This window comes from Hordeum vulgare, chromosome 7H (assembly GCF_904849725.1).
Source record: "Hordeum vulgare subsp. vulgare chromosome 7H, MorexV3_pseudomolecules_assembly, whole genome shotgun sequence".
Taxonomy (NCBI): Eukaryota; Viridiplantae; Streptophyta; class Magnoliopsida; order Poales; family Poaceae; genus Hordeum; species Hordeum vulgare.
In genome coordinates this window covers 265,272,265-265,344,353 of record NC_058524.1, presented here as the reverse complement: position 1 = coordinate 265,344,353, position 72,089 = coordinate 265,272,265, and the positions used below count along the sequence as shown (strand labels likewise).

Here is a 72,089-nt window from a genome sequence, read left to right as displayed (position 1 = left end):
AAATCTATTTTTTGCCATAATTGACAATTGCGACCTTTCGTCAGAAAGTCTATTAGATGAGGAACTATTCGCACTCAGGCCTTTTGGCCTTCTGATTGACCAGTGCCTATTTTAAAGGCATAAACATCGCCAAATTACCAAGTCTGAACCAACCGAATAAAGGGGGAACCCGCCTCTCTTTGAATGCAAGAAGCTGCCGAAGACCATGTACATCAGTATTGGATGCAAGTTCGAGGGCTACCGAGGGAGTCTTGGATTAAGGGGTTCTCGGCCGACCAGCCCATCTTTTGGAAGCCTACTATATCGGTCGTATTATTGAAGACTAGACTGCATGACGACTTTGTGTTCAGCAAGGAAAACTCTGAAGACTAGCGTGTTGTCCAAGTTTGGTAGGCTAGATCAGCGCATCTATCCCTTGCTGCAGGTCAGTTGTATGTAACCCTAGGGACCCCTGGTGTCTATATAAACCAAAGGGTTTCATCCGCATAGACAAGTTGATTCATCTAGGGTTTAGCTCATACGATCTCGAGGTAGATCAACTCTGTAATCCTCATAATCCATCAATAATCAAGCAAGACATAGGGCTTTACCTCCTCAAGAGGGCCCAAACCTCGGTAAAACACCGTCCCCTTCGTCTCGTGCAACCCATGGATCCAAGGTCCACAGTTCGGGACCCCCTACCCATGATCCGTCGGTTTTGACACCGACATGTATTCCCCTATTTTCTATTTCCTTTGACTTAATTCTTTTTTCTATTTAATTGCTCTCTGTTTTATTTTTGTTTGGCCAAAACATTATCACAAAATTCCTGAAATGTTTTATGGAATATAAATGGAATATTTCCAAGCTCCACAAATAGTTTCAGCAATTTTGTAACAACTAAAATATTTATAATGCTTTTATTTAATATTTTCAGTGGCTTCACTTGATTTTTTTAAATGCCCAAAATGTTTTAGAAATATAATTCATCTATGATATGTTTGTTGGCAACATTTATGTGACATGGTGAACATTTTTGAAGGCCATTTTGGATTCATGGAAAATCACAACTATTTGGAATTGTTTTATTCAATGAGGTTCTAGGATTTGTTAGTTACCATTTCAAATTTAGCAAAAACTTAAACACGATGCAACACACATGCCAGCACAATGCAAGTGAAATACGAGGGATGTGACAATTGACCCCCACTCAAAAGAATCTCGTCCCGAGATTTAAGAGTCGACGGGAAGAGTGTGTGGTACTCTAGTTGGAGACGCTCCTCCCTTTCCGAGGTTGCTTCTTTTTCAGAATGATTTGACCACTGAACCTTGAGAGACTTGATGTTTCGACATCGAGGGGTACGCTCAGCTTGATCAAGAATACGAATAGGGTATTCTCGATATAAAATGTTATCTTGGAGATCAAGTGGTTTGTGGTCCACTTCACGGATAGGATCTGAGAAGCAACATGTGAGTTGTGAGACGTGGAAAACATCATGAACCTTGGAAAGATGCGGAGGGAGTTCCAATTGGGAGGAAACCTCTCCTCGTTTGGCAAGAATGCAAAAAGGGACCAATGTAACGAGGAGCCAATTTGCCCTTGATAGCGAATCGATGGGTACCCTTCAGAGGTGTAACCTGAAGGTAAGCCTTCTCGTCTACTTCAAAGGTCACAACCTTATCATGGCGATCATATTGGCTCTTTTGACGAGATTGGGCTGTTTTCAAGTTTTCACGAATAATGCAAACTTGCTCTTGTGCCTCGTGAATCATATCCGGACCAAAGAGTTGCCTCTCTCTGGTTTGTGACCAGTTAAGAGGTGCTCGACACATTTGTTCATAGAGAAATTCAAAAGGAACCTTGCCCAAGCTTGATTCACAAGTATTGTTATAAGCAAATTCGGCGAAAAGAAGGCATTTCTCCCAATTCATGCCGAAATATATAACACAAGCTCTAAGCATATCTTCCAAGATTTGATTGACTCGTTCTACTAGACCACTTCATTGAGGATGGAAAGCAGTGCTAAAAGAGAGATGGGTCCCCATTTGGAAGCTTTCCCAGAAACGAGAAGTAAAAGTACTTCCACGGTCTGAGTTAATCTCCAAAGGAACACCATGAAGAGACACTATTCAAGAAATATATAGTTCCGCCAGCTGGCTAGCTGTTATAATCTCTTGAACACGAAGAAAATGAGCCACTTTGGAAAGACAGTCAATGACCACAAAGATAGCATTATTTTGTTTCTTGGTCCTCGGAAATCGGGTGATGAAATCCATATCGACTTTATCCCATTTCCATTCAGGAATAGCTAAAGGTTGAAGGGTGCTAGCAGGCCTTTGATGTTCTTCTTTAACACGACGACAAACGTTGTAGTTTGGAACAAACTAAGCAATTTGCCTCTTCACCCTAGTCCACCAGAACCTCTGGCGTAGGTGTTGATACATCTTGGTACTACCAGGATGAATCGTGAGAGGATATTCATGAGCCTCCTTAAGGATCAACTATAGCACATGTTGTTTCTCGGGAACCACCAAGCGATTATCAAATAAAATAACACTAATGAGAATCATCTAGCATTTCCCCCTTTAATATTCTTCTTGATCCGAGAAATCCCGGTATCATGCTTCTGGGTTTCTATGATTTAGTCCACAAGGGTAGTTTCCTCACCAAGGTAGAAGGGAATCCTTGAGGGACAATGTGAAGGTTTAGCTTCCAAAATTCCTCATGGAGAAGTGGTTGACTTTGTTGTAACATCGGATTATTACAATAAGACTTATGACTTAATGCATTAGCCATGACATTAGCTTTCCCCGGGGTGTAAGTTATCCCTAAAACGTAATCCGTGATGAACTCAACCCATCGGCTTTGCCTGAGATTCAAATCCGGTTGAGTGAAGATATATTTCAGACTTTGGTGATTAGTGTAAATTTCATAATGATAACCGAGAAGGTAATGTCGCCAGGTTTTTAGTGCATGGACTACAGCTGCAAGCTCCATATCATGTGTTGGATAATTATCCTCATGTGGACGCAACTTTCGCGACGCGTATGCAATCACATGACGATCCTACACGAGAATGCAACCTAATCCTTGTCACGAGGCATCACAATAGATTGTAAAGTCCTTAGAAAAATCCGGTGGTACCAATACTGGTGCAGAAGTCATGCATATTTTCAGTTACTCAATACTCTGATCGCATTGTGGGGTCCACTTGAACTTTTTATCTTTCTTGAGGAGTCCCGTTAGAGGCTTTGCAACCTTGGAGAAATTTTCAACAAAGCGGCGCCAATAGCTCGCTAGACCAAGAAAAGTCCTAACGTGCTTAGCCGATTCAGGTTGAGCCCAGTCAAGGATAGCTTAAACTCTCTCAGGATTGACAACAATGCCCTTACCAGAGATTACATGGCCCAGATAGGTCACTTCTGGGAACCAGAATTCACATTTAGAGAACTTGGCATAAAGGCTCTACTCCCGAAGTTTCATCAATACCATCCTTAGATGTTCAGCATGTTCTTGATCGTTCTTCAAGTAAACGAGTATATCATCAAGGAAAACCACAAAAAATTCATCCAAATACTCCATGAAGATCGAATTCATCAAGCGGGGGAAAGTGCCTGGGGCATTGGTTAAACCGAAGGACATGATGGTGTACTCATATTGGCCATAACGAGTGACAAAGGCCTTTTTGGAATGTCCCCGTTCTTGATTTTGATTTGATGGTAGTCGAACATCAAATCCATTTTAGAAAATACTAAGGATCTAGTGAGCTGATCATACAGGTCATTGATCCTGGGGAGAGGATACTTTTTTTTATATTAACCATATTGACTGGTCGATAATCTACAACCATCCAATCCGTTCCATCCTTCTTCTTAACGAAGAAGACAAGACAAGCCCAGGGAGGAGAGCTAGGACAGATGAAACCTGAATCAGGCCTCATCAAGTTGTTTCTTAAGTTCGGCTAGCTCTAAGGGTGCCATCTTATAGGGTCTTCTAGCCATTGGAACAGTTCCTGAACAAGATCTATCGCAAACTCTACATCTTTGTTAGGTGGAATGCCTGGCAGTTCTTTGGGAAAGACATCCGGAAAGTCACAGACCACCGGAATATCTTCTAGCTCTAGAAGAGGACTAGCATTGAGATAATAGAGTTGGCGTTTGGCAACTCGAGTTGAGACATTAACTATATCATCCGATGAATGTGTAAGTTGTACATTCCTAGTATGAGTATCAATCTTGGCATAATGAGGTGACATCCACTCTATACCCAAGATGATATTGATATGTGAAGATTTAAGGGCTATCAAAGAAGCTAGGAAGACTAGCCTATCTACAAGAATTTCATTAACATGGTTCACTCTAGAAGTTTGCCATTTAGAACCAGGAGTCTGAACCACTAACGGAGTGGGCATATCATGTTATGCAAGTGTGCATAACTTTCAGAAATGAATGAATGAGATGCCCTAGTATCGAAAAGAACATATGTTGGATGACAACTCACAAGAAGCGTACCCAGAATGACGTCGGGATCTCCAGAAGCTTCTTCGACTAACAACTCACTCGTCCACATGCAGGAGTTGGCTTCACATAATATTCTTTGCCTGGATTGCCACGTCCAACAGACTATCCAGGTTGGATGGAAGCATTGGTCTACACGCACTCACAGGAATACTGGCCTGGCTCTCCACATTTGTAGCAGACCGCTGGGTTGGTGCATGGGGCAACATTTATAGCTGGACCACCATATGTCTTGGCTGGCGGGTTGGTTTGATTTGCATGAGGCGCCTCATAGGATGGCCTCGCGATGTACCTTGACGGTAGAGAACTATTCGGAACCCACACCCGACGCTTCTAAAATCCAGAGCTGGATGACGAACCGGAGTCACGGGAGTGCTTCTTGGTTGCTTCAGAATTGGTCTATCTGGTTTCACCACTGATAGCCTTATTGACCAGATCTTGGAAGCTCGCACACTCTTGTAGGTGTAGCTCGCGACGAAACTCAGGGCTTAGTCCCTTGAGGAACCTTGCCTGCTTCTTGGCGTCAGTTGACACCTCTTTTGTCGCATAGCGGGCGATATTTCCAAAATTGCAGCTATAAGCATCCATGGTTAAATTTCCTTCAGTGAAAGCACATAACTCTTCTCTTTTACGGTCCATTAGACCTTCTCGGATATGGTGCAGGCAGAGAGCTGCACTGAACTCAACCCAAGTGGCTGCTGGACCAGCAGGACGCATGGCCTTATAATTTTCCCACCGCGGGTTGGCGGGGCATTCAAGGAAGTATGCAGTGAATGTCACCTTATTGGCTTCAGCGACATTAGCAGAATGGATGTTGCATGCCATACTAGTCAACCAGTCATCTGCGTCGACGGGGTCAACGGAGTGGTGAAACCTGGGTGGATACAGGTTCACGAAATCATTGAGGGATACTGCATCATTGCGTTGTTGGCGAGGTGTATTCTACTCAATACGCTCAAACGGACCCGTTGGTTTATCTTTTGTTTCTTTCCGCCTCAAGGATAACCTCCGCCAAAGATGGCGGGTGAGGCGGGTTCTCGTGTGCTGCTTGACTGCTCTCACTCTGCTCACGAGCAAGAGCAGGGTTGTTCCTAGCAAACACCATCCTGGGAAACAAAACTCACAGCTTAGACAAGGAAGACATCAACCCTAACAAAGGAGTTAAGGAATGCACTCAACAATATGGAATGCAGGAATAAACATCTGAACAAAATGGTAACAAGCAGATAGCCATATATACACCATGGTTCATATACTCCATAATATAGTTCAGTACAATCCCAACCTGAAGAGAAAACTACTAAAAATATGATACCACTCATCAGAGGCATTCCAAGCTTCCTATACATCATTTATCTAACCTCTGGAACTCAACTCACACCTCAGTCATATTCCATAAGACAAGCAAGACTGTGGCAAATACAACTGTTAAAATTCTACTACAACCACTCACGAACTCAAGCATCCACGTAGAACATCTCATACAGGTTTCCCCCATGACCTAGAAGCTGATCATGAGGGTCAGGAAACACCCTAGCCTGAGAACCCTGGGAACCATAAGGACACGGATGTGGGCTAGGTCCCCTGGCTGATGGAAACACAGGTCCACGAAGAGGGGTGACACCTCCAACTTCGGGCCTGTCTACATGAGCAGGAAGATGAGTCCGTAAAGGGTTCAATATCTGCATGTCTCCATAACCTGTCTGAACGAAAGGTTCTAGCTACATCAAAGCTATCTACGAATGGGCGCGAGTAGCGTAAATCTCCAAGTGAAGAGCACGGACATCACGGTCCCTCTTCCCTAGCATCTCAGTAGTAACGTGCAACAACGGATCCTCCAGACAAGAATCATAGTAAACTCCACGGAGATAACCTTCTTCTCCTCGCTGAGAGGCTGGGATATAGCAAAACTCAGTGTTCTGCAACAAAGCATGATTGGCTCTCATAATGGTCAACATCGAGTAAGCCGAATCCTAGACCGCCATATCAATGGAACCCCCAATCCAAAAGTCCGATGAATCGGCTCCATAGCTCTAAGGTATGATGGATACACCCCAACAGTAAAAAGATACCGACTCCAACTAAAATCTCGGTACTGCTCCTCCACTGTATACTTAGGGTACCAGCGGTAACTGGTCACTAACATCACTCTGACCAACATGACCGTGTGACCCGGTACATCAATGCACCTAGTCATATGAAGCACATTACGTGAGGGACGAGGAGGCATCTCAAATAGAGAATAATGCAAAATCATTAGAGCTCCTAGCAAAAAACGGGCACCATAACGAGTAGAAATGCTCAAAAACAATTTTGGGACCTCCTGCAAAAGATTGGATAGCATAATCACTCAACTTTCAAGTTCATGGTTCCATGGTCAACAATATTTTTTCTCACAAAGGAATGCTTGAAAACTGGAGTTGACTCTCAAACAATTTTCCCTACAAGTCTATGGAGTAGTAACAAGTGATTCTGAGAGATAGATAAGAAGCCTAGTTCTTAATCCCTATAAAAAAGATGAGGGTGGCTCATAATAGAATGACTTGAGCAGAGAAGTAAAAAAGAGCCTTACGTTCCCTTCAACATTCAATTCTCTTACATAACTAAAGCATTTCTAGAGTCGACTTCGACCAGTTTGGCTTGGTAATCCTATAGTCAGTAAGGCTCTGATACCAACGTTGTCGGGACCCCGATCCTAAGCCGTAATGATCTAGTCTGTAACACATCACATCACTCGAAGGTCTCACACACGGTTAACTCCACGACTACCACCTTACCTTGGTTGGGACCGTTTGCGTCTTTTGACTCGCGTATGTGAATATGTCCATAGCATTCAAATGTCAAAGAACCCGACTCGACATAACTAGTTATAAACCCAAGAGGGACATCCGTACAGGGACACACATACATAACCCAGCAATGCATGTGTTGGTCATCAGCGTGTGTAGACGAGTCGTAGCAAGCTACATGGACTCCATTACACACAGTGACATTTCCCCGAAGGGACAAACACGATAGCAAAGAAGGATGCATGCCAGTCAACCAATGTTCCGGAGCAGTAGCAAGTTACCAAGGCTCAATGGAAGCACAAAGGGGAATTTCCCTATAAAGAGTACTACTAAAGGAACACAACTAGGTGTTGAACCTCATACATATCGCTGCACATCACACGTATGCATGACATGCTCAATATCGATAGTAGTGTTCATGATGATGCACAACCTAGCAATGATAGGGATGTGGAGATTGAACCAGTTGATCTTGATAACCCACAACCTAAGAACAGGAGATACGATAAGAACGACTTCATTGCTAGGAAGCATGGTAAAGAAAGGGAACCATGGGTTCATAAACCCATGCCCTTTCCTCCCAAACCATCCAAGAAAAAGGATGATGAGGATTTTGAGCGATTTGTTGAAATGATTAGACCTGTCTTTCTGGAAATGCGCTTGACAGATATGCTCAAAATGTCTTTGTATGCTAAGTACATGAATGATATTGTGACTAATAAGAGGAGGATACCTGAGGTTGAGATTTCCACCATGCTCGCTAATTACACCTTCAAGGGTGGAACTCCTAAGAAACTAGGTGACCCCGGGGTGCCCACTATACCTTGCTCCATTAAAGGCAACTACGTTAGAACTGCTTTATGCGATCTTGGAGCTGGTGTTACTGTTATGCCTCTCTCTCTTTACCGTAGACTTGAATTGGATAAGTTCACACCCACTGAAATCTCCTTGCAAATGGCCGACAAATCAACTACTTTCCCTATCAACATTTGCGAGGATGTCCCTGTTGTGGTTGCTAGCGTTACTATCTTAACGGACTTTGTTATTCTGGATATTCCCGAGGATGATGCCATGGCGGTCATCCTTCAAAGACCCTTTTTAAACACTGCAGGGGTTGTTATTGATTGCAACAAAGGCAATGTCACTTTCCATGTCAATGGTAATGAGCATACGGTGCACTTTCCGAAGAAACAATATCGAGTACATTGCATCAATGCTATTGAAAAAACTTCATCGATTATTATTGGGAGCTTTGAATGCCCTATACGTACTGTTAAGATGAAGTATGATTTGCTTGTTGGGGATATGCACATCCCCATTCAGGTAACCTAGTGACTATTCAAAAATTCTCCGGTTTTATGCGATTCAAAAAAAGGTTGCCAAGGAGACTTGATCAGCCTCATTGACAGATTTCTTTTGATGACCATGAGATGGATGAATCTAGGAGTCACAACCCTCTGTTCCAAACCTTTACCTTCAGTTGCTTAGAAGAAAAATGATAGATTTAGCTTTAGTTTTTCCTGTTTTCTGCTTCTTGCGTCCCGTAGAAAAGTGTCTCGAAAATAAAAGTTCTTCAAATGCCCTAAAAATCAAGTATGATTTTTTCTGGAATTTTTGAAAAATTCTGAGACGGAGAGCTAGTCAGGGGGATGCACCAGTGGGCCACAAGCCCAGGAGGCGCGGGCACCCCCCCCCCATGGCCGCGCATACTAGGCTTGTGGGGCCCACGTGGCCCCCCTCTACTTATTCCAGCTCCCATCTCCTTCTCCTACCTCCAGAAAAAAATCATTCCACAGCTCAAACCCGTGTTCTTGCTCTTCTTGCTGCGATTTTCGATCTCCTTGTGCAAAGCCCCATTCACCAAACTGTTTTGGGGAATTGTTCCTTGGTATGTGACTCCTCCATTGGTCCAATTAGTTTTTGCTCTAGTGCCTTGTTCGTTGCGTATTTTTGTTGCCTTGGTGACCCTGTTCTTGAGCTTTGCATGCTAATTTTAGCTGGTCCCAAGTAGTTTTGATGCATGATATGGCCTCTAGGCACTTGTAGGAGTAGTTGCTATGAGTTTTGTTGAGCCTTGTTCACTTTTCCTTTGAGTCACCAAAAATTTCAGAAATTTTCAGAGAAAGGAAAAGGAAAAGATGAGGAGGTTCCTAAGAGGCTCTTCAAGCCGTGACCCCAAGGATGATGAAAATGAGAAGAAGAAACCCAAGTATCCAGTCCCCCGAGTTGCGGAAGTTCGAGCGTGCGAGTGGCCAAGCGATGTGTTCTTACGTGCCGCCGGTCTTTATGAGGATTTTTATTACTTGGTGGAGAACGCACGCCTTACCGCATTCGTTGAAGATAAGTGTCCACAATACCTCCTCCTCACTAATATTTTCGTGCAAAGCTTTAACTTCTATCCAAGGAAGAACCCTCCTATGGTTGAGTTCAAGTTATATGATATCCCCCAGCGCATGTCACTTCAGGATTTTTGCAATGTCTGCAAATTACTTTATGTTGGGGATATTCATGAACATCGTCCACGGGACTTGGAGGCTTTCATTGATACTATTGTTGTAGGAGAGGAGAGAGGAGTATATTGCTCTAGAGTTGCTAGCATTCATTTTCCCGTGCTTCAGTATTTCTCTTTATTCGTGGGAAAATGTTTGATTGGCCGTGGGAAAGCTGGGGCTCTTAGCTCCCCAGATCTTGCGGTTTTGCGCGAAGCCCTTTATAATGATAAAACTTATAGCTTGGGCGCTATAGTGGCTCAGCGGTTGAACATGAACCGTACTAAAGGTGTTGTTTATGGAGGTATCTATGCTACCCGTCTTGCTAGACATTTTGAGATACCTATTAGACTGCACGAGGAAGAAGAGATGCTTTGTCCTGAGAGATATCTAGATTATGATAGCATGGTTCGCCATGACTTTCTTGATAAAGATATAAATAAGAGAATGATGTATAACTTGGTATTTAGTCAGGGTACTCATGAGACTATTACCTTGCCTGCTCCTTCTTTGTTCAATCTTCATCTAGGCGGGTACATTATTATGCCCTCGGACATCTACGCATATTGGGGCATAGTGCCACCACACGTGCCCGTGCCCGAGCTACCAGTCGAGTACCAAACGCCAGTTTATCAGTGGGAGCCAGAGGAGCTCTCCCAGCAGTGGCACCCTCAGTCCACTCCGGAGTACCCCAGAGACGGTTACTTCCCACCTTGGGAGTAGACCAACTTAGGCCAAAAGCCTAAGCTTGGGGAAGTACGTGTTTCTCACCGACTTTATATTCATGCTCACACTTTCACTTTGATAGTCGGTGTTCACACTTTGCCACTGTATCATCCATGCTAGTTTATTTCTTTTTATCGCTTTCTTCTTATGTGCTTGTTTAGATTGAGAAAACCCAAAAAGATTTCATGTTCTTCTTTTTCTTGTTGGGAGCTTTCCCGTGTAAATAGTTTTCTTTTTCTTTGGGTCAAGGTAGAAGACCATGGTTACAATGTTTAGTGGCTCTCGCATGCATATCTGTTTTTCCTTCAAAGAGCCATATTACTTTGTCTTCTCCTTTGTGTTTGCTTGCAGATTCAGCTTAGTCCAGTGCACGAATACTCTCATTATTGTTCACATCATTCCGTTGTGCAAGTGAAAGGCAATAATGACGATATATGATGAAGTGACTGAGCCTGGAAAAGCTGGTATGAACTCGATCTAATTTTTTTTTGTAAATATGACTAGCTCATCGTTGCTAATTCAGCTTTGTTCTGAGAGAAACATGTTAGGAATGACAACTTAGAGATCATAGTTTCTGATGCCATGCTTAATTAGCTAGGAGCTTATAATGGTTTGTCTTGATTGCCAACATGAATTTCAAGATGATTTTGATGTAGTATGATAGGATGGTATCCTTCTTTGAATGATTCAAGTGCCTTGACGTGGCACATGTTTACGCATGTAGTTGAAACAAAATCAACTTAGCCTCTATGATATTCATGTTTATGGTGATTTATGTCCTACTCATGCTTGCACTCAATGTTGGTTAATTTCAATGTGTATTGATGACTGTTGTCGCTCTCTAGTTGGTCTCTTCCCAGTCTTTTGCTAGCCTTCACTTGTACTACGCGGGAATACTGCTTGTCCATCCACTTCCATAAACCCAAAGTTGTTCCATATGAGTCCACCATACCTACCTATATGCGGTATCTACCTACCGTTCCAAGTAAATTTGCATGTGCCACTCTCTAAACCTTCAAGAAATAATCTGTTTTGCATGCCCGAACCGCTCATGTGGTGACAAGGGGCGGTCAGTATGTTTCATGTTAGGCGTGTTATCCTCGATATGTGTTTATTCACTATCGCTCACGAGAAAGGGGCCGATAATTGGAATGCCCAGTTCCATGCTCAAATCGAAAAGATAATTGCAAACAAAACTCCCCCTGGATTGATGTTGGTATGGACGGCACCCGAGTATTCGGCTAGTCATGGAGTGTGATTGATCGGTGGTGGAGGAGTCAAAACTTTACTTTTCTATTTGGGAACCGCCTATAGTATGTGTAGCATGGAAGATGGTGAAAACTCTTGGTCATCACGTTGACAATAAAAGCATGCCACCCAAAATTATTTATCTCTGTTTTAAAATCTTAAGCTCTGGCACCTCTGCAAATCAATGCTTCCCTCTACGAAGGGCCTATCTATTTATGTTTCTGTTGAGTCATCCTCTTCTTTCAAAAAGCACCAATTAGAGAGCACCTCCGTCATTTTTATGCTTTGCTATTAATTGTTATTGAGTATGACTATGACTCGATCTTCTTTGCCATGAATTACAATGTTCAGTTAGCCCTTGGTCTTTGAAGGTGCTCTGCATTTATGTTTTGCGGTCTCGGAAAGAGCTAATGAGATACCATCTGTTCATATTGCTTCATAATTGTTTTGATTGAAGTGTTGACATTTGAAACTTATTATTATTGCTTGCTAGTTGATTATGCCATTGATATGAGTTTACCATGAGACCTAAATATCATTGCTTATGTGGTTAGCTTATGATCTTGCTGAAAATCTGAATATGAGTTAGACATAATTACAGCAACAAGATCGAACAAAGTTCGTAAAAGTTTTTCTTTTGTCTCTTTCAGTTTGTCAACTGAATTGCTTGAGGACAATCAAGGCTTTAAGCTTGGGGGAGTTGATACGTCTCCATCGTATCTACTTTTCCAAACTCTTTTGCCCTTGTTTTGGACTCTAATTTGCATGATTTGAATGGAACTAACCCGGACTAACGCTGTTTTCAGCAGAATTGCCATGGTGTTGTTTTTGCGCAGAAATAAAAGTTCTCGGAATGACCTGGAAATTTACGAGGATTTTTTGTGGAATATATAAAAAAATACTGACGCAAGAATCAACCGGAGGCGTCGATCAAGGAGCCCACAAGCCCAGGACGCGTGGGCCCCCCTGGCCGCGCCTAGCAGGCTTGTGGGGCCCTCAGGGCTTCGTCGCCTCCAACTCCAGCTCTATTTAGTCCCTTTCGCCCAGAAAAAAAATCAAGGAAAAGAGTTCATCGCGTTTTACGATACGGAGGCGCCGCCACCACCTATTCTTCCTCTGGAGGGCAGATCTAGAGTCCGTTCTGGGCTCCGGAGAGGGGAGATCGTCGTCGTCGTCATCACCAACCTTCCTTCATCGCCAATTCCATGATGCTCTTCACCGTTCGTGAGTAATCTCATCGTAGGCTTGCTGGATGGTGATGGGTTGGATGAGATCTATCATGTAATCGAGTTGGTTTTGGTGGGGATTGACCCCTAGTATCCACTATGTTCTGAGATTGATGTTGCTACTACTTTGCTATGCTTAATGCTTGTCATTAGGGCCCGAGTGCCATGATTTCATATCTGAAACTATTATGTTCTCATCAATATATGTGTGTTCTTGATCCTATCTTGCAAGTTGTAGTCACCTACTATGTGTTCTGACCCGGCAACCCCGGAGTGACAATAGCCGGTACCACTCCCGGAGATGACCATAGTATGAGGAGTTCAAGTATTCACGAAGTGCTAATGCTTTGTTCCGGTTCTCTATTAAAAGGAGAACCTTAATATCCCTTAGTTTCCATTAGGACCCCGCTGCCACGGGAGGGATGGACAATAGATGTCATGCAAGTTCTTTTCTTAACCATGTATGACTATATACGGAATACATGCCTACATTACATTGACGAACTGGAGCTAGTTACATATCTCCCCATGTTATAAGTGTTGCATGATCAATGTCATCAATCATAATTATCCATCACCGATCCAATGCCTACGAGTCTTTTCCTATTGGTCCTTGCTACGTTACTTTGCCGCTACTGTTGTCACTCCTGCTACTGTTACTGCTACTGCTATCACTGTTGCTACTGTTACCGCTACTGCTGTCACTGCTGCTACTATTACCATTGCTACTGTTGCTATCGCACTACTTTGCTACTGAAACTTTGCTGCGGATACTAAGTCTTTCAGGTGTGGTTGAATTGACAACTCAACTGCTAATACTCGAGAATATTCTTTGGCTTCCCCTTGTGTCGAATCAACAAATTTGGGTTGAATACTCTACCCTCGAAAACTGTTGTGATCCCCTATACTTGTGGATTATCACTGCACACCTGCCCCCATTTCACCATCTGATAGCTTCTTTTCTTACCATTACGGTGCCAAAAGAATTTCCTCCTAGGTTTATCCCATCTTTCCAGAGTTCACTTACTTATCAGGAACATAGACATGTAATAGGACGGTGTGTGTGATAAGACAGCGTTAACTTTGATAAGTCTGCCACCACTAGATAAGGTTTCACTAATCCAGGATTCCCCATGGTTAGTAAATTTGTCATCCGCAAACAGCCAGTCGCTCCCCTTAAGGCCAGCATAGCTGACTGGGACACCCAAATACTTGATGGGAAAATTTCCTATCTCACAGATAAACATCTCAGCATAGTTTCTCATAGTTTCATCATTAGCCCCGACTAAAAAAATCTCACTTTTCTGAAAATTAATTTTCAATCCCGACATGACTTCAAAAAAATATAACAACAATTTGATATTAAGTGCAGCTCTCGGATTTTCCTCAAAACATAAGATGGTATCATCCGCATACTTCAAGATAGCAACCCCATGTGCTACCAAATCAGCTGCCAGCCATGTAAAAAGGACATTTTCCTGAGCCTTAAGAACCATTTTAGTCAGGCAATCAGCTGCCATATTAAACAAGAATGGGGAAAGGGGATCACCCTATATCACCCCTTTGGCACTTTGGAAATATTCTCCTACTTCATCATTCAGTTTCACACTGACTGTACCCCCCACAAGAATCTTCCTAATCCATTCAATCAATTGAGGGTTAAAGTCTCTTTTCTTATGACACTAACAAAAAACCCCAGTTTACTTTGTCATATGCTTTCTCAAAATCTAGTTTAAGCACAATCCCAGTTTTTTTCGAGCAAAAGAATGATGCAGAATCTCATGGAGTGACATAATCCCATCCATAATATCTCTACCTTTAATAAAAGCATTTTGGTGTCTACTAAACAGAGTATCAGCAAAAGGTTCAAGTCTGATAGTAAGCACTTTAGTTATCACCTTATACACGCATCTAAGCAGACAAATAGGCGTGAATTGTTGGATTTTATCAGCCCCAACCACCTTGGGAAGTAATGTGATAATACCATAATTGAGCCTATCCACATCAAGTTTATTTTCGTAGAACCAATCAAAGAGAAACATCACATCATTTTTCACAACACCCCAACAGTATTGAAAGAATTCGATTGTATTATCAGGACCAGGGGCTTTGTTGTGATTCATAGAGAATAAAGCATTTTTAATTTCAGTATCCGAGAAAGGTCTCAAGAGTATAAAGTTTTCTATCTCAATCAATTTTTCATGTTCTTTCCACATATTACGATCTATCCCACATAAGTTTCCAGGCGCAGGGCCAAAGAGCTCTTTATAAAAATCAATAGCATGTTTAAGTAGGTTCTTATTCCCTTCAATAACCATATCTCTGCAACTAAGAGAAAAAATAGTATTTCTCCTTCTCCTACCATTCACAGTCATGTGGAAATACTCAGTATTACTATCACCCTTAAGCAGCAAGTTGTCATGAGAACTTTTAAGCCATGATACTTCCTCCTCAATTAAGAGGTTACTTAATTTGACCGAAAGGTCAACTTTCTTGCAATAAAGCTCAGGTGTTAAAGTATCAGTCTCTTGCAATCTTTCTAGATGTCCGAGCTCCTCTCTCAACCACTTCCTTCTTTCTCTAGCCTTACCAAAATTGTTCGACCCCTAGCCTTTAAAGAAGCTTTTAAATCTTTTTAACTTGATATTCATAATGCCAATAGGATTCCTCGAATACACAGGTCTCAACCATATTTTGGCCACCAGAGGTAAGAAATTAGGGTTTTGCAACCAATTTAAGTCGAATTTGAAACCCCTATTTTTTGAAAGAGTGGGAATATTATCATCGGTATTTAAAATCAAAGGGCAATGATCCCAGATCTCTCTCACTATCTTCCTGACAAAAGTAAAGGGATACAAACATTCCCAGGAATTGGACATAAGCACCCTGTCTAGTTTTTCTAGGGTTAGATTATGCTGATTATTAGACCAAGTATATTGATCACCACTCATATCAACTTCTCTCAAGGAGAGAGAGTTGATAATGGAATTAAACAGGTCTGAAGAATGATCCAATTTGGTCCTTTATTCTTCTCATTCGTAAGCCTCAAGATATTAAAGTCTCCCCCAATAATATATGGACATGAAACATTTCCACACATATTTGAAAGTTCTATAAGGAATTCCACCTTATATTCTTCATGAGTAGAACCATATACCACCATTATGCAACAATTAGATTTCATGCATTTATCCCACATCTCAAGTTTCATGACATACTTGCCAGCCACACAATTTTTTATATCGAAAATATTATTCTTGACCCCACAAAGTATGCCCCAAGATTTTCCTTCAGAAGGCACCCAATTCCAACAGAAGTTATCCCGAGGATCAAATTTCCTCAAGAATTTAGAGGAAAAGTCATTTTTCATTGTTTCCTGAATGCCTATAAAGTCAAGCTTGAAGTCTCTAATCAAATCAGCCAAATATGTAGCCATGCCTCTCTTCCCAATTCCCCTACAGTTCCAAAAGAGACAACTCATTTTTTACTTATGTTTTGGGGATTGAGCTTTGTTGCCACGTTTACCAGGATCCATGGTCTTACCTGCAACTCCACTCAATTTTGTATTCTGGCTTCTAGTCAAAGGTTTAGAGATCACCACATTAACTTTCTTTTTATCTTTTTTCCTAGATTTGACAATTTTGAATCCTTCCTCATCCAGGTCCCCCTCATCCCCCCAAGATGTGTTTAGAGGAGATGATTCTCCCGCGGCATTAGTAATCAACAACATTTTCTCTTGTTGTTTCTCATTGTTATTAATTTTCTTAGCAATATTGGCTCTAGATTTCTCAAGCTCTCTAATAACATCAATAACAGCAAAATTATCATCAGGAATATTCACTCCCATTTGCGAAGCGGTGGAAATGATTTCCATATTCGAAAGAACATCAAATGAATTACCAGAAAGTGTTTCGTTACCTTGCAGGTTCCTCTTCTTAGCCATCTTCTCAACCATGACACCCATGTGTTCCATATTGATCCCAGCTGTCCTCTTGCTAAATATAGTCTGTACTTCCTCTATAGCAGGAGGCGTAGGTATTACATCCATAATTTCAGTGGATGTGGCAGGTGACTGCACAGAGTAAGCCTGATCTTTTTTCTGACAAGAATTGTCATCATGCTCCGGTTCAGTCACAATAGGCTCTTCAACACAAGCATCCAGATAAGAAGAAAATTTTCTGCCAATCACAAGGCTCGGAACAATTTGCATCGAGTTCACCACAATATTATCATAAGAGATAACTTCCGGGGACATTTTTTCTTTTTCCCTCAACTGATTCTTTTCGCCTTCAGCAGCCATAGCATCTATGAGTAAGATAGCATCCACTTCTTCACTCTCCTCCTCCGATTGGATCTCATCACTATTTTCGGGATTCTTTTCATTTTCCTCATTTTCTTTAAAAGGTTCCAAGCTCATATTCTTCATATTTTTTCCTCTAGCCGTACCGGGGGGAGATGAAGACTCCTCCATAGTAGACGAAGATGCAATTTGCCCTTCTGGGCGTTTGTTCTCATTAAGTCTAGCCCTTTCTGGGGAGGTCCCCCTTCAGTCTCCATTTGCACATTCACTTTTTCCTTACGTGAATTTTGTTGGGGAACGTCGCATGGGAAACAAAAAATTTCCTACGCGCACGAAGACCTACCATGGTGATGTCCATCTACGTGAGGAGATTTGGATCTACGTACCCTTGTAGATCGCACAGCAGGAAGCGTTAAGAAACGTGGTTGATGTAGTGGAACGTCCTCACATCCCTCGATCCGCCCTGCAAACCATCCCACGAACCGTCCCGCGATCCGTCCCACGATCCGCTCCGATCTAGTGCCAAACGGACGGCACCTCTGCGTTCAGCACACGTACAGCTTGACGATGATCTCAGCCTTCTTGATCTAGAAATCAAGACGGAGAAGTAGATGAGTTCTCCGGCAGCGTGACGGTGCTCCGGTGGTGCTGAAGGATCTACTCCTGTAGGGCTCCGCCTGAGCTCCCCAGAAATACGATCTAGAGGTAAAACTATGGTGTCTAGATCTGAGTTGCACGTGGAAAAAGTTGTCTCAGATCAGCCCTAAATCACCACTATATATAAGAGGGAGGGGGAGGAGACTTGCCTTGAGGACCAAGTCCCCAAGGTGCGCTGGCCAAGAGGAGAGGAGGAGTCCTACTCCAATCCTAGTCCAACTAGGATTGGAAAGTGGAGACCTTCTCTTCCTTCCCACCTTTCCTTTTTTTTCTCTTTTTCTTGGGTTTTCTTTCTCTAGCGCATAGGCCTTCTTGGGCTGTCCCACCAGCCCACTAAGGGCTGGTCCGCCACCCATAAGTCCTTTGGGATTCCCCCGGGAGGGTTGCCCCCCTCCCGGTGAACTTCCGGAACCCATTCATCACTCCCGGTACATTCCCCGTAATGCCCGAATACTTTCCGGTAACCAAATGAAGTCATCCTATATATCAATCTTCGTCTCCGGACCATTCCGAAAACCCTCGTGACATCAGTGATCTCATCCGGGACTCCGAACAACATTCGGTAACCACACATATAACTCAACTATACTAAAACATCGCCGAACCTTAAGTGTGCAGACACTGCGGGTTCGAGAACTATGTAGTCATGCCCCGAGGTACTCCTAGGTCAATATCCATTAGCGGGACCTGGATGCCCATATTGGATCCTACATATTCTCCGAAGATCTTATCGGTTGAACCTCAGTGTCAAGGATTCATATAATCTCGTATGTCATTCCCTTTGTCCTTCGGTATGTTACTTGCCCGAGATTTGATCGTCGGTATCCGCATACCTATTTCCATCTTGTTTTGGCAAGTCTATTTACTCGTTCCGTAATACAAGATCCCGTGACTTACACTTAGTCACATTGCTTGCAAGGCTTGTGTGTGATGTTGTATTACCGAGGGGCCCCGAGATACCTCTCCGTCACACGGAGCGACAAATCCCAGTCTTGATCCATACTAACTCAAAGGACACCTTCGGAGATACCTGTAGAGCACCTTTATAGTCATCCAGTTACGTTCTGACGTTTGATACACACAAGGCATTCCTCCGATGCCAGTGAGTTATATGATCTCATGGTCATAGGAACAAATACTTGACACGCACAAAACTATAGCAATAAAACGACACGATCAATATGCTACGTTCATAGTTTGGGTCTAGTCCATCACATGATTCTCCTAATGATGTGATCCAGTTATCAAGCAACAAAACTTTGCACATAGTCAGAAAACCTTGACTATCCTTGATCAACTGGCTAGCCAACTAGAGGCTTGCTAGGGACATTGTTGTGTCTATGTATCCACACATGTATCTATGTTTTCATTCAATACAATTATAGCATGGATAATAAACGATTATCTTTAAACAGGAAATATAATAATAACTATTTATCATTGCCTCTAGGGCATATTTCCAACAGTCTCCCACTTGCACTAAAGTGAATAATCTAGTCCTCACATCGCCATGCGATTTACATTGTAATAAATCGAACACCCATGTTGTTGGGGATATTACCTGTGGGTAACCCACCCTTAGTGGGCCGGGTCACCAAAGGGGCGACTTACCATTTACTGCGCCTCCCGTGGCCCAGAAGCTGGATGGCGGTTCGAGAGGTCGTGCGGATGATGGATTACCAAGAAAGCTCCTGATCGTGGGGGACACGGCAACTTAGAGATAAGGAAAGCCACAAAGAGTAGAATGGCAGGACTTTGTAAACCCTAGGGCCTCGAGCTGTATATAAAGACGAGTCCCAGGGAGAGGTGAGGCGAGTTAGAGAGAATCGAGAGCTAGGTCAGGCGAGTCACGCCCTCCTTGTAATCGAAACCACCATTAATCCACACAAAGCAGGACGTAGGCTTTTACATCCTCACGAGGGGCTGAACCTGGGTAAATCTGAGTCTCGCTTTCGCTCACCCCCTTTGAGTTGCCACCAAGGTGCGATGGCTTCATCTCTAAGTCCTTTCACGAGGACATCTGCCGTGATAAAATTACGACAATTGGCGCCCACCGTGGGACTAGCGCACGGTGGAGTTGAGTTCTCGAAGGGAGCCCTACCAGGGTTAGAAAGCTATGCAATCGGCATCATGACTAAGAGCCGCAGCGGGAAGTATTACATTGACAACTTGTTGTGGGAGCCGGAGGCCGATTCCGTCGAATCTGTCTACCAAGTCCCCTTCGGCAAGATCAACGTCTTCATCGGCATGATCGGGACGCTCGTGCATGAGCCAGACATCTCCACCGACATCGTCGAGCCGGCCAGGTACGTCCTCCCCGTTACACTGCGGGACAGGAGTCGCCATGTTTTTGTCGGTTTTACGCAGGGGGACGACGCACAAGACGAAGTGGCGGGCCAGCAGATCACCCCTGTCAATTCTGATGGCGAGTCATCCATGGGTGAGACGGAATCGATCCACCCTCTTAAGGAAGGACAGCTCGGGGGCTGTCATTGGCAATGGATCCCGAGGTCTTCGCCAGCCTTCGCTTATTCCGCAGTTCCTGTTTCGAGTTGCAAATATGAGCAACAGAACCGGTATCGAATACCCAGGCACTACTACGAGAGCTGGTTAAGTACACATCAATAACATGTATATCGAATATACCTGATTTTTCCTTGGCCGCCTTCTTTTCAGCCAGATACTTGGGGCAGTTGCACTTCGAGTGACCCATGCCCTTGCAATAATAACACTCCGTTTCAAGCTTAGGTCCAGCTTTGGGTTTCTTCGTCGGATTGGCAACAGGCTTGCCGCTCTTCTTTGAATTACCCTTCTTTCCTTTGACGTTTCTCTTGAAACTAGTGGTCTTATTCACCATCAACACTTGATGCTCTTTACGGAGTTCTGACTCTGCGACTTTCAGCATCGCGAATAACTTGGTGGCTGACTTGTTCATCCCTTGCATGTTATAGTTCAACACAAAGCTCTTATAGCTTGGTGGTAGTGATTGAAGAATTCTGTCAGTTATAGCCTCTTGCGGGAGTTCAATCCCCAGCTTAGCTAGACGGTTTGAGTACCCAGACATTTTGAGCACATGTTCACTGACAGACGAATTCTCCTCCATCTTGCAAGCATAGAATTTATCGGAGGTCCCATACCTCTCGATCCGGGCGTTCTTCTGAAAGATAAACTTCAACTCTTGGAACATCTCATATGCTCCATGACGCTCAAAGCAAATGAAGTTCCGGCTCTAAGCCATACAAGACTGCACATTGAACTACTGAGTAGTCCTCCTAGCGTGCTAACCAAGTGTTCTTAGCATCTTGGTCAGCCACGGCGGGTGGTTCATCTCCTAGCGCAGCATTAAGGACATAATCCTTCTTCCCAGCTTGCAGGAGCAACTTAAGATTACGAGGCCTGTCTACAAAGTTGCTTCCATCATCTTTCAACTTAGCTTTCTCTAGGAACGTATTAAAATTCAGGGTGACTGTCGCGTGAGCCATTGATCTACAACACAAATATTTCAAAGTGGACTTAGACTATGTTCAAGATAATTAGAGTTTAACTAATCATATTACTTGCTAAACTCCCACTCAAAAAGTACATCTCTCTAGTCATTTGAGTGGTACATGATCCAATTTCACTAGCTCAAGTCTAATCATTTTTGGAAATATGCCCTAGAGGCAATAATAAATTAGTTATTATTATATTTATTTGTTCATGATAATCGTTTATTATCCATGCTATAATTGTATTGATTGGAAACACAATACTTGTGTGGATACATAGACAAAACACTATCCCTAGTAAGCCTCTATTTGACTAGCTCGTTGATCAAAGATGGCCAAGGTTTCCAGGCCATAGGCAAGTGTTGTTACTTGATAATGGGATCACATCATTAGGAGAATCATGTGATGGACTAGACCCAAACTAATAGACGTAGCATGTTGATCGTGTCATTTTGTTGCTACTGTTTTCTGCGTGTCAAGTATTTGTTCCTATGACCATGAGATCATATAACTCACTGACACCGGAGGAATGCTTTGTGTGTATCAAACGTCGCAACGTAACTGGGTGACTATAAAGATGCTCTACAGGTATCTCCGAAGGTGTTAGTTGAGTTAATATGGATCGAGACTGGGATTTGTCACTCCGTGTGACGGAGAGGTATCTCGGGGCCCACTCGGTAATACAACATCACACACAAGCCTTGCAAGCAATGTGACTTAGTGTAAGTTGCGAGATCTTGTATTACGGAACAAGTAAAGAGACTTGCCGGTAAACGAGATTGAAATAGGTATGCAGATACTGACGATCGAATCTCGGGCAAGTAACATACCGAAGGACAAAGGGAATGACATACGGGATTATATGAATCCTTGGCACTGAGGTTCAAACGATAAGATCTTCGTAGAATATGTAGGATCCAATATGGGCATCCAGGTCCCGCTATTGGATATTGACCGAGGAGTCTCTCGGGTCATGTCTACATAGTTCTCGAACCCGCAGGGTCTACACACTTAAGGTTTGACGTTGTTTTATGCGTATTTGAGTTATATGGTTGGTTACCGAATGTTGTTCGGAGTCCCGGATGAGATCACGGACGTCACGAGGGTTTCCGGAATGGTCCGGAAACGAAGATTGATATATAGGATGACCTCATTTGATTACCGGAAGGTTTTCGGAGTTACCGGGAATGTACCGGGAATGACGAATGGGTTCCGGGTGTTCACCGGGGCGGCAACCCACCCCGGGGAAGCCCATAGGCCTTGGGGGTGGCGCACCAGCCCTTAGTGGGCTGGTGGGACAGCCCAAGAAGGCCCTATGCGCCATAGGAAGAAAATCAAAGAGAAAGGGAAAAAAAAGGAGGAGGTGGGAAAAGGGGGAAGGACTCCTCCTTCCAAACCTAGTTGGACTCGGTTTGGAAGGGGAGGGTTGCCCCCCTTGGCTCGGCCGACCCCCTTGGGAGTCCTTGGACCCCAAGGCAAGGCTCCCCCTCCTCCCCCTATATATACGGAGGTTTTAGGGCTGATTTGTGACAACTTTTTGCCACGGCAGCCCGACCACATATCTCCACGGTTTCACCTCTAGATCGCGTTTCTGCGGAGCACGGGCGGAGCCCTGCTAAGATAAGATCACCACCAACCTCCGGAGCACCGTCACACTGCCGGAGAACTCATCTACCTCTCCGTCTCTCTTGCTGGATCAATAAGGCCGAGATCATCGTCAAGCTCTACGTGTGCTGAACGCGGAGGTGCCGTCCGTTCGGCACTAGATCGTGGGACTGATCGCGGGACGGTTCGCGGGGCGGATCGAGAGACGTGAGGACGTTCCACTACATCAACCGCGTTCACTAACGCTTCTGCTGTGCGGTCTACAAGGGTACGTAGATCGAACATCCCCTCTCGTAGATGGACATCACCATGATAGGTCTTCGTGCGCGTAGGAAAATTTTTGTTTCCCATGCGACGTTCCCCAACAGTGGCATCATGAGCTAGGTTCATGCGTAGATGTCTTCTCGAGTAGAACACAAAAGTTTTTATGGGCGGTGATGTGCGTTTTGCTGCCCTCCTTAGTCTTTTCTTGATTCCGCGGTATTGTTGGATCGAAACGGCTCGGACCGACATTACTTGTACGCTTACAAGAGACTAGTTTCATCGCTACGAGTAACTCCGTTGCTCAAAGATGACTGGCGGGTGTCAGTTTCTCCAACTTTAGTTGAATCGGAATTGACCGAGGAGGTCCTTGGATGAGGTTAAATAGCAATTCATATATCTCGGTTGTGGTGTTTACGTAAGTAAGATGCGATCCTACTAGATACCCATGGTCACCACGTAAAACATGCAACAACAAAATTAGAGGACGTCTAACTTGTTTTTGCACGGTATGCTTGTGATGTGATATGGCCAACGATGTGATGTGATATATTGGATGTATGAGATGATCATGTTGTAATAGTTAATATCGACTTGCACGTCGATGGTACAGCAACCGGCAGGAGCCATAGGGTTGTCTTTAAACTAACATTTGTGCTTGCAGATGCATTTACTATATTTCTAGGACGTAGCTTTAGTAGTAATAGCATGAGTAGCACGACAACCCCGATGGCGACACGTTGATGGAGATCATGATGATGGAGATCATGGTGTGACGCCGGTGACAAGAAGATCGTGCCGGTGCTTTGGTGATGGAGATCAAGAACCGCATGATGATGGCCATATCATGTCACTTATGAATTGCATGTGATGTTAATCCTTTTTGCACCTTATCTTGCTTAGAACGACGGTAGCATTGTGAGGTGATCTCTCACTAAAATTTCAAGACGAAATTGTGTTCTCCCCGACTGTGCACCGTTGCGACAGTTCTTCGTTTCGAGACACCACGTGATGATCGGGTGTGATAGACTCAACGTTCACATACAACGGGTGCAAAACAGTTGCACACGCAGAACACTCGGGTTAAGCTTGACGAGCCTAGCATGTGCAGACATGGCCTCGGAACACATGAGACCGAAAGGTCGAGCATGAATCGTATAGTTGATATGATTAGCATAGAGATGCTTACCACTGAAACTATTCTCGACTCACATGATGATCGGACTTGAGATAGTGGATTTGGATCATGTACCACTCAAATGACTAGAGAGATGTACTTTTTGAGTGGGAGTTCTTAAGTAATATGATTAATTGAACTAATTGTCATGAACATAGTCTAATGGTCTTTGCGAATTACGATGTAGCTTGCGCTATAGCTCTACTGTTTTTATATGTTCCTAGAGAAAATTTAGTTGAAAGTTGATAGTAGCAAACTTTGAAGAGGATTGTCCTCGTTGCTGCGCAGAAGGCTTATGTCCTTAATGCACCACTCGGTGTGCTGCACCTCGAACGTCGTCTGTGGATGCTGTGAACATCCAACATACACGTTTCTGATGACTACACGATAGTTCAGTGCAAAATACTTAATGGCTTAGAAGCAAGGCACCGAAGACGTTTTGAAACGTCACGGAACATAAGTGATGTTCTAAAGAGATGAAACTGTGATTTCATGCTCGTGCCCTTGTTGAGAGGTACGAGACCTCTGACAAGATTCTTTGTCCACAAAGTAAAGGAGAAAAGCTCAACCATTGAGCGTGTGCTCAGATTGTCTGAGTACGACAATCACTTGAATCAAGTGGGAGTTAATATTCCAGATGTGATAGTGATGGTTCTCCAAAGTCACTACCACCAAGTTGTGAGAGCTTCGTGATGAACTATAACATATCAAGGATAGATACAATGATCCTTGAGCGATTCGCGATGTTTGACACTGCGAAAGTAGAAATCAAGAAGGAGCATCAATAGTTGATGGTTTGTAAAACCACTAAGTTTCAAGAAAGGCAAGGGCTAGAAGGGATACTTCGTGAAACGGCAAAACAGTTGCTACACTAATGAAGAGACCCAAGATTAAACCCAAACCCGAGACTAAGTGCTTCTATAATGAGGGGAACGGTCACTGAGGCGGAGCAACTCTAGATACTTGGTAGATAAGAAGGCTGGCAAAAGTCGAAAGAAGTATATTTGATATACATGATGTTGATGTGTACTTTACTAGTACTCCTAGTAGCATGAGGGTATTGGATATCGGTTCGGTTGCTAAGTGATTAGTAACACGAAATGAAAGCTACGGCATAAACGGAGACTAGCTAAAGGCGAGGTGACGATACATGTTGGAAGTGTTTCCAAGGTTGATATGATCAAACATCGCACGCTCCCTCTACCATCGGGATTGGTGTTAAACCTAAATAATTGTTATTTGGTGCTTGCATTAAGCATGAACATGATTGGATCGTGTTTATTGCAATACGATTATTCATTTAAAGAGAATAATGGTTACTCTATTTTCTTGAATAATCACCTTCAATGGTTTATTGAATCTCGATCGTAGTGTTACACATGTTCATGATATTGGTGCCAAAAGATATGAGGTAATGATGATAGTACCACTTACTTGTGGCACTGCCGCTTGAGTCATGTTGGTATAAATTGCATGAAGAGGCTCCATGCTGATGGATCTTTATACTCACTTGATTTTGAATCACTAGTGACATGCAAATCATACCACATGAGCAAGGTCTTGTTTTCATTGAGATGAAATAAGATAGTAACTTGTTGGAAGTGATACATTTTAACGTATGCAGTCCAATGGGTGCTGAGGCACGCAGTGGATATCATTATGTTCTTACTTCAATGACGATTTGAGTAGATACTAGAGTATTTGCTTAATGAATCACAAGTCTGAAATATTGAAAAGTTCAATTCTGTTTCGGAGTGAAGTTCGTCGTAACAAGAGGATAAACTGTCTACGATATGATCATAGAAATGAATATCTGAGTTACGAGTTTTGGTACGCAGTTAAGACAATGTGGAAATTGTTTCGCGGTTCATGCCACCTAGAACATCATAGTGTGATGATGTGTCTGAACGTCATAGCCACGCACTATTTGGTATGGTGCATGCTATGATGTCTCTTATCGAATTACCACTATCGTTTATGGGTTATGCATTAGAGACAACCGCATTCACTTTAAATAGGGCACCGCGTATTCCCATTGAGATGACACAGTATAGACTGAGGTTTAGAGAAATCTAAACTGTCGTTTCTTGAAAGTTTGGGGCTTCGACACTTATGTGAAAAAGTTTTAGTCTGATAAGCTCGAACCCAAAGCGGATAAATGCATCTTCATAGGATATCCAAAACAGTTGGGTACATCTCCTATCTCAGATCCGAAAGCAAAGTGTTTGTTTCTACAAACGGATCCTTTCTCGAGGAAAGGTTTCTCTCGAAAGAATTGAGTGGGAGGGTGGTAGAACTTGATGAGGTTATTGAACCATCACTTCGACCAGTGTGTAGCAGGGCGCAGGAAGTTGTTCCTGTGGTGCCTACACCAATTGAAGTGAAAGCTGATGATGGTGATCATCGAGCATCGGATCAAGTTACTACAAGCCTCGTAGGTTGACAAGGTCGCGTACTACTACAAGAGTGGTACGGTAACCCTGTCTTGGAGGTCATGTTGTTGAGTAACAGTGAACCTACGAGTTATGGAGAAAGCAATGGTGGGCCCAGATTCTGACAAATGGCTGGAAGCCATGAAATCCGAGAGAGGATCCATGTATGAAAACAAAGTGTAGACTTTGGAAGAACTACTTGATGGTCATAGGACTATTGAGTAAAGATGGATCTTTAAAAGGAAGACAGACGATGATAGTGATAAGTCACTATTAAGAAAAGCTCGACTTGTCGCAAAGATGTTTCCGACAAGATCAAACAGTTGACTATGATGAGACTTTCTCACTCGTAGCGATGCTAAAAGTCTGTTAGAATTATGTTAGTAGTTGCTGCATTATTTATGAAATATTGCATGTAGGATGTCAAAACATTGTTTCCTCGATGGTTTCCTTGAGCAAACATTGTATGAGATACAACCATGAGGTTTTGTCGATCCTAAAGATACTAGCAAGTATGCAAGCTCCAGCGATCCTTAAATGGACTGGTGCAAGCATCTCGGAGTTGGAATATACACTTTGATGAGATGATCAAAGATTTTGGGTTTGTACAAAGTTTGTGAGAAACTTGTATTTCCAAAGAAGTGAGTGGGAGCACTATAGAATTTCTGATAAGTATATGTGGTTGACATATTGTGGATCAAAAGTAATGTAGAATTTCTGTAAAGCATACAAGGTTTTTTGAAAGGGGTTTTCAAAGGAATACCTGGATTGAGCTACTTGAACATTGAGCATCAAAGATCTATGGAGATAGATCGAAAGCGCTTAATGGAAGTTTCAACAAGATGCATGCCTTGACAAGTTTTGAAGGAGTTCAAAATAGATCAGCAAAGAAGGAGTTCTTGGTTGCGTTGTAAGGTGTGAATTTGAGTAAGACTCAAAACCCGACCACGGCAGAATAAAGAGAATAGACGAAGGTCGTCTTCTATGCCTTAGCCGTAGACTCTAAAGTATGCCATGTTGAGTACCGGACCTGATGTGTGCCTTGCAGCAAGTCTGTTGAGAGGTACAGAGAGTGATCCATGATTGAATCACTAGCAGCGGTCAAAATTTATCCTTAGTAACTGATGGACTAAGAAATTTTTCTCGATTATGGAGGTGGTTAAAGAGTTCGTCGTAAAGGGTTACGTCGATGTAAGCTTTGACACTAATCGGAATAACTATGAGTAGTGAAACGGATTCGTATAGTAGAGTAGATATTTGGAGTATTTCCGAATAGCACATAGTAGCAGCATCTATAAGATGACATAAAGATTTGTAAAGAACACCACGGATCTGAAAATTTCAGAACCGTTGACTAAAACCTCTCTCATGAGCAAGACGTGATCAGACCCCATGACTATATGGGTGTTGGATTCCTTGGAATCACATGGTGATGTGAACTAGATTATTGACTCTAGTGCAAGTGGGAGACTGTTGGAAATATGCCCTAGAGGCAATAATAAATTAGTTATTATTATATTTCATTGTTCATGATAATTGTTTATTATCCATGCTATAATTGTATTGATTGGAAACACAATACTTGTGTGGATACATAGACAAAACACTGTCCCTAGTAAGCCTCTAGTTGACTAGCTTGTTGATCAAAGATGGCCAAGGTTTCCTGGCCATAGGCAAGTGTTGTTACTTGATAACGAGATCACATCATTAGGAGAATCATGTGATGGACTAGACCCAAACTAATAGACGTAGCATGTTGATCGTGTCATTTTGTTGCTACCGTTTTCTGCGTGTCAAGTATTTGTTCCTATGACCATGAGATCATATAACTCACTGTCACCGGAGGAATGCTTTGTGTGTATCAAACGTCGCAACGTAACTGGGTGGCTATAAAGATGCTCTACAGGTATCTCCGAAGGTGTTAGTTGAGTTAGTATGGATCGAGACTGGGATTTGTCACTCCGTGTGACGGAGAGGTATCTCAGGGCCCACTCGGTAATACAACTTCACACACAAGCCTTGCAAGCAATGTGACTTAGTGTAAGTTGCGGGATCTTGTATTACGGAACGAGTAAAGAGACTTGCCGGTAAACGAGATTGAAATAGGTATGCAGATACTGACGATCGAATCTCGGGCAAGTAACATACCGAAGGACAAAGGGAATGACATACGGGATTATATGAATCCTTGGCACTGAGGTTCAAACGATAAGATCTTCGTAGAATATATAGGATCCAATATGGGCATCCAGGTCCCGCTATTGTATATTGACCGAGGAGTCTCTCGGGTCATGTCTACATAGTTCTCGAACCCGCAAGGTCTGCACACTTAAGGTTCGACGTTGTTTTATGCGTATTTGAGTTATATGGTTGTTTACCGAATGTTGTTCGGAGTCCCGGATGAGATCACGGACGTCACGAGGGTTTCCGGAATGGTCCGGAAACGAAGATTGATATATAGGATGACCTCATTTGATTACCGGAAGGTTTTCGGAGTTACCGGGAATGTACCGGGAATGACGAATGGGTTCCGGGTGTTCACCGGGGCGGCAACCCACCCCGGGGAAGCCCATAGGCCTTGGGGGTGGCGCACCAGCCCTTAGTGGGCTGGTGGGACAGCCCAAGAAGGCCCTATGCGCCATAGGAAGAAAATCAAAGAGAAAAGGAAAAAAAAGGAGGAGGTGGGAAAAGGGGGAAGGACTCCTCCTTCCAAACATAGTTGGACTCGGTTTGGAAGGGGAGGGTTGCCCCCCTTGGCTCGGCCGACCCCCTTGGGAGTCCTTGGACCCCAAGGCAAGGCTCCCCCTCCTCCCCCTATATATACGGAGGTTTTAGGGCTGATTTGTGACAACTTTTTGCCACGACAGCCCGACCACATATCTCCACGGTTTCACCTCTAGATCGCGTTTCTGCGGAGCTCGGGCGGAGCCCTGCTAAGATAAGATCACCACCAACCTCCGGAGCACCGTCACGCTGCTGGAGAACTCATCTACCTCTCCGTCTCTCTTGCTGGATCAAGAAGGCCGAGATCATCGTCGAGCTGTACGTGTGCTGAACGCGGAGGTGCCGTCTGTTCGGCACTAGATCGTGCGACTGATCGCGGGACGGTTCGCGGGGCGAATCGAGGGACGTGAGGACGTTCCACTACATCAACCGCGTTCACTAACGCTTCTGCTGTGCGGTCTACAAGGGTACGTAGATCGAACATCCCCTCTCGTAGATGGACATCACCATGATAGGTCTTCGTGCGCGTAGGAAAAATTTTGTTTCCCATGCGACGTTCCCCAACAATCATCACGTGAGTTGAGGATAGTTTTAGTGGTAAGCAACTCTATGCTAATCATATCAACTATACGATTCATGCTCGACCTTTCGGTCTCATGTGTTCCGAGGCCATGTCTGCACATGCTAGGCTCGTCAAGCTTAACCCGAGTGTTCCGCGTGTGCAACTGTTTTGCACCCGTTGTATGTGAACGTTGAGTCTATCACACCCGATCATCACGTGGTGTCTCGAAACGACGAACTGTAGCAACGGTGCACAGTAGGGGCGAACAAAATTTCATCTTGAAATTTTAGTGAGAGATCACCTCATAATGCTACCGTTGTTCTAAGCAAAATAAGGTGCATAAAAGGATTAACATCACATGCAATTCATAAGTGACATGATATGGCCATCATCATGTGCTTCTTGATCTCCATCACCAAAGCACCGGCACGATCTTCTTGTCACCGGCGCCACACCATGATCTCCATCATCATGATCTCCATCAACGTGTCGCCATCGGGGTTGTCGTGCTACTTATGCTATTACTACTAAAGCTACGTCCTAGCAATATAGTAAACGCATCTACAAACACAAACGTTAGTTTAAAGACAACCCTATGGCTCCTGTCGGTTGCCGTACCATCGACATGCAAGTCAATATTAACTATTACAACATGATCATCTCATACATCCAATATATCACATCACGTCATTCGCCATATCATATCACAAGCATAGCCTGCAAAAACAAGTTAGACGTCCTCTAATTGTTGTTGCATGTTTTACGTGGCTGCTATGGGTATCTAGTAGATCGCATCTTACTTACGCAAAAACCACAACGGAGATGTGCAAATTGCTATTTAACCTCTCCAAGGACCGCCTCGGTCAAAACCAATTCAACTAAAGTTGAAGAAACCAACACCCGCTAGTCATCTTTATGCAACGAGGTTGCATGTCAAGCGATGAAACCAGTCTTTCGTAAGCGTACGAATAATGTCGGTCCGGGTCGCTTCAATCCAACAATACCGCTGAATCAAGAAAAGACTAAGGAGGGCAGCAAATCGAACATCACCGTCCACAAAACCCTTTGTGTTCTACTCGAGATTACATCTACGCATGAACCTAGCTCATGATGCCACTATTGGGGAACGTCGCATGGGAAACAAAAAGTTTCCTACGCGCACGAAGACCTATCATGGTAATGTCCATCTACGAGAGGAGATTTGGATCTACGTACCGTTGTAGATCGCACAGCAGGAAACGTTAAGAAACGCGGTTGATGTAGTGGAACGTCCTCACGTCCCTCGATCCGCCCCGCAAACCGTCCCGCGATCCGCCCCACGATCCGCTTCGATCTAGTGCCGAACGGACGGCACCTCTGCGTTCAGCACACGTACAGCTCAACGATGATCTCGGCCTTCTTGATCCAACAAGCAAGACGGAGAAGTAGATGAGTTCTCCGGCAGCGTGACGACGCTCCGGTGGTGGTGAAGGATCTACTCCTGCAGGGCTCCGCCCGAGCTCCGCAGAAATACGATCTAGAGGTAAAACTATGGTGTCTAGATCTGAGTTGCACGTGGCAAAAGTTGTCTCAAATCAGCCCTAAATCACCACTATATATAGGAGGGAGGGGGAGGAGACTTGCCTTGAGGACCAAGTCCCCAAGGTGCGCCGGCCAAGAGGAAAGGAGGAGTCCTACTCCAATCCTAGTCCAACTAGGATTGGAAAGTGGAGTCCTTCTCTTCCTTCCCACCTTTCCTTTTTTTCTCTTTTTCTTTGGTTTTCTTTCTCTAGCGCATAGGCCTTCTTGGGCTGTCCCACCATCCCACTAAGGGCTGGTCCGCCACCCATAAGTCCTTTGGGCTTCCCCCGGAAGGGTTGCCCCCCTCCTGGTGAACTTCCAAAACCCATTCGTCACTCCCGGTACATTCCCGGTAATGCCCGGAAACTTTTTGGTAACCAAATGAAGTCATCCTATATATCAATCTTCGTCTCCGGACCATTCCGTAAACCGTCGTCACGTCCATGATCTCATCTGGGACTCCGAACAACATTCGGTAACCACACATATAACTCAACTATACTAAAACATCGCCGAACCTTAAGTGTGCAGACCGTGCGGGTTCGAGAACTATGTAGGCATGCCCCGAGGTACTCCTCGGTCAATATCCAATAGCGGGACCTGGATGCCCATATTGGATCCTACATATTTTCCGAAGATCTTATCGGTTCAACCTCAGTGTCAAGGATTCATATAATCCCGTATGTCATTCCCTTTGTCCTTCGGTATGTTACTTGCCCGAGATTTGATCGTCGGTATCCGCATACCTATTTCAATCTCGTTACCGGCAAGTCTCTTTACTCGTTCCGTAATACAAGATCTCGTGACTTACACTTAGTCACATTGCTTGCAAGGCTTGTGTGTGATGTTGTATTACCGAGTGGGCCCCGAGATACCTCTCCGCACGGAGCGACAATCCCAGTCTTGATCCATACTAACTCAACGGACACCTTCGGAGATGCCTGTAGAGCACCTTTATAGTCACCCAGTTACGTTGTGACGTTTGATACACACAAGGCATTCCTCCGATGCCAGTGAGTTATATGATCTCATGGTCATAGGAACAAATACTTGACACGCAGAAAACTATAGCAATAAAACGACACGATCAATATGCTACGTTCATAGTTTGGGTCTAGTCCATCACATGATTCTCCTAATGATGCGATCCAGTTATCAAGCAACAACACTTTGCACATAGTCAGAAAACCTTGACTTTCCTTGATCAACTGGCTAGCGAACTAGAGGCTTGCTAGAGACATTGTTGTGTCTATGTATCCACACATGTATCTATGTTTTCATTCAATACAATTATAGCATGGATAATAAACGATTATCTTTAAACAGGAAATATAATAATAACTATTTATCATTGCCTCTAGGGCATATTTCCAACAGATTTTTCACAAGGATCTTGTTCACAGAGAATAAAAAATCATACAAATGCCCCCCCAACACTCCCTCTGCTGAAGGAGGGATATCTTCAGCATCTCTATATCCCAATTTTATCCTCACAGACTGAGGTCTATTAATGGTAGCTTTATCAATTTCCAAAGTCACCCCAACCAAAGACCCCACATAAGCAATATTTTTCTCATGCCTTTTGTCTAGAGGGATGTTGCTAACGTTGACCCAAGCAACGTTAAGTATACCCTTGGCACCCACTGATTCAGACCATTTCCTTAGATTTATAACAGCACCGCAGCTTTTAACATTCATACTCTCAGCAAAGCAAGCCTTATCTACACCTCTAGGTGAAGGAAATCTCATCACAAACATATTTGGACCAATGGATCTAGTAGAGCATCTCCAGTTTGTGTTAATATAAGCATTGAAGAATTCTTCTAGCTGCCTCCCAAAAGCGTCCCCTTCCACAACAGATATTACAATGAATCTATTCCTGTCTGTTGTCTGATTTGGAGTGCTATGGTCATGAATGTAAAAAAAACCCTTCCCTCTAGCTTGAAAACCACACATTGGAGCCACACAATCCCAAGGAAGAATAGTATTGCACACACGGGCTAGGTGACCATGATTACCACATCTACCACAAAGTGTGCATGGACAATAGACAGGCAGGTGTCCAGATTCTTTGCAAGTACCGCAAACCTCAGCACCTCCCACTAGTGGGGAAGTGTTCCTCTTGCCGGGTGTGGGATGACGACCCTCTTGAGCTTGATAGGCGCCTTGTTGCTGTCGCGGATCTTGTTGTTGTCGACCACCCGCGGCTCCACCAGCCACGGTATTGTTGCAGTTGTCGCCCCACTTCTCAGATCCGCGGCCACCTCCTTACTCCATAGCCGCGGCTTCCCACCTTGCCTTGTCGGATGATCCGTGGCGCGGATCCATGTTGGATGAATTTTGGCCGCCGGCGTCGTTGTCGCGGATCCACAAAAGGTTGCGGCCACCACCGCCACCACCACGGTCACGACCTTCACCTCGCCCGAATCAACCACCACCACGGCCGAATCGCCCCTCCCCGCCGCCATCCCCTCGGTTGACGCGGTTCCCTCCCTCTCGCCCCGACATGGCTTGCGCCCATGGTGGCGAGGCAGCGACCTGCGCGAAGGATCTCTGATCTCCTCCCACCTTCCCCTCCCACCAACCGAAAGAGGAGGAAACCCTAGGAGGCGAAACCCTAGAGGTTTCCCAGAAGTGGACGAGCAATGGATCGAGATCTGGAATGGGAGGTGCGGATGGTGTGGGTGTGTATATCGAAACCCTAGCCGCGCATCCTGTAGCACCTGAGCCCTCGTGAACCGTGGTCGCACCGCACCCTTCCTCAGGCCGTGACCCGGGCTTGGGCCCGAGAATCCCCGGGTCGAACGACCGCGGCGACACATGGTTGCCACGTAGGAGTACATGCACGTGCCCGATGGTCACCTCCTTCCGCGATGGGCGTCGCCGACGGTGAGGATCGCCGCCCGGAGTCGTGCGACACGGGAAGAGAGAGGGGAGTCGTGCGACACGGGAAGAGAGAGGAAACGTGCGCCATCTGTCTTGTATGTCCCCTGTACTCTTTATCTGGCACTGTGAAATTTGACGTGAACTTTCTTCGACTCAATCCTTTAGTTTGTTTTCTTTCAGATATCCATCTCCAATTCGTGAAGACCATGCAACGCCCGCGAGTCCACCCAAAGAGCACACGGTGTGGGTTGTCCGTTGCAAGATTAACCAGCTACGAAGAAAGCCGGATATGGTGAAATACAAACAAAACCGTCCCCCGGCCTTATGAACCATGCAAATTAAGTCTGGCAGTCAGAAACAAGACCGAAGGTTGAAGAGAGCAAGACATCAAAGCCACGAATTCTGCAGCATACGTTCTGAATTCCTGGTTTTTTTACGAGGAAATTCTGACACGACAAATTGGAAGAGCAAACTCATTTACTTTCACGAAGAGGATGACGAATGATGATTGGAAAATGATGCGGCCTCAACGTTGCAGGTTACAGCTTGTCTCAAGAAGTCAAAAGGAGACTAGAAACACACGCACCCCTTTATCTACCTGTTAGAGGCAAACTAAAAACAGCAGATGTAATCTTCTCTATGTACATCAACATACAGTAGAACATGCAGCTTTGAGAGGCGGGATACAATACGGTCCCGCACAGACAGTCTCCCGGCAGCGACGCAGGCACGTAATGCGGCATATATAAGTTCTGTCTTTCAAGTACCTGAGTGTCATTCTTAGGGAATGTGGCCAACGCACTCCAGCTTCGACGCTGAAAGAAAAATGGCTGCTGCAGTTGTTACTCGCTTATCAGCTTTGCAACTTCTACACCTGGACGCCTGCACCCTTGAGAGCAGCAGTCACAGTGGCAGAGGCTTCCTCCAGCGTTCTCGCCTTCTTCACTGTGTTGAATGCCTCAAGGACGTCACCTTCCTCCCAATCATCGAAGTCATCTACCCCAATACCACATTCTAGCCCCGCACCAACCTATTGAAAAAGAAGAAATCAGCAGACTAAGTCTAGTTTCAGCAGCAACGAGTGTGAGTGAAAGAAGATAACAAATAATGACGGAACTAATTGACATGGGTTTATCTCTGTGTGTGTGGAAGGGGGGGGGGGGGGGGGGGGGGGTTATAATGATTGATGGGTTTTCGTGCGTATTTCGCATACCTCCTTCACAGTTTCTTTCACACGTCTCAAGGAATCAAGTGTACCCACATAAACTTCTTTTCCTTTACGAAGAACCCGAACATTGCAGTCTTCCACAACTTTCCCTGTAGTAACCATGCAACCTGCTGCCTTTCCACTGCCACTACTGAAAACAGCTCGAACTTTGGCTGAACCGAGTGGTACCTCCTCCTGACAAAGAAAGATATATTAGGATGACCATTCGAAATAACAGAAAATAATATTAACTTCAGAGTATATTGCCAAAGTACCCAGTTACCATGTTAGGAATAAGCATTCCTTTCAATGAACGGTATCCCAACAAAAACAAAGAACATTTTGACCTCTCAATTAGGACAAAGTCTCAATGACTTTTCAGACTCTTTCCACACAACTGGTTCAAAAGTACAAAAATGACTGCCTGTTTACCTCAGCAAGGTCAAGAAGCCCTTCCATGGCATTGCGTAAATCATCTATCAAATCATATATCACTTTGTACAATCGAATCTCCACACTTTTCTGCTTAGCATATTTCTTAACTGATCCCGGAGCTTTGACATTAAAACCAAATACAATTCCTTCCGAAGCAACAGCCAGATCAACATCACTGAGGCTCACGTCTCCTGGAGCTTGAAGTAGGAATCTCAAGGAGACATTTTCTTGAGGCAGTGCTTGAATGGCTTGCCTAATGGCCTCAATTGAACCCTATCATGATCAAGTTAGAAAGGAAAGAGTGGACAATAACAACATTCCAACCGCATGTTTATAAGCAATGTGTATACCTGAAAATCAACTTTAAGTATGACATTTAACCCATGCGTATCAATCCCTGCTTGATTCCCAGATGAAACGGAGGCTGCAATGGATGAGAGAGTGACTTTTCCTTCCCCTGCTTTCGCATGTATCCTTTCAATTCTCATTGCATCGGCACGTGCGTTTGCCCTTTCGCGTGCAACATCAAGGTCATCGACAGACTCAAATTCGTCACCAGCAAGGGGTACATTGTTCAAGCCAATAATCTGTTGAACATAAAGAAAAATAAAATTAAGATGCTTATTGGTAGAATTATATTATGTTTCATGTATAGCCTGCATATTTTCCCCGTAGTATTGAGGGGCTTCCTGCATATTTACTACTCATACATGTATATTTCCTAACATGGTCAAAATTTTCACACGTGCAACTCGTGCTTTGATCCTTCCAGCATGCCGTGGCGCCATCCTCCTACCCCCCCCCCCCCCTGCCCCCCGCCGGCTGCCCCTCCCACCCATGTCCACCATGCCCTGGTCGCCACCCTCCTCGTCCAGGCCCGCTGCCGCGTCTCCTCGCACATGCGCCATCGAATCTGTGATGGCCGCCCACACTGTGATCTACGGTGGCTGTTGCCGCCCCGATTCGATCACCGCCCAACCTGTTTTTGTCACCGACCGACCCGATTTGTTCCGCCGTAGTGCCGCGTACCTTGATCGCGACTTGATCCACCGCCCGGTTGCTCAGGTTGGTCTTTGTTAGGGTTCGATCGGCTGTTGGCATCTCTGTCAAAAGAAGAGAGAGAAAAAAAAAGACAGCTACAATGTCGTTGCCGGGCTAATCATCCCTCGTTGCCTGGTGATTTTTGATACACATAAGTATTTCTTGTATTGCTAGAAATAGGCTGGAGTAGAGAAGGAGAGGGGAGGCTGGGGCTGAACACAGGATAGTTTGATTTCTTGAAGCTGTTTCTTGTATTGCTGCCCTGAGGTCTATTTATAGTACATATGCAAGTCGGTTGCTAGTGCAAAACCGACCTTGCAGTCTAGCAGCTACCAGTACATGCAAAAGGCAAATTGGCTACTAGTTGCATACACTTACCTCCTCCTCCAACACTCCATTCAGAAATGCAGATTTCACGTCCATGTGGTGGACGGGCCACCCCTCATGGGCAGCTAGTGAGATGAGAAGGCGAACAGACACAAGGCGTGTGACATGTGCAACAGGGGCGAAGACTTCATCGAAGTCGACCCCTGGCTGCTGCACATAAGCCGTACCTTGTGTTTGACAACAATGCTTGTCTCGTTCTTCTTCTATTTGATGACCCAACGCGGGGCAACTGGGTGATGGCCGTGTGGTAGGTCCACTAGCTTTCAAGTGTTGTTCCGCTCCAGGGCGTCTATTTCTTCCTTCATGGCTGCACGATATGCAAGCTCACTCTCAACCTCAGCAAAAGAGCTCGGCTCTACTTCACACGCAAGGTAGAGTGTGTCGTCGACGAGCTCGCGTGCTGCCTGTCCAGGAACAGCTTCCCTGCCGATCACATTGTCAATGCCATGGTAGCACAACAATGTGACGTCATGAACTGCGTCCAGCCGCTCGCTGTCATTGGGCGGTGGTGACACGAACTCAGGCTGCATTGGCTGTAGAGATTGGTGTCGCTAGCAGTGATGCTGGAGATGGCTGTGCAGCAGGAGATGGTGCAGGATCAGGGGAAGGTGACCCCCCCCCCCCCCCTGCAGCTGCCCTTGGTGTGGAAGGAGCAGCTTGCTGGGTCTTCGTGATGACGAAGTCACTGCACGGTGGATCTGAGCTGCCAGCCGCCCAATCCCAGCTGGCCTCTTCATCGAAAATGACATCACGGGTGATATGGACACACTTGTTCACTGGATCGTATGCGCGGTAGCCCTAGATGCGCTCGCCGTAGCCAATGAAGGCCATTGCAGAGCTGCAGTCATCAAGCTTGCGAGCGCACGTCCTTGACATACACCACACACACAAAGGTGCACATGTGCTGGACAGCGGGCTTCCTCCTGTGCCATGCCTCAAATGGCCTCGTGGCAGATAGACTTTTGGTAGGGGCTCGGTTGAACAGGAAAACTGCACTTGTGACTACCTCCCCCCAAAATTCTGCTGACAGTTTCCTTTGTTTCAGCAGGGCACGAGCAGTGGCGAGGACCATCCAATTCCGGCGTTCCATTACTCCATTCTGCTGTGGGGAGTAGGTCACCGTGAACTGGCTTGCACACTTTGCTCCTCGCTATGGTGTGCAACCTCCAGCGAGGTGAATTCGCCGCTTTTGTCGGTGCGGAAGACACGGAGTGGACGTCCACACTCTACTTCAGCTGCCACTTGGACTCACTGAATTGAAGCAGTCGCGTCCCCTTTTTTTGCTAGGAGGACCACCCACATGCAGTGGGTGCAGTCATCAACCAGTAGCGGGAAACAGTGACAACCGTCATGGGTGCCATGGATTGCGGGGCTGATAGGCCACACACATAGCCATAGATGACGTCAAGGCGTCCTTCAACCCTGAAGTTCGCCTTTCTTGGGGAAGCGAGTGTGTCGATGCTTGGTGGTAATGAAGACATAGCAAAGAGCTGGACCACATGCACCAGCTCCAGCAGCCCACGCACCATCTTGTTGTCAAACATGCATCTCACGTTGAAGGACATGTGGCCAAACCTATCGTGCCATCACCAGGCACCGACGTCGTGGCATGTGACAAGGGTACAGAGGGCGAGCGATGTTAAAGTAAACCACATATAGCCGGTTGCATTAGCGTGATACCATGGCAAGAAGTCGTGGCTACATGTAAAATTCTAGGATTTTCCCCAAATTAGAAACTGAATTTTTTTTCTTTTGCATCATGAGCATCGCATTGGCAGCATATTGCATTAATTATATTGATTAATTTGATATTTTATTCCACCAGTTTGTTAAATGACGGATAAGTAAACTCCTCACCCTTTCGATGTTCTAGTCCGAGACTCACCCCAAACCATGCACACTCTCTTTGTGACATTTGGGAGCTACTCAAATTGTTTCGCAATTTTAGACCAAGCCTAGCTATCACTCATAGTCCAAACCTCATTTATTTTAAATGGAATTATCTTCTAAATAGCAATTAAATGAGCTCCAAATGGGTTGATCTTTTTTTGTGGCCTAATTATATTATAGAAGGGCTACATTTAAATTACGCGTCAATCGGAGTTCGTTTGATGCCCTAACGGATAAACATGTAGGCGCTATAGCCATTTAAATAATAAATCAAATTGCAATTAAAAGTGCTACACAGGCCAGCCCTTCCCTCTCATCTAACCTAGCCCACCTGCCCCTGGCTATATAAGGCAACCCCTCTCCTTTAATTCGGGCCAAAACCTTAAAATCTACTCCATCCATTCCTAAATATAAGTCTTTTTAGAAATTCCACTACGGACTACATACGGATGTATATAGACATACTTAAGAGTGAAGATTCATTCATTTTGCTCCGTATATAGACTATAGTGAAATCTCCAAAAAGATTTATATTTAGGAACGGAGGGGTAGGCCCCTCCATCCTTCAAAAAACCTAGCCAGATCCACAGCCACCTGCCGAATAAGAGATCCAACGGCCCCGCACCTCCATCTTCCTCGACCTTTCCGGTCGAGGATATCTCTTTCCTCACTTTTCCCGACACACCTATCAATCATGTTAAGCCCTTGTCCACCCGTCCCACTGCTCCTGCTCCTCTGACTGTTGTAGATCTGACATCATAATCTCCTATAGTTTTCTCACCTCACTTGTCACAGGATTCTAAACCATTATCCCCGGTGGCTTCCCAGTCTCCCATCACCTGAGTCTAGCCCAGTGATTCCTCCTTGTATTTTTCCCTCTTTTCCTCAATATTATACTTGTTGCCCGCAGATTATGGATACGTCTACTAATGTGCCATTCTCTTCATTTCAACCTACTTATGGCTTATGTGATCGCCCGGTTCCCACTGTTGACTGCTATGGTTTTTCTAGCATTGTTGTTCTTGAGCTGACTTCTTATCGTGATGTTGTTCATCTGAATGGCAGAGGAGATTGATGCTCTCGAGCGCACTGGCACGTTGGACCTTCTTTCTCTTCCTCCCTGTGTTTGTCCAATCAATTGTAAGTGGGTCTACAAGGTTAAGGCTCGCTCTGATGGTCCTCTTAAGCGGTACAAAGATCCTCTTGTGGCTCATGGCTTCCAGCCGGAGCATGGACATGATTACGATGAGACTTTTTCTCATTCGGCCCACATGAACATTGTTCGCACACTTCTTTTCGTGGCCTTTGTTCACCATTGTTCTGTGTCTCGGCTTGATGTTAAGAATGTCTTTCTTAACGGTGAGTTGCATAAGGAGGTTTACATGCAGCCACCACATGGGTATTTTGTTCCTGATGGCAATGGTATGCCGTGTTCGCCGCTCTCTATATGGCCTTAAGCAAGCCCCATGTGTCTGGTTTGAGCGCTTCACCTCCATCGTGACTGTCGCTGGGTTTTCAGCGAGTGCTCATGATCCTGTGTTGCTTGTCCACCTTTCTGCTTGTGGTCGGACTCTTCTTCTATATGTTGATGACATGATCATCACCGATGACGACTCTGAGTACATTGCCTTTGTCAAGACACATCTTAGTGATAAAGAAAAAAGACACATCTTAGTGAGCACTCTCTTATGTCTGGTCTTGGCCCTCTTCGCTGCTTTATTGGGGTTGCAATTTCTTCTACCTCTGATGGCTTCTTTATTTCCCATGAGAAGTATATCCAGGATCTCCCTACTCATGTTGTTCTTACTGATAAGCGCACTGTTGAGACTGTTAGGATCATGTCAATATCTGATGCTTTAATTTCTATGAGAAGAAACCCTAGAGAGAAGCCTTTTTAAAGCCTGGTGGTGCCTTCTTTCTGGCCCAGAGGCTCCAGGTGAGTCCAGGAGGTTCTGGGCTCGCTTGCATATTAACCCTCACGCATAACCCTGACTTTTCAGATGGGACTCCATGTTGGCCCCGAACACCGGATGAGGGTGCGGGTGAGTCCAGGAGCTACTGTATTCGCCCAGATAATTGCATGGAGCTCAACCCAAAACGTTGGGTGAAGCCCAGAGACTCCATTGTGTAGCAGAACTGGGTAACAGTCTGGTTTTAGTGGGCCACTATGTAAGGTGTCCCTTGTTCCCTGAAGGCCCACGGATTTGAACACTCTCTCTTCTCCGTTGTTGAACTCCGAAGCTTGCTAGCTCCTCCACTTGTGCCCTACATCCTTAGACATTCGAAGAAAAAAAGAAAGTGGAACCGCAACCTATGACTCCACCAAGCCAAATTTCATTCCCACTTGAGTTATGTGCGAATTTTGTTTCTCTTGGGATCGTGAGGATCTCTAGACGATTGGGGTGGCATGGAAGCTTCCAAGGTTGTGGATTTCCTCTCGGAAGTTTGTGAAGGTTCAGAGCTCACCTCAAGACCTACCTCTTAGTGATGAGCTAGGGCTTGCTCTGTCGAGGCTCGACAAGAAGAAGGTGAGACACTTAATATCGTTGGGGTGTTTAGTGGCTGAGTCTCTCCATTAGAGTACACTTGAGCTTTGGGATACATCACCAAGACCCCATCACTTCCGTTATTTCGTCCCTGAGCTTTGTTAAATGCTTCGAGTGTTGCTTGCTTATCATGTTTATCCTTGTTGCAAGTGTTGTCGTATCATAGGTTGACTCATTTAAAATGGTAACATTGTGACTGAATGATGGAAATCTATGGCGTGCTTAAGTTACAAAAATGATTCCCGTTGGTGGGGTGATCGCATGCTCATGTCATCCAACCCATGGACCCTTCACACCGCTTCCTCCCTCCCTTATCCCCTTCTCCAGAAACTTCTCAACCACTCGCTTCTCTCCCCGACCTATTCGGTGGGCTTCGCCTCGCAGCAAGCAGACACGTATGCCGAAGCGCTGCTGCCCAACTGGTGGCCTCCATTTACCACCTCAAGCGGACGCGGCGATGAAGAAAAGCACTGCCTATGGCTGCACGAGGGACAGTCGTTCTGCGAACCTCGTCCTCCTCCTCCCCACCCATTGCAGGAAGTTGTACAGCACTGCTGCGAGCCGGGGGCGGGCGGCGCTGCAAGCCATGGACGCACCAGATAGGGGGGGGGGGGGGGTTACTCGGTGCGATGATCGCCAGCAGATGCTGCGAGGGAACGAGGGCAAAGAGGATCAGACGCCCATGTGAGGTCGCATCTGACGGCTCGCTAGGAGGCTGGTCGAGCGATCCGATCACCCGACCGGCGCCTACCATCACCCTTCAAGTTACGTGTATATTTTGATCTAATAAAAAGTTAACTCTCCATGAAAGATACAACATGATATTACTAGATTTCGAGGAAATAAAATTGAATGTAAAAGAATCCTTTGTCACAAATATGACAGAATTATGAAATGGACTATAAGGGGATCACAGGAAAATGAATGGCAAAAATAGGAAAGGGAAAACCTGCACGGCGTTGGATGGCGTTGCTTGGTCTACGAGACTTCCACGGTCATCATACATTGCACGGATCTGCCATAATACTCGTGCTATGTTATACAGCAATTGGCCCACAATTACATGTGCTAGCTTCTGTTTTTCAAATGCAAGGCTAGTCCAGTCCATATTCTGAATGAAATCATGTGCAATAAGTAGAAAATAAAGAAACAGACCTTTCCAAAAGCTTCACCGCAAACAAGAATATCGCCCTTATTCAAGGTTCCATTCTGTACAACTAGGGTGGCAAGAGGTCCTCTGGCCTTGTCAAGACATGCTTCAATAACCGTACCCTTTGCATTTCTATGAGGGTTCGCTTTTAATTCTAGCAACTTCAAGTTCGCAACAAAAGCAAGTCAAAAGAGAACTACAACAAAAAGCAAAAAAGAAAGTCTAACCAAAATATACCTCAGCAACAAGCATGACGGTCTCTAATAGCTCATCAACATTCTCTCCCTTAAGAGCACTTATCTGACAGATATCACAACTAAATCAGCTCAAAATAGGTAATAAGTGGCTACGGTAATGAACTTCCTTTTTCCAGAGTGTGCCAATAAACAACCTGAACCATCGGGGTGTCACCACCCCACATCTCTGGCATAAGTCCAATCTGGGAAAGTTCTTGCATGACTCGTTCTGGATTAGCACCCTCCTTGTCTACCTGCTTGCATATGAGGTGACTGAAATATGAGAAAGGGGAAAATAAATTGAATTGTTGCAAGTAAGAAAGAGAGTGACCAGAAAATAGACCTTATTTATAGCTATTACAATAGGGACTCTGGCTGCCTTTGCATGCGCAATTGCCTCATTTGTTTGTGGCTGAACGCCATCATCCGCAGAGACAACAATGATACAGATATCAGTTACCTTTGCTCCTCGAGCTCTCATTGCACCAAACGCCTGTTGTATCAATGATTAGGAAGAGTAATATGACATGCAGAAGTGAGAAAATATACGAAAATAATACATATTGCTATACCTCATGCCCTGGAGTATCAAGAAAAACACAAGCCTGAGGGTTTCCATCAACTGGCACAAGAACCTGATATGCTCCAATTCCTTGCGTTATTCCACCAGCTTCAGATGCCACCACCTGTATGTCACTTTGGTTAGATATACAGTTCTTCATAAATAATTATTACCGCGTATGAGTGCCAACAATAACATGTCTACCCCATGTCACAGACAAGGACATGTCAAGGATAAGCTATTACCAATTTACCTTGCTCTTGCGTATATAATCCAAAAGAGTAGTCTGCAAACAGAACTAAAATGTCAAACAGTGGTTAAATAATTAAGGGTCTTAAAATTTATATAACACGTGGTACCTTCCCATGATCGACATGACCCATGATAGTTACAATGGGAGGCCTTATTTCCAGTTTATCCAAATCCTCATCATCAAGGAACTCATTCTTCTTTGCCATTTCTTCCACTCTCACTGGACCACTTTCCAGTACTTCAACTTCATATTCCATGCAAACCATCTTAACCAAATCTTTATCAAGAGTCTGAACATTGTCAAGCATTGCTCCTCTCACTGATAAAAAACGCAGAATTTCTGATTCGCCAACTGCCAGTTGATATGCTAATTCGTCAATATCCATACCTTCTTCACCAACTTCAAGGATCTCAACCCTAACAGGCTCTTCAGCTTCTAAAGCCTCTAGCCTGGCAGCCCTACGTTTTGCCTTGCTCCATCTCCTTCCTTTGCGCACTGGAGCATCGTCATCAACTGATCGATCATCATTTGGCATACGTCGGCGGGGACTAGCTGGTGTAATAATTTTTTTATGACGGTTATCCTTCGCTTTTGCTGGTGGACCGCGTACTAGCTTGACAGGGTCTACCAGTGCCTCAGCTACAGCTGGATCAACCATTGGTCTCTTGGAAGCAAATTTGTCGATCAGGATGGGTCCTTTTTTCTCCTTTGATGTGTCAGCTTTGACAGGCCGACGAGGTGGTGGTGCTACAGAAGGTCTTGTTTGTAGGTGAGGTGCTAGTTTTGATGGAGATGACACTGAAGGTTCAGCAGCAGATATGGACTGATCCCTAGTTTCAGTGTGTGGACGATCTCTAATCACCTTATGTACAGTGGGCACAGGGTTCCCCTTTCTCCATACACTCTTTAGTGTTTTTGTCCTTTTGGAATTCGAGCCCTCCTCCACCACGACTGGCACTGAACTATTAGGCTTTGCCACATCATTCCGTCTCAATGCACGGTTCTCACCATCCACATTTCTGGAGCTCGAGGCCTCAAGTTTCTCTGCCTTCTGCAACACCTCATCCAATGACTCCCGGACCTTCTCTCGGTCTTGCAATGTTACGCCTGCTGGCTTCCTGGCAGGTGCTGATGTTGTTGCTATATCCATGCTTGTTGGTGGCCCATTCAGCCGGACTGGCCTCTGCGGGGGCTTCGAAAGAAGATCGCTGTCATCATCAGCTTTAACGTTCACGCTTCCTCTTGATGAGAACTGAGCTCCCTTTTCATCGATCAAGTTAGTTATGACCATACATCTACATAGTCTTCCAGGTGCACATGGCCACCTCCGGACACCGTCAAAACCCGTGAAACTGATCCTTGAAACCAAGTGCCCTCTCCTCACTGCCGCTGCCGGCAGTGGGCCAGGCCTTCCGTTGCTCCCCAGGTTGGTAACAGAAGCAGGAGACGCCATGACAATGCTCTTAAAAACACTGCTTCGCACTCATTAAGCTGAGGAAGCAAGATTAATTTGAGTACGCATAAGTTTTTGGAAACAATAACCAAAAATAGCGAGCTAGATAATCAGACGAGAAAAACGGCTACGTTACTTGCATGTTGGCTCAATATATCTAAATTCCAGTAGAATTTTACCAGCTAACTTTGAGAAAAATGTGACGGTGTAACAAAATTTAAGCTGAAACCTAACAATGGGCATGCCTATACGGACTGGTTGGAACCTACTTCCTCTGTTACTAAATACTCCCTCCGTTCCTAAATATAAGTTTTTTAAGCGATTTCACTAAGGGTCTACATACGGAGCAAAATGATTAAACTTATACTCTAAAATATGTCTATATACATCCGTATGTAGTCCACTAGTGAAATCTCTACAAAGACTTATATTTAGGAACGGAGGGAGCTTTTTAGAGATTTTCATAGGGGACTACATACGGATGTATATAGACATACTTTAAAATATAGATTCATTAATTTTTCCTCCGTATGTAGTCCCCTAATGAAAGTACAAAAATGGATTTTAATTCTCTGGGACACAGAAGACAGCACACACAAAATTAGCGAGAAGTGAAACAAAGCTTACGAATAAACGAATACGATGAAATTCCGGAGGGTTTTCCGCCGCAATACTGCAAGTTGGCGGATAGCCACAAGGGCACGGAGCAGACGAAATGGCTGGCCGTGACGAGGCCGACGCGAACACTGACGGTGGCCGTGCGTCGGTGGGCGGGGGAGCCACGCGAGCAGGCCTCGAAGGAGGGGGTCTAGAGGTGGAGAGGCGGCAGCGTGGGCGAAGGAGAGAGTTGGATAGCCGGCGAACGACGACGGCGACGCGGCGCGGGGCGATACGGCGGCGGTGCGAGTGGGAAGGAGCGGAGGGCGCGCGTGCAGGAGTGATAAGGATCGGACGGTCGTAGTTAAGCAGCCGATTCCAATTATCAGAATAAAATGGGAAAAACAAAAGCAAGACTGATAAGGTGGCACTTCGGAGAACCACTCAAAGGGATCGTCCCTTGCCATCTGAGTGTCATGGAGTTTTTCGCTCTTAACCAAAAGCACTCAGTTGTGCGGAGTAATTTACAAGTAAAACTCAAAAGATAAACTTAAGGAGGGGTAAAAAAAAGGAAAAGAAAATTGAGAACCATGTACGGTTTTTTCGTTGACTACGGATTGCATGGGATGACCCAGAAATACGCTGGGTGGACGGCGAACCCACCATGCCACAACGTAGACAAGGCTTTCTTTGAGGCAGTGACAACCGTTACGTTGGGTGACGACGCCACGGCTCTCTTTTGGCACTCCTTTTGGATCGGGCACCCCACTCTTGTCGTCGTCCATCCTTTGCTCTACAAACATTTTCGTTGAAAGAATAAGACTGTTCAAGATGCACTTCGTGATGAAAATTGGATCAAGGATTTGAGACATGGGGACGTGTTTCACTTACTTCCGAAGTTCATCCGACTACATCGACTGGTCACCGATACCGTCACGGAGCTCGGAATGGTAGCAGAGACCAAATCTGCCAGAACTTAGAGGTGAAAGAAAAGTACACAGCGAGCTCAGCGTACACATTGCAAATCGAGGGCAGAGTGCAAACTGACTGGGAGCAACTCATTTGGAAGTCCAAGGTGCCTGGGAACATCAAGATTTTCACGTGGCTACTAATGCAAAACCGTCTATGGACAAATGATCGTTTGCAAAGGCGTGACTGGCCAAACAGCTACTTCTGTCCACTTTGTGTTTGCAACATGAAGACGGCACACCATCTATTATGAGACTGCCCAATCACCCGAGAAGATTGGACAAGGGTGGGCAGACGGGAAGGATGCCAACAGCTCTCACCAAGCAGTCAGGGGACAAATGGAAGCTCTCTCGAGATCATGCAGAAGATAGTACACGAGAGACCAAGCCCTCGCAAAGAGTGGCAAGCAAGGCCACAATGTTGTTGACATGCTGGGAGATATGGAAGGAGCAAAACAAATGTGTGTTCAGAGAAAAGTTGTCGTCAATAGAAGACATCACAAAGGCCATTGAAAAACTCTATTGATCTTTGGTGTCAGGCGGGAGCAACGTGCCTCAAGAGACCCTATTAGGATCCGTCGTGAGGAGTTAGCATAGGATTTTTATCCTCGCTAGCAAAGGCCAAGCCTTTTCTGATGTAATGAAAGAGCTGGTCCTAGGACCCCCATCCCACCTTATGTTTTTTCCAATTGCTTCCTGCTAATGAATGAAATGACAGTGATTTGTTGGATCTTTCAAAAATAATGAGAACCATGTATACAAGTCATGCACTAGTAGGAATAAACGCGTCCATTAGTTGGTTCCTCGTAGTGGCATGCACATTTGCTGCCATCATGTGGTGATCATCTCCAATTAATTTCATCAATTGTTCATGTGCCTAAGTATTTTCTAGATTTATTTTCCTAATGTAACAAAAACTATAATTGTTTCTGTAAGAGAAATATTTCACTAATCTTAGCAATATTGTGTTACTCCCTTGATCCATATGGAGCGGAGAGCCTCTTCAAATATTGGGGTGATCTATCTCAAAAAAGAAAGTGATCCTTTGTAACAGACAGAGCTAGGGTTTCAATTTCTAGTTGACCGAGAATTGATGTGAATTTTTCTTGGTTGTGATTTGATCCAAGTACAGCTAGGGGAGGTGAAATTCAATTAGAAATTTCATAAGAAAACGTTTGGAAGAGAGTCCAAAGTCAGTAACCGCACAAAAATCAAAATGGTCTCATTTTTTGGGTGTTACAAACCTACCCCCTTAAGAAAATCTCGTCCTTGAGATTTCCAAGGTGGAGACCAAAATTATGCCTACTTCTCCTCGAAGATAAAGTGAGATGATAATTCAAGTCATTTGATTAGGCACAATCGAAGTGAGTGTAATGTTTCTTGGTGTGCCTTTGGTGAGGTACCGGTGTTGTGGTGCTAGGGGCATCCGAGGACTCGACTCTCGGAGCCACGACAAGTTTGGAAAAAGAAACAAAAATCCATTTCCAACAATGCTAGTTGCATCCCAATTAATAGTGTCCTCTCTTACCGACAAGTGGACTAGGGGGTATCCTATGAGCCTTGTTCTACCTGTAGTTCTAGGCTTCTCCGTAGCTGTGGTAGTGACGATAGTGGTCACGATGAGCAGGCATCACTGAAGGGTACAGGCCTAACTAACGTGGTTATCGTAGTTTTTTTAGTGAAACCGTACATGTTTTTGAAAACTGTAGATTACGTCTAGTGATTTAATTAATAAAGACGACATAGATGCGGGGGTGATCTATGCTTTTAGTGCATCTTGTGGGGTCTGTGTGGCTATGAACCAATGTGCTAGGACTGCACGTGCATTGAACTTATGTTGGGCGTTTTCATGTGAGTGGGTAAATGTAGTCATGTGATAATCCCCAAGTGCAAGGAATCGGCATAGCATTTTCAAAATATGGAAATGATAAGTATGGAGTATCGAACCCACAAGAAGCTGAAGGTGTCGTGGGAATGAACCTGACAATAGAGGTGTAGGGTACGAATGGAGAGGGCAGAGTCCTAGCTACGGCAAGCTTGTACACAAGATGTATGAGTTCAGGCCCCTCTCTTAGAGGTAACAGCCCTACGTCTTAGTGATCGGGAGCTCTTGCAGTGTGGATTGTGTAATACAGGGGGTGCAAACCCTTGTGCCATAGGGGAGGGGTGGCTTATATAGAGTGCTCTACCCCTCATCAAGGCCTCGGGATCTAAGGGCTTGATCAATATGAGTTAAAGATATATGTTACTGATAACGTATGCAAGTAATAAGTGCTATTAAAGACCATTGGTTGAATGTATGTCTGTTGGCCTTCGTGGGGGTGACTTCTGGTCTTCTATGTCGACTGGAACGATTCCGAGTGGATGTAGGTCGTCGAGTGGATGGGAATATATTCTGAGTGTTTGTGTACCGAGTGACTTTTTAGGTGCCATGTCCATCCAGTAGGAATCTTCTGTGTGACCCTCGGACTAATAACGAGGTACCTGTTGGGGAACGTTGCATGGGAAACAAAAAAATTCCTACGCACACGAAGACCTATCATGGTGATGTTCATCTACGAGAGGGAGATCGGATCCACATACCCTTGTAGATCGCTAAGCGGGAAGCGTTAAGAAACGCGGTTGATGTAGTGGAACAGCTTCATGATTCAAATCATCGTCATCCCACGATCCGTTCCGATCTAGCGCCGAATGGACGACACCTCCGCATTCAGCACACGTACAGCTCGATGACGATCTCCGCCTTCTTGATCCAGCAAGAGAGACAGGGAAGTAGATGAGTTCTCCGGCAGCATGACGGCTCGCTGGTGATGGTGATGATCTATTCTTGAAGGGCTCCGCCCGAGCTCTGTAGAAAAACGATCTAGAGGAAGAACTACGAAGTAGAGGTTTAGGGTTGCACGTGGCAAAGTTGTGTCTCAGAAACCCTAAAACCTCTAGTATATATAGGAGGAGGGGAGGGGCTAGCCTTGGGGCTGAAGGGAGCCCCTAGGGTGCCGACCGAAGTGGGAGAGGAGGGACTCCAACTCCAATTCGGTTTGGGGAAGGAGGAGTCCCTTCCTTCCTTCCCACCTCCCTCCTTTTTTTTCTCCTTGATTTTTTCCCTTAGCCGAAATAGTCCACTTGGACTGACCTCACCAGACCACTAAGGGCTGGTGCGCCACCCATGGGCTATTAGGTTCTCTCCCGGGCGGGTGGGCCCCTCCCGGTAAAAACCCGGAACCCATTTGTCACTCCTGGTACACTGCCGATAATGCACGAAATCTTTCCGAAGGCCAAATTAAACAATCCTATATATCAATCTTCATTTCCGGACCATTCTGGAAACCCTTGTGACGTCCGTGATCTCATCTGGGACTCCGAACAACCTTCGGTCACCAACACCTATAACTTAACTATACCGAATCGTCACCGAACCTTAAGTGTGCAGACCCTGCAGGTTCGAGAACTATGCAGACATGACCTGAGACACTCCCCGGTCAATATCCAACAACGGGACCTGGATGTCCATATTGGATCCTACATACTCTACGAAGATCTTATCGGTTGAACCTTTGTGCCAAGGATTCATATAATCCTGTATACCATTCCCTTTGTCCTTCGGTATGTTACTTGCCCGAGATTTGATCGTCGGTATCCCTATACCTATTTCAATCTCGTTACCGGCAAGTCTCTTTACTCGTTCCGTAATACAAGATCCCATGACCAACACTTTAGTCACATTGCTTGCAAGGCTTATATGTGATGTTGTATTACTGAGTGGGCCCCGAGATACCTCTCCGTCACACTGAGTGACAAATCCCAGTCTTGATCCATGCTAACTCAACGGACACTTTTGGAGACACCCGCAGAGCACCTTTATAGTCACCCTGTAACGTTGCGACGTTTGATACACACAAGGTATTCCTCCGGTGTCAATGAGTTACATGATCTCATGGTCATAGGAATGAATACTTGACGCGTAGAAAACAATAGCAACAAAATGACACGATCACATGCTACGTTTATAGTTTGGGTCTTGTCCATCACATCATTGTCCCAATGATGTGACCCAGTCATCAAGTGACAACACTTGCATATGGCCGTAAAACCTTAACCATCCTTGATTAACTAGCTAGTCAACTAGAGGCTTACTAGGGACATTGTTTCCACACATGCATTTATGTTTTCATTCAATACAATTATAGCATGGATAATAAACGATTATCTTGAAACAGGAAATATAATAATAACTATTTTATCATTGCCTCTAGGGCATATTTCCAACAGTCTCCCACTTGCACTAGAGTCAATAATCTAGTCTCACATCGCTATGCGATTTACATTGGAATGAATCTAACACCCATACAGTTGTGGTGTTGATCATGCTTCGCTCGTGGAAGAGGTTTAGTTAGCGGATCTGCAACATTCAGATCCATGTGTACTTTGCAAATATTTACGTCCTCTCCTTCGACATAGTCGCGGATGAGGTTGAAGCGTCGTTTGATGTGTCTGGTCTTCTTGTGAAACCTTGGTTCCTTTGCTAGAGCAATGGCACCAGTGTTGTCACAGAACATAGTTATTGGATTTAGTGCACTTGGCACAACTCCAAGATCCGTCATGAACTGCTTCATCCAGACATCCTCCTTAGTTGCCTCCAAGGCAGCCATGTACTCCGCTTCACATGTAGAATCTGCTACGACGCTTTGCTTGGAACTACACCAGCTTACCGCACCCCCATTGAGAATAAATACGTATCTGGTTTGAGACTTAGAGTCATCCGGATCAGTGTCAAAGCTTGCATCGACGTAACCCTTTACGACGAGCTCCTCATCACCTCCATAAACGAGAAACATTTCCTTAGTCCTTTTCAGGTACTTCAGAATATTCTTGACCACCGCCCAGTGTTCCACTCCTGGATCACTTTGAAACCTGCCTGCCATACTTATGGCCAGGTTGACGTCCGGTCTTGTGCACAACATTGCATACATGATAGACCCTATGGCTGAAGCATAGGGGACGGTACTCATCTTTTCTCTATCTTCTGCAGTCACTGGACACTGAGTCTTACTCAACTTTATACCTTGTAACACTGGCAAGAACCCCTTCTTGGATTGCTCCATTTTGAACTTCTTCAAAACTTTATCAAGGTATGTGCTTTGTGAAAGTCCTATCAGGCGCCTCGATCTATCTCTATAGATCTTAATGCCTAATATGTAAGCAATTTCTCCTAGGTCTTTCATTGAAAAACATTTGTTCAAGTAATCCTTTACGCTCTCTAAAAACTCCACATTGTTTCCAATCAGCAAAATGACATCCACATATAATATTAGAAACACTACAGAGATCCCACTCACTTTCTTGTAAATACAAGATTCTGCAACAACTTGTATAAACTCAAATGCCTTGATCACCTCATCAAAGTGCTTATTCCAACTCCGAGATGCTTGCACCAGTCCATAAATGGATCGCTGGAGCTTGCTTACTTTGTTAGCATTCTTTGGATCGACAAAACCTTTGGGTTGCATCATATACAACTCTTCCTTAAGAAATCCATTAAGGAACGCCGTTTTGACATCCATCTGCCAGATTTCATAATCAAAAAATGCAGCTATTGCTAACATGATTCGGACGGACTTAAGCATCGCTATCGGTGAGAATTTCTCATCGTAGTCAACTCCTTGAACTTGTGAAAACCCCTTTGCCACAAGTCGAGCTTTATAAACGGTCACATTACCGTCCGCGTCCATCTTCTTCTTAAAGATCCATTTGTTCTGAATAGTCTTGCGACCTTCAGGTAATACTTCCAAAGTCCACACTTTGTTTTCATACATAGATCCTATCTCGGATTTCATGGCCTCTAACCATCTGTTGGAATTCGGGGCCACCATTGCTTCTTCATAATTTGCAGGTTCATTGTTGTCTAACAACATGATAGATAAGACAGGATTCCCGTACCACTCAGGAGCAGTACGTGATCTTGTCGACCTGCGAGGTCCGATAGTAACTTGATCCGAAGCTTCATGATCATCATCATTAGCTTCCTCCTCAACTCGTGTTGCCTCGACAGAGATTTCTCTCCACCCTGCGCCACCATCCTGTTGGAGCAGAGGTTCCACAACCTCATCAAGTTCTATATTCCTCCCACTCAATTATTTTGAGAGAAAATCCTTCTCAAGAAAATCTCCGTTCTTAGCAACAAACACTTTGCCCTCGGATCTGAGATAGAAGGTGTACCCAACTGTCTCTTTTGGGTAACCTATGAAGACACACTTTCCGCTTTGGGTTCCAGTTTTTCAGGCTGAAGCTTTTTGACATAAGCATCGCATCCCCAAACTTTAATAAACAACAACTTTGGCCTCTTGCCATGCCATAGCTCATATGGTGTCGTCTCAACGGATTATGATGGTGCCCTATTTAAAGTGAATGCGGTTGTCTCTAATGCATAACCCCAAAACGATAATGGCAAATCGGTAAGAGACATCATAGTGCTGGAAATATGCCCTAGAGGCAATAATAAATTAGTTATTATTATATTTCTTTGTTCATGATAATCGTTTACTATCCATGCTATAATTGTATTGAATGAAGACTTATATACATGTGTGGATACATAGACAAAACACTGTCCCTAGCAAGCCTCTAGTTGGCTATCCAGTTGATCAAAGATGGTTAGGGTCTTCTGATTATATACAAGGTGTTGTTGCTTGATTACTGGATCACGTCATTAGAAGAATCACGTGATGGACTAGACCCAAACTAATAGACGTAGAATGTTGATCGTGTCATTTTGTTGCTACTGTTTTCTGCGTGTCAAGTATTTGTTCCTATGACCATGAGATCATATAACTCACTGAAACCGGAGGAATGCTTTGTGTGTATCAAACGTCGCAATGTAACTGGGTGACTATAAAGATGCTCTACAGGTATCTCCGAAGGTGTTCGTTGAGTTAGTATGGATCGAGACTGGGATTTGTCACTCCGTGTGACGGAGAGGTATCTCGGGGCCCACTCGGTAATACAACATCACACACAAGCCTTGCAAGCAATGTGACTTAGTGTAAGTTGCGGGATCTTGTATTACGGAACGAGTAAAGAGACTTACGAGGTCTGCACACTTAAGGTTCGACGTTGTTTTATGCGTATTTGAGTTATATGGTTGGTTACCGAATGTTGTTCGGAGTCCCGGATGAGATCACGGACGTCACGAGGGTTTCCGGAATGGTCCGGAAACGAAGATTGATATATAGGATGACCTCATTTGATTACCAGAAGGTTTTCGGAGTTACCGGGAATGTACCGGGAATGACGAATGGGTTCCGGGTGTTCACCGGGGGGGGCAACCCACCCCGGGGAAGCCCATAGGCCTTGGGGGTGGCGCACCAGCCCTTGGTGGGCTAGTGGGACAGCCCAAGAGGGCCCTATGCGCCAAGGATAGAAAATCAAAGAGAAAGAAAAAAAGGGGGTGGGAAAGGAGAGAAGGACTCCACTTTCCAATCCTAGTTGGACTAGGATTGGAGGAGGACTCCTCCTCCCCTTGGTGGCGCAGCCCTTGGGGCTCCTTGAGCCTCAAGGCAAGCCTCCCCTCCCTCCTCCTATATATATGGAGCAATTAGGGCTGATTTGTGACAACTTTTTCAAGGCAGCCCGACCACATACCTCCACGGTTTTACCTCTAGATCGCGTCTCTGCGGAGCTCGGGCGGAGCCCTGCCGAGATTAGATCATCACCAACCTCTGGAGCGCCGTCACGCTGCCGGAGAACTCATCTACCTCTCCGTCTCTCTTGCTGGATCAAGAAGGCCGAGATCATCGTCGAGCTGTACATGTGCTGAACGCGGAGGTGCCGTCCGTTCGGCACTAGATCGTGGGACGGATCACGGGACGGTTCGTGGGACGGTTTGCGGGGCGGATCGAGGGACGTGAGGACGTTCCACTACATCAACCGCGTTCACTAACGCTTCTGTTGTGCGATCTACAAGGGTACGTAGATCGGAAATCCCCTCTCGTAGATGGACATCACCATGATAGGTCTTCGTGCGCGTAGGAAAATTTTTGTTTCCCATGCAACGCTCCCCAACACATAGATCGCACCATATATAACAAAGTACGATTACGACATTCGGACACACCATTATATTGTGGTGTTCCATGCGGTGTCAACTATGAAATGATTCCACATTGTCTTAAGTGAGAACCAAACTTGAAACTCCGATACTCGCCCCCTCGATCAGATCATAGGAACTTGATCTTCTTGTTATGATGATTTTCAACTTCACTCTGAAATTGCTTAAACTTTTCAAACGTTTTAGACTTGTGCTTCATCAAGTAGAGAAATCCATACCTACTCAAATCATCAGTGAAGGTGAGAAAATAACGATATCCGCCGCGCGCCTCCACACTCATTGGACCGCACACATTAGTATGTATGATCTCCAACAAGTCACTTGCACGCTCCATTCTTCCGGAGAACAGAGTCTTAGTCATCTTGCCCATGAGGCATGGTTCGCACGTGTCAAGTGATTCGATATCAAGTGACTCCAAAAGCCCATCAGCATGGAGTTTATTTATGCGCTTTACACCAATATGACCTAAGCGGCACTACCACAAAAAGGTGGCGCTATCATTGTTAACTCTACATCTTTTGGTCTCAATTTTATGTATATGTGTGTCATCACAATCAAGATTCAATATGAACAAACCCCTCACATTGGGTGCATGACCACAAAAGATATTACTCATAAAAATAGAACAACCATTATTCTCTGACTTAAATGACTAACCGTCTCGCAATAAACAAGATCCAGATATAATGCTCATGCTTAACATAGGCACTAAATAACAATTATTTAAGTTCATAACTAATCCTGATGGCAACTGAAGTGAGACTGTGCTGACGGCGATTGCATCAACCTTGGAACCATTTCCCACGCGCATCGTAACTTCATCCTTCGCAAGCCTTCGTTTATTCCGCAGTTCTTGCTTCGAGTTGCAAATATGAACAACAGAACCGATATCAAATACCCATGCACTACTACGAGAGTTGGTTAGGTACACATCAATAACATGTATATCACATATACCTGGTTTGGCGTTGGCCGCCTTCTTATCAGCCAAATACTTGGGGCAGTTGCGCTTCCAGTGACCCATCCCCTTGCAATAATAGCACTCTGTTTCTGGCTTAGGTCCAGCCTTGGGTTTCTTCGTCGGAGTGGCAACAGTTTTGCCGCTCTTCTTGGAGTTACCCTTCTTGCCTTTGTCGTTTCTCTTGAAACCAGTGGTCTTATTGACCATCAACACTTAATGTTCTTTCCGGAGTTCTAACTCTGCGACTTTCAGCATCGCGAATAACTCGCCGGGTGACTTGTTCATCCCTTGTATGTTATAGTTCAACACAAAGCTCTTATAGCTAGGTGGCAGTGATTGAAGAATTATGTCAGTGATAGCCTCTTGCGGAAGTTCAACTCCTAGCTCAGCTAGACGGTTTGAGTACCCAGACATTTTGAGCACATGTTCACTCATAGACGAATTCTCCTCCATTTTGCAAGCACATAATTTATTGGAGGTCTCATACCTCTCGATCCGAGCATTCTTCTGAAAGATAAACTTCAACTCTTGGAACATCTCATATGCTCCATGACGTTCAAAGCATCGTTAAAGTCTCGGTTCTAAGCCATACAAGACTGCACATTGAACTACTGAGTAGTCCTCCTTACGTGTTTGCCAAGCGTTCAAAACATCTTGATCAGACGTAGCGGGTGGTTCATCTCCTAGCGCTGCATCAAGGACAGAATTCTTTTTCCCAGCTTGTAGGATGAGCCTTAGATTACGAGCCCAGTCTACAAAGTTGCTACCATCATCTTTTAGCTTAGCTTTCTCTAGAAACGTATTGAAATTCAGGGTTGCTACTGTGTGAGCCATTGATCTACAACATAAAATATTGCAAAGTGGACTTAGACTATGTTCAAGACAATTAGAGTTTAGCTAATCAAATTACTAATAAACTCCCACTCAAATAGACATCCCTCTAGTTACTTGAGTGTGGCATGATCCAAATTCACTAACTCAAGTCCGATCATCACGTGAGTTGAGTGTAGTTTCAGTGGTAAACATCTCTATGTTAATCATATCAACTATACGATTCATGCTCGACCTTTGGGTCTCTTGTGTTCCGAGTCCATGTCTGCACATGCTAGGCTCGTCAAGTTTAACCCGAGTGTTCTGCGTGTGCAACTGTTTTGCACCCGTTGTATGTGAACGTTGAGTCTATCACACCCGATCATCACGTGGTGCCTCAAAACGACGAACTGTCGCAACGGTGCATAGTCGGGGAGAACACAATTTTATCTTGAAATTTAGTGAGGGATCACCTTATAATGCTACCGTCGTTCTAAGCAAGATAAGGTGCATAAATGGATTAACATCACATGCAATTCATAAGTGACAACGATCTTGTGCTTCTTGATCTCCATCAGCAAAGCACCGACATGATCTTCATCATCACCGGCGCCACACCATGATCTCCATCATTGTGCCGCCATCGAGGTTGTCATGCTATCTATGCTATTACTACTAAAGCTACAACCTAGCAATATAGTAAACGCATTTGCAAACACAAACGTTAGTTTAAAGACAACCCTATGGCTCCTGCCGGTTGCCGTAGCATCGACGTGCAAGTCGATATTTAACTATTACAACATGATCATCTCATACATCCAATATATCACATCATGTCTTTGGCCATATCACATCACATGCATACCCTGCAAAAACAAGTTAGACGTCCTCTAATTTGTTGTTGCATGTTTTACATGGCTGCTATGGGTATCTAGTATGATCGCATCTTACTTACGCAAAACCACAACGGAGATGTGCAAATTGCTATTTAACCTCTCTCCAAGGACCGCCTCGGTCAAATCCAATTCAACTAAAGTTGAAGAAACTGACATCCGCCAGTCATCTTTATGCAACGAGTTGCATGTTCGTCGATGAAACCGGTCTCTCATAAGCGTACGAGTAAGGTTGGTCCGAGCCGCTTCAATCCAACAATACCGCCGAATAGAGAAAAGACTAAGGAGGGCAGCAAATCGAACATCAACGCCCACAAAAACTTTTGTATTCTACTCGAGATTACATCTACGCATGAACCTAGCTCATGATGCCACTGTTGGGGAACGTTGCCTGGGAAACAAAAAAATTCCTACGCACATGAAGACCTATCATGGTGATGTTCATCTACAAGAGGTAGATTGGATCCACATACCCTTGTAGATCGCTAAGCGGGAAGCGTTAATAAACGCGGTTGATGTAGTGGTACGTCTTCACGATCCGTCCCATGATACGGTCAATATCCAACAGCGGGACCTGGATATCCATATTGGATCCTACATATTCTACGAAGATCTTATCGGTTGAACCTCTGTGCCAAGGATTCATATAATCCCGTATACCATTCCCTTTGTCCTTCCGTATGTTACTTGCCTGAGATTTGATCGTCGGTATCCCTATACCTATTTCAATCTCGTTACCGACAAGTCTCTTTACTCGTTCCTTAATACAAGATCCCGTGACTAACACTTTAGTCACATTGCTTGCAAGGCTTATATGTGATGTTGTATTCCCGAGTGGGCCCCGAGATACCTCTCCGTCACACGGAGTGACAGATCCCAGTCTTGATGCATGCTAACTCAGCGAACACCTTCGGAGACACTTGTAGAGCACCTTTATAGTCACCCAGTAACATTGCGATGTTTGATACACACAAGGTATTCCTCCGATGTCAGCGAGTTACATGATCTCATGGTCATAGGAATGAATACTTGACACGCAGAAAACAATAGCAACAAAATGACACGATCACATGCTACGTTTATAGTTTGGGTCTTGTCCATCACATCATTCTCCCAATGATGTGACCCAGTCATCAAGTGACAACACTTGCATATGGCCAGAAAACTTTAACCATCCTTGATCAACTGGCTAGTCAACTAGAGGCTTACTAGGGACATTGTTTTGTCTATATATCCACACATGCATTTATGTTTTCATTCAATACAATTATAGCATGGACAATAAACAATTATCTTGAAACAGGAAATATAATAATAACTACTTTATCATTGCCTCTAGGGCATATTTCCAATAGTACCCTTGGGTAGGACATTCAGGTCAGGCCTGTGACCCTACCCTAGGTACATATCCCCATCATTAGCCCCCGAATGGATCGGGGTTCGAGTGACGAAGGGGTTAATGTGGATTCTTGTCGAGCCATACTGACCTTGCTCATTTTCTTGGGATTGATGAAACTTCGCGTCGACTGAAATCTTCGTCGTTCGCCTCGAACAATTCTGTTGTGAAGTGTATCCGAGTGATTTTAAATGCCTGAAGTTACTCCGAGTGACTGATGGGATCTTTTGATGTGACGGAATACTTCGGCAGGCCTCGATTTCACGGGATTGGAAATTTTGGTTTCCGCACGCCTCGCGAGGATGACACAACTGTCAGGGCAAGTGGAGCAATGACGCCTCGATTATCGCGTCATCATCATCGCCACGCGTCACGTCTCCTGTGATATCGGGATAAGCTGAGTTCTGGCGGACCCACCACTCGATGACTTAGTGGTCAGTTATATAAATGCGGCTGGCGCTAGGGTTAAGGTTGTGTCTTCTTTGATCTCTTCTTACTTCTTCTCCACTTTCGTCCTGCAAGCTCTGCTTAGGTCTTTCTCCACCGCTTGCAACCATGCCAAAAAGCAAGACCTCCAAACTCGAGCGTACCAAGAAGGGCGACAAGGAAAGTAAGCCAGGTCAGATCATGGTGCCGTTGGGGTGGATTCATGGGGATTTTCTCCCGTCCACTGTGACGAAGGAGGACGTCTTGGATCTCGTGGAGCACGGGACGATGGTCCAAAACTCCTGGAGGGTTCCGGAGGGGGAACTTGAGCCTGCGCCCCGTGAGGGGAAGCGAGTCCTTCTCCTCAAACACATCGAATGAGGTTTTTCTCTACCTTCGCACCCTTTTATTCGGGGCTTCCTCTTTTACTTCGGGGCACAACTTCACCATCTCCCACCAAATACCATCGCGTATCTTTCTACGTTTATCACTCTGTGCGAGTGTTTTCTAGACTGCCCTCCTCACTGGGGGTTGTTCAAGCACATCTTCACTGCATGATCCTAGATGGTGAAAAAAGCAAACCCAGGCGACACTAGGACCAATGTCATCCAGTTGTGTGGCAGTTTAGGGATCCATAAAAGGGGTAGGAGCACTTATCCCCAAATGACCCTTCCTGAACCGGTCCGGAACTAACAGTCGACATGGTTCTACTGCAACCATATCGCATCTCTGAACATGTCGACTGGCCTCCCTCCTTTCACCTTAGATCGTCCGACTGCTCCTAGAATACTGATTGTATTCGAGGATGAGAAGGCGGAGGTGGAGATGTTGGTGGGTGAGGTGATCAACTTGGTCAGGAATGGACTGACTGGAATGGATCTGCTGGAGACGTTCCTCAGTCGGCGCATCCAGCCCCTTCAGGCGAGGGACCATGCCATGTGGCATTACTCGGGTTGTGAAGATTCCACTCGGTCACACCCTAAGGAAGTTTCAGAAGAAACGGTAAGACAGTGGATCAAGAGCATCACCGGGCCTTGCAATAATCCCATGGGGTCCAAACGAGTCGCACCTTATTCCGCTGAGAATAAGCCACGAAAAGTGGTATGTAATATCTTTTCCGATTGTGTTCATGTCTTCGTCGAGTGAATGCATACTTGTCCGACTGACTCTGTTGTCTTTGTTCTTTATAGGAGTGGACGAACTTGCACTCTCGTGTACCCAACGGGGAGCAGTTTGATCTCGGGGTGGAAAGTGAAGGCGGCAGTGCCGAGAGTGAATATGTTGATATAGCGAAGAAAGTGAAGACGCCTCAGACGACAGCGAAGAAGAAAACTAGTCTCCTCCACGCCACGAACCACGATCCAAACAACACCACGATGCAGCGGCTGCTCCAAGAAAAACAGTCACCGCCAGCAGCAGGAATGTGAAGCATGACCGAGCCGCTGCAACTGACTCTGCGGAGAAGGTTGCGAAGCAGCCAAAGCCTGATGCGCCCAAGCTTTGGAAGGCCTTGCCCCGAATGAGAATCGTCGTGTCGGTTGCCTCAGCGTGAGTATTCGTCCTTTTAGTTGCGCCATTATGACTTTCTGGGTTTCTGATAACCGAGTGTAATTCGCTCGCCAGTGCTGCTACTTCGGTGTTGACTCTTGTCGGGGCTGGAGAGGACCACATGGACTTGGACGTGTGGATAAGCCTGCTCCTCGACCAGGTATGATAAGCATTAATTTTACTCAGTTTTATGGATTGGATCTGTCGACTAATTTGGCCATCACTGTTGCAGCTTGAGGCGTCATTTTCTTAGATGACGAACAAGAGCCACAACATACAGCTGTAGAACAGACTCCAACCGTGCCTGCAACGTCTGCGTTGGGAATGCCTGCGATGCCTGCGTCGAACGTGCCTCCGGTCGGTTCGGGTGCTATGGCTACAGCCCCTCCGATTGGATCGACTATTGTGACGATTGTGCTGACTGTGCCTCCGGTAACCCATGCTACCACTATTATGATGCCAACCTCCTCATCGCTTGCATTTTCCATGCACCGCATCCCAGAGGATCATACTGGAGCTACCAAAGAGGCTATGATCCAAGTTGAGCTGATGATGCAGCGGACTAAGGAGGCGTTCGAGGCGAGTAAGTTGGCGTATGACGCCAGCTCGGCGCTACAGGTGAACATCCGAGTAAGTTCCACTTTAAGTTAGTTTTTGATTGAATCTTGTCAATCTTACTTTACACCCAGTGGGGGTATGCCGTGTAGTTGTTTGTCTTTATTCCAGTGGGGGCACGCTTAGTGAACCCATTGGGTGCAGTCCCCGAGACTGCTGTTGAATGCTTGCATCAGCAGAAGTCTGAACTCGAGAGTCATGCTCTCTTTTTTGACTCAGCCAGGCCAGACCTGGTCGAGTGGTTTTGTATCCAGTGGGGGCACTCTTGGTGCACCCACTAGGTGTAGTCCCGGAGACCATTGTCGAGTGCTTGCCTCGGCAGGGGTCTAATTGGGAATCAGATAGTGTTTTACTCGGTCAAGACGGGTCTGGCAGAGTAGTTTTATATCCAGCGGGGGCACGCTAAGTGCACCCACTGGGTGTAGTCCCCGAGACTAATGTCGATCATTTACGAAGGGCATTAGTCTTAAGAACTTGGGTGGGTGCAATGGGCCACTAATTGGTCGAATGAATTGTATTTCTCCACTCGGAAGTAGAAAAATAATAGTGTCGACTGAAACTTATTTCTCCACTCAGAAGTAGAAAAAGTTGAAGCGTTGACTGAAACGAATTGTTGATGTTTTTCATAAGGCTTGCGAGATTGGGTCGAAATACACTCATGTAGAATCAGAAAAGAACCAGATGCAGCTGGAGTATGACGCTATGAAGAAGGTGCTTGAAGACAAGGACCAAGTCCTTGCAAAGCTTAAGGAGAAGTCCGAAGCTGATGAGCAGAAGCTTGCGGAATTTAATAGGTTGGTGGAAGAAATTGCTAAAATGAAGAAGGAAAGACTGGAGTGGGGGGAAAATGTTGACTCCATGGTGAAGAGGGGAAATGCTATAGAAAAGTTTGTGAAAGACTTCCTGACGAAGATGCTGGCGACACTCATTGGTATGTTCCTTTCACCGAGTGAATATTCGTGAACTTCACCGAATGAACTGCGACTGATGCTTCGTTTTTCCTTCCGCACAGAATTCTACCCAGACTTCAAGAAGGAAACCTTCGAGGTGGAGCCAAACCTGGACCCCATCAAGATTACAGTTCCACACGCTTTGGCTGTAGACATGTTCCATCTCAACTCTTGTCTCCTGAAAGTTCATGGGTATATCGCTCGGCTGCGGGCCGCTATGGGGAGGATCGACAAGGAATTATGGCATGAGGACACTTTCCAAATCAATCTAGAGGCCGCAATGGATCGCCTGGGTCAGGTTCCTGACAGGGTCCATGCAAGGAAGAAATCCGTCACGTGGTGTGGAGCTGATGTCACCCTTTCACTCATCAGGGTCCATTGCAAGGAGGGGAGAGAAGACAAGCTGAATGCGCTCCAAGTGGCGAACACGAAGAAACTCCAGTTCGAGAATTTCATGGATACTTTCATCAGCGCCGTGACTCGCATTGCTTATGGAATTGATCTTAATACCTTCGTCGAGCCCGCAAGTCCCGGGGGGCGTTGAGAAGAAAACTGCCGTTATTCCCCAAACTTTAAATTTGCCTCGGTATGTCGAGTGGTTTATGTACCATTAAAACTTCGTCCGGGTGTGGAACCCGAGTACTTCCTGGCTGCACGGATGACTTTGATTAGTGTCGATCCCTTTTGAATTTATCTGCTTCTGAGATTTGCTTGGTTTCTCTCGAGTGAATAGACTGCTATTCATTCGGGAAAAGTTTTTGACTTAGGCGAAGACTGGTTCGCAGCTAAGCATCCGAGCGAATAGTTTGTTATTCACTCGGAAAGGTTTTGAAACTTAGGCGAATCATGCTCGCAGCTAAGCCCCTGAGTGTGAGGATTGCTCTTCACTCGCAGTGTGGTTTGTACTTAGGCGAAGACTGGTTTGCAGCTAAGCATTCGAGTGAATAGTTTGTTATTCACTCAGAAAGGTTTCGCATCTTAGGTGAATCATGCTCGCAGCTAAGCCCCCGAGTGTGAGGATCACTCTTCACTCGGAGTGTGGTTTGTACTTAGGTGAAGACTGGTTCGCAGCTAAGCATCAGAGTTAATAGTTTGTTATTCACTCGGAAAGGTTTCGTTACTTAGGCGAATCATGTTCGTAGGTAAGCCCCGAGTGTGAGGATCGCTCTTCACTCGGAGTGTGGTTTGTACTTAGGCGAAGACTGGTTCGTAGCTAAGCATCAGAGTGAATAGTTTGTTATTCACTCAGAAAGATTTTGTAACTTAGGCGAATCATGTTCGTAGCTAAGCCCCCCAGTGTGAGGATCGCTCTTCACTCGGAGTGTGGTTTGTACTTAGGCGAAGACTGGTTCGCAACTAAGCATCCAAGTGAATAGTTTGTTATTCACTTGGAAAGGTTTCGTAACTTAGGCAAATCATGCTCGCAGCTAAGCCCCCGAGTGTGAGGATCGCTCTTCACTCGGAGTGTGGTTTGTACTTAGGTGAAGACTGGTTCGCAGCTAAGCATTCGAGTGAATAGTTTGTTATTCACTCGGAAAGGTTTCGTAATTTAGGCAAATCATGTTCACAGCTGATGGCGAGATGATGTATATACTTCTCGTTCCTCGTTGGTTACCCCAAGTGGAAGGTTCAGATGTAGTGAGCAACAAGTTTTCGCTTACACAGAGACTGTAAGGTTTATCGAACCAGGAGGACTCCTAGGATCAATAAGTAGGTGTCTCCCACCCTGGCGCTAGCAGAAGACGTGGACCTGCACACACGCAAATAACTTTGCTCCCAACGAGTACATAGAGGTTGTCAATCTCTCGGGCCTTGTAGTTTGCAAAGGATCAAAACACAAGCGGGAATAGTAATAGTGATTGCAACGGAAAAGTAAATGAAAACGGTAAATGATGGAGGTGTAAGCAATGGTGTTGATATGGACCGGAGTCACATGTTGTTCACTAGTGATGTATCTCTCCCAAAATATGATAAACAGCTATGCTTGGGTAAACAAATTACAGTTGGGCAATTGACAGAATTATGAATGCAACGCAATGCTAATTATGCTACTTGATAGTTAGAGGTTCAATAGTAATGGGCAGTACTCCAAGAAAAGTAGACCGTTTATTCATCAGCATCTACTTACTAATCATCCACCTTGACATATCTATCCAGAACATCTCGTCGGTATTAAGTTGCGAGCCCCACCCAAAGTGTAAACTCAAAGCAACGGACAACTGCATTAACGAACTATGCGTAAGGTAAACAATCCTTGCAACCACGGTTACAAGCATCGTTGTTTTCTCCCTGGTGGCAACATCACATCCCCTAGTCTCATGTTTCTGTCACTCAAGCTAGACATCGAGGGACATGAACCCACAATCAGGCATAACGCTCCCTCTTGGAGTTACAATCGACTACTCGGCCAAATAATAAATAACAACGGAGAACATGCATGAATCACTAAGGAACATAATATAAAAGGATAATCAAATATATAACTCATAACAATCTAAACATAATCTCATAATCCATCGGATCCCAACAATCTGAGCATAGCAATAGCAAGAGAATTACATAGATGCCTGTATCATGTAGGGCAACTCACAAGGACTAATCATGGAAGCACAATATTGGAGAGAAGACATCACATAGCTACCGGTCATGGACTCATGGTCCAAGGAGGACTACTCACGACAGGTCCAAGAAGCGTCCATGGCGGTGGAGAAGCTCCCGGAGGTCAATCCTCTCTCCGGAAGGGTGCCGAGAAGAGGTCTCCTGGTGCTCCCGATCTCGAAAGCGCTGCGGTGGTGTAACGATGGAGAAATTCGCGATTTTGGATATTCTTGAAGGGTTTCCTCTCGGAGAGGTAAATATAGGCCGAAGGAGGGCACCAGAGGAGGTGGGACCCACCCAGGTGGCATGTGGGCGCAGCCAGGGGGTAAGCCGCGCCAAGAGGTTGCCTGGACGGCCCCTGGCCCCCCTTTGGCCCATCTTCGGTGATCTGGAAGCTTTCGTTACGCTGATTTTTTATATATTTTTCTCAGGGTTTTTGAGGCTTCGGAAAATTGGGTAAAAGCCCCTGCAAAAAGACATTAGCAGACAGAAACTGGCACTGGGTGCACTGAGTTAGTAGGTTAGTCCAAATATGTGTAAAAAGATATAAAAGTGTAGCAAAACATATAACAATGTCACCCAAAATATCATGGAACAAGCATAAATTATAGATACGTTTGGGACGTATCAACATCCCCAAGCTTAATTCCTGCTCGTCCTCGAGTAGGTAAATGATAACACAACAATTTCTGTGGTGACATGCTAACACACATATAAGAACTTCAAAGTAAAGCAAGTGAGATATGCAATTCAAGTCAAGACAATAACAAGCAAGAGTCTTATCTAGTATTGATTTAGCAAAGTAAGAACATAAAGGTGCAAGAGCTCTCGCTGTCCGTGACTCGAATGTCTCCAAATGGTGTTTGCGTGCAAGAAGTGGGAGATGGTTGAGATCATAAAATATTTTTTAATTGAGCTGAACCTCACACTTGATCTCCTTTGGAATCTTATTTTGACTCATCCCCAGACCAGTAGTCAGGCACAAGTCAAAATGATCCTCTCCCTTTCGACTTTGAGCACTCATGCAATGGATGAGAATAAGCAAGATACGTTGGCACTTAGGATGGCAAATAGAATAATGATGGGGAAGGAAGACAAAAAATGTGTGAAAGGCTCACATCAATGAGGACAACCATAGGTGAGAGAAAGCCAAATGATAGATATGATGTGAGGAGTAGGGATTGCCATGTAACGGATGCACATATGAGCTAAGGTAAGATCTCCAATGGAACTAGTGGGGGTGCATCCAATTTGTTTGCTCATGAAGACCTAGAGCTCATTTGAGGAGGCTCATCATTGGAATATGCAAACAAAGTTCTATAGTGTAAGGGTCCCCACATAGTTATGCATGAATTATAATCTCTATGTAGTACAAATACAGCAATGGAGTACGAGTGTGGATCTTTCAAATGGAATAGTAGTGTTGCCCCTTCTCTCTTTTTATCTCTTTTTTTTCTTTTTCTTTTTTTATTTTTATTTTCTGTGGCCTCTTTTGGCTCTTTCTATTTATCTCTCATTTGTCCTCTTTGGGATCTTTTGTTTTGTCCTCTTTGGGATCTTTTCCTCACTTAAGGGAAACACTCTATGTTTTACAAGAATAAGAAGAAGATCATCACACTTTATAAGAAGTACTCAACATAAAGACAAATGAAAACTATCATCATGTATGCAAATGTATGCCTCTGCTAGTGTAGCAGGATATGCAATGATACTAGCGCGTCATGTAGCAATAATTTGGGCAAGGCCCAACTATCATGCGGCTCTACGATCAAGCAAAAGCATGTATGACATGAAGATCAAGTCATGAGATGGTGGATGTTGCATGGCAATGTATCTTGGAAAGGCTATGGAAGTGCCTTAATAGGTAGGTATGCTGGCTGTTTGGAGGAAAGATATAATGAGGCTTATGTATGACAGAGCATATCATGTCATGGGTTTGGATGCACCGGTGAAGTTTGCACCAACTCTCAAGATGAGAAAAGGGGAATGCACGGTACCGAAGAGTCTAGCAGAATATGGATGGTGGAAGTGCCAGCAATCGAATACTCAGATTAGTCCAAAGAACTCATACACTTATTATCGGTAACTATCTATCTAGTTAGGAAATTCATAAAGAAACAGGTACCCTGAGGAGGAGCGTTTGGGGGTTTGTTTATCCTTGCGCATCCTCGACTCATGGTAACGTGAGGGTACTCTATATATTCCAACCCCTCGAGAGGTTAGCGATCAATTTCGTAGCTAGAGTTCTCATCTAATTTTTAGTTTTTGAAAAACACACGGATTTCCCAAAATACGACATCTATCACTAATAAGCTCAAGCTCTTGGCACCAATAGTCCAAACATTACTCAAATCAATACCTCAAAACTATTGCGAGTTACTACTATACTTAAATAGCAACCTTAATTACCTACTCATGCAAGACACACAACTCAGTGCAACAAGCCAACTCTCTAAACAAGATAAACATGATAACTCAAGAGGGTTCCAAAATCAACCTAAATAAAAGCTCTTAAAAAGATAAGCATGAAAACTGAGAGCTAAGCATGACACTAGCTAAGTAAAGATAGAGAAACACAAAAATGATAAGCATGAAAAACTATGTTGTGTTCTAGAGTGGAATGGAGCGTGTTTCTCTCCCAAACAAGGTAGGCTTGGTTACGAGTTGTTATGAAGATCAAGCAAAACAAACTAAAAAGTAAAGAGTGGGACGCTCCAAGCATAGCACATAACAGATGAAGTGATAAAAATATAGCATGGAGATGGACGAACTGATGATTGTTGATAGAGAAGGGGATGCACGGGGGCATACCCAAGCTTAGACACTTGAGTCTCCTTGAATGTTTCTTGGGGTGCATGGGGGAATCCCCAAGCTTGAGCACTTGACACTCCTGTATCTTCTTTCATCATCTCCCATCGCATACTTGAAAACTCGCTTCATACAAAACTCATCATAAGCTGATTAGAGTGGTTAGTACCCATGACAAAATAATTCATTACCTGCTGGAAATAAAAAATTTCATGAATAACTACTATTTCTCATGATTGCCAAAAGGTTTTTTCAAATAAAAAGTAAGCTTAGGATTTGCAAAATAATGAAAACGCAAAACAAGGCAGAATATGTGAAAGACAGAACAGTAGGTAGTAATTAATTTATTCGGGGCATTTCTGCAACTCAAATAAAAAAACTCAGAACAGATGTCAGAAAGGCAACTATATATATCATGCTAACAAAACAATTCAGATAAAAAAGATGATCTGGTGATTTTTGGCTATTTTTTTCGACAAGCAGACAGAATCTTTTTCTGGACAACATGTCACAACTTTTGAACTTTCTTGCAATCACACGCTAAAACTTGGCACAAAGCTTAAAAATAAAGATACAATGATGTTCCTACAATAGTAACAAGCATCAAGACCACTAAAATTGAAAGTAAAAACAAATTGGATTGCCTCCCAACAAGCGCTTTCTTTTATGCCTTTGAGTTAGGCATAATGCAAAAAAGATCAAGTATTATCAGCTCCATAAGAATAACTTGCCCGAGTAACGGACTCATAAGGTAACCTAATCTTCTTTTGAGGGAAGTGTTCCATTCCCTTTTTGAGGGAAAATTAGAATCTAATGGCCCCTTCTTTCATGTCAATGATAGCACCAACGGTGCAGAGAAAAGGACGTCCCAAAATAATTGGACATGAGGGATCACACTCAATGTCCATAATAAGAAAATCAACGGGCACATAATTATCATTGACAACAATAAGCACATCATCATTTCTCCCTAAAGGTTTCTTTATGGAAGAATCAACAAGATGAACACCAAAAGAACATTGATCATAAGGTTTCAAATCAAGCATATCATACATCCTTTTGGTCATAACGAAGGCACTAGCTCCAACATCACATAAAGCAAAGCAAGAGATATTATTCAATTTAATTTTGACCATAGGATCCCAACCATCTTCTAGTTTTGTAGGAAAGAAGTCTCTATCTTGAGCTTCTCCTCCCTATATTTGATAAGAGCATTGGTAATATGCTCGGTGAAGGCAATATTGAGTGTACTAGTGTGGGGGTCTTTAGCCATTCTTTGCAAAAAGGTGATCACTTCGGAAAGACTACAATTGTCAAAATCAAGGTTACTACCATTAATTAAAGTGGTAGTAATGTCATCTAAGCTCATTCTTTTGGTAGTCTCTAAATTCAAAGGACCTTATTGTCCTATAGTTGAGGTATTAGTATCACCATTAATAGGTCCATTGGGACTAGGCGTGAGATGGGTGCTAAAAGTTTTGAGATCCTCAACAACTTGTATAGTAGCAATGGTAGTGTGTGTAGGAAGGCTCTTAATTCTCTTTTCCTCTTCTTTTTATCTAGCCCATATATCCTTAAGTTTGGATAGCATTCTTATGTTCTCATTAATTTGGACTTGGATAGCATTCATGGGTGTAATGTTCCTTTCCTCAAGTGGGGGACTTCTAATTTTAAGCATCTCTACATCATGAGCTATGTTGTCTACCTTCAAAGAGAGACTATCTATTTTTTCTAGTTTCTCTTCTACATTCTTGTTGAAGGCTTTTTTATAAGTGATGAAGTCCTTAAGCATGCTCTCTAATTCAGAAGTGGAGTTTTTGGTGCTAGGATAAGTGTGGTTGTTCCCATAGTTGTTGGATGGGAATGGTCTAGGATTGCTACCAAAATTACTCCTATAAGCATTGTTATTAAAGTTGTTCCTAGAGATAAAATTAACATCAACTTGCTCTTTTTATTGAGCAACCAAAGAATTTAAAGTAACATCATGAGGATCAGTAGGAGCTTGCTTAGTAAGTAAAGTCATGATCGTGTCAACCTTATCATTAAGGGAGGAGATCTCCTCAACTGAGTTTACCTTCCTACCCGTTGGAGCTCTCTCGGTGTGCCATTGAGAATAATTTGTCATCATCTCATCCAATAGCTTTGTGGCATCACTAAGTGTAGTTGATATAAAGGTTCCTCCCGCGGCCGAGTCTAACAGATTCTGCGAGGTAAAGTTCAATCCTGCATAGAAAGTTTGGATAACCATCCAAGTAGTCAAACCATGTGTAGGGAAATTCTTAACAAGCGATTTCATGCGTTCCCAAGCTTGAGAAACATGTTCATTATATAATTGTCTAAAATTCATAATGTTTCTTCTTAATTGGATAATCTTAGCAGGCGGGTAATGCTTCCCAATAAAAGCATCTTTGCACTTATCCCAAGAATCTATGCTATTCCTAGGCAAAGATTGAAGCCACACTTTAGCTCCTCCTCCCAACGAAAAAGGAAAAAGCTTAAGTTTAAAAATATCACCATCTACTTCTTTATATTTTTGCATATCACAAAGCTCAACAAAATTGTTCAAGTGCAAGGCAACATCATCTCGAGCACCGGAGAATTGATCTTTCATAACAAGGTTCAGTAAAGCAGGTTTAATCGCATAGGAGGTAGCCCCACTGGCGAGAGCAACAATAGGAGTACAGATAAAGTCATTGTTGTTGTGACTAGTGAAGTCACACAACTTGGTGTTTCCAGTGGAACCCATGGCAGCGGCAACAAGCAAGAACACAACAACTAATGTTTTTGTGGTTTTTGGTATAAGACTCTAAAGCAAAAAAACTAGAAAGCAAACTAACAAGACTAAAAAGTTAAAGTAAAAGATAGAGTGCAACTCTCCTATCTTGAAGACTGGAGTCCCCGACAATGGCGCCAGAAAACTTTGCTTGATGACGAGATGATGTATATACTTCTCGGTCCTTGTTGGTTACCCCAAGTGGAAGGTTGATATGTAGTCAGCAACAAGTTTTCCCTTACACGTAGATTGTAAGGTTTATCGAACCAGGATGACTCCTAGGATGAACAAGTAGGTGCCTCCCACCCTGGCGCTAGCAAAAGAGGTGGACCTGCACACACACAAATAACTTTGCTCCCAATGAGTACAGAGAGGTTGTCAATCTCTCCGGCCTTTTAGTTTGCAAAGGATCAAAACACAAGCAGGAATAGTAATAGTGATTGCAACGAAAAACTAAATGAAAACGGTAAATGATGGAGGTGTAAGCAATGGTGGTGATATGGACCGGAGTCACATGATGTTCACTAGTGATGTCTCTCTCCCAAAAGACGATAAACAACTATTCTTGGGTAAATAAATTACAGTTGGGCAATTGACAGAATTATGAACGCACTGCAATGCTAATTATGCTACTTGATAGTTAGAGGTTCAATAGTAATGGGCAGTACACCAAGACAAGTAGACCGTTTATTCATCAACATCTACTTACTAATCATCCAGAACATCTCCCCGATATTAAGTTGCGAGCCCCACCCAAAGTGTACAGTCAAATCAATGGACAACTGTATTAACGAACTATGTGTAAGGTAAACAATCCTTGCAACCGCGGTTACAAGCACCGTTGTTTTCTCCCTG

General features: G+C 44.5%; 1 protein-coding gene across 1 annotated transcript; it reads right to left on the bottom strand.

Annotated features, from left to right (window-relative positions):
• Positions 1-35,108: 35,108 nt before the first annotated feature.
• LOC123412696 (translation initiation factor IF-2, chloroplastic) lies at positions 35,109-46,727 on the bottom strand. The gene is made up of 13 exons (XM_045105636.1): positions 46,415-46,727; positions 44,441-45,825; positions 44,335-44,367; positions 44,092-44,205; positions 43,863-44,012; positions 43,675-43,773; positions 43,521-43,583; positions 43,289-43,444; positions 43,083-43,148; positions 36,620-36,856; positions 36,267-36,542; positions 35,841-36,029; positions 35,109-35,657 (listed from the first exon to the last, which is right to left on the bottom strand). Exons 2-13 carry the CDS (start codon positions 45,785-45,787, stop codon positions 35,496-35,498), a joined length of 2,892 nt encoding a protein of 963 aa, XP_044961571.1. The 5' UTR covers positions 45,788-45,825; positions 46,415-46,727; the 3' UTR covers positions 35,109-35,495.
• Between the last annotated feature and the right edge of the window lie 25,362 nt (positions 46,728-72,089).

Coding starts and splice junctions, on each gene's coding strand:
- LOC123412696 (XM_045105636.1), bottom strand. CDS start 45,787: ATGGCGTCTCCTGCTTCTGTTACCAACCTGGGGAGCAACGGAAGGCCT. Junction 44,368..44,440: donor GTCATGTCGATCATGGGAAG/GTACCACGTGTT, acceptor TTCTGTTTGCAG/ACTACTCTTTTGGATTATAT. Junction 43,149..43,288: donor GCGGTGAAGCTTTTGGAAAG/GTCTGTTTCTTT, acceptor GTATTATGGCAG/ATCCGTGCAATGTATGATGA.